This window comes from Ambystoma mexicanum, chromosome 12, assembly GCF_040938575.1.
Source record: "Ambystoma mexicanum isolate Mex_15411 chromosome 12, UKY_AmexF1_1, whole genome shotgun sequence".
In the NCBI taxonomy this organism is placed as follows: Eukaryota; Metazoa; Chordata; class Amphibia; order Caudata; family Ambystomatidae; genus Ambystoma; species Ambystoma mexicanum.
The window spans coordinates 388,977,050-389,049,138 of NC_090936.1; the positions used below are offsets into that span (position 1 = coordinate 388,977,050).

Consider the following 72,089-nt stretch of genomic DNA (forward strand, 5'->3'; position numbering starts at 1 on the left):
ATCATGAAACCATCATTGATAAAATCAAGTAACTTAATGGCTTTTGGGTCGTAGGGCGTGACTGCATTAACCAACTTTGACTTGAAACAAAGCGCCGAAAAGTTGGGAAAGTTCATCATGGAAGTATTCAAAAACTGCAAAACATCAGCAGCGATCCCACTGTCCTGGAAAAGGGCCATAGTTGTACCAATCTTTAAAAAAGGTGCAAGAGACAATCGAAGTAATTATTGACCCATAGCCTTACTAGACTGTATTGGGAAGCTTTTTGCATCATTCATTTTGGAAAGTTTCCAAGGCTGTACTGTCACCGCCAAAGTGATTGACCCACTGCAAGCAGGTTTTGTAAAAAACCTAGGGACGACAAATAACATCCTGGCTTTAAGTGTCTTGAAGGCTAAAGTACACGAGGGTCATTCGAAAATCTACATTGCGTTCATTGACTTGACTCAGGCCTTTGACCGAGTGGACAGGGCACTCTTATGGGAAAAATTGGATAACCAACACTGCCCGCCAGCAATCCTGAACCCCATCAAGGAATTGTACAGCAGGACATTGATGTGCGTACGACTCAACCAGCAAGGCCTATTGTCATCCTGGCTAGAAACCGATCGAAGAGTCAAGCAAGGATGCCCACTTGCTCCGGCACTTAACAATGCGTACATAGCCGACAACAAGGTACACGAGACTAAAGTCTGCACTTTCCCACCAAGGCTAGGAGAAGAGAAAATATCAAGACTGCTTTACGTAGGCGATATAATCTTGATGGACCAAACGCCGATAGGACTATAAAGACAACTCACCAACCTTTACTCCTATCTGCAAGCCAACCACCTGCAGATGAATCGTGAAAAAACTAAAATTATGACTTTGGGAAAACCCACAAAAAAAGGGAGAATTTGTCCTGGACAATACAAGAAGAGACTTTGGAGCTCGTGAATGAATTCAGATACCTCAGAGTCACATTATATAAAAATGGCAAAGAAGCCCGATGTGTGAAACTCTATTGAAAAAAGTATGCCTTCTGATAACACAGACCAGAATTCTATCCAACAAATATGGACGCTTCTCTTTGTCCCCAGTTTTGACATTCTACAGGATGAAAGTTATCCCTACAATAACCTATAGTGCCGAAGCAATGCAAAACATCCCGGCAACCTTCTGACTGAGAGTAGAAGGTCTTTACTGAAGAAAAGTATTAAATCTACCTCACTCAACACCAGCGGTGCTGATCAGAAGGGAATTAACACTTCAATCACTGAGCTCCATTGTAGTTCGGAATGAGCTCCTGCGCTATAGAAACACTCTTCTGCCACATTCACCACTGATTTTGAAGGCAATAGAGCAGGAAATTTGGGCAGGACAGTGCAAGATGTTACAAAGCTAGGTGGAAAAAAACAAACAACATCTAGCTTGGGTGGGTTGCACCCAAGAAGATCTCATCTCCAATCCAGAAAAAATAAAGAATCGCTTGATGGAGAGAGATTGGATCCAAACCTTAGACGAAGCCCAAGCCTCTAAATACATCCAGGAAGGGCCTGTGAACCCTGCAAAAGTTAATGGAACCAGATCCTACTTATTAAAATGCCCGTGTAGCAAGCTCCACAAAAACTTTTTGCGCATTCGACTGAACATCCTATACACCGCGTGTGCCCTCCATTTAGGCCGTCTATTTGGCAACACTTACTGTTTTGATGAAGAGGAATGTTAGAACAACTTGATGAGTAGAGAAAACCTTAGATGGTCCATAGCCATTGGTGGGCTTTTTTGAAAGCATAGGCTTATTGAAATGCCCTGAACCCCAAACATCAGCAACTGGAAGGGAATAAACGTGTCCCCAAGACTGTGGAGGCTGGTGCGATTAGGACCAACTGTGATGATAAAAGACAGTGAATCAGTTCTCCTTTTTCTCTTTCTTTGGCCCTTGGCTGGGATCTTGTAAAAAATGTTTTTATCACAATTGAATCATGTAATAAAAAGAAAAGAAAAAGAGACATGTTTATTTTACAAAAGAAACTCATTCCGTTTTATATTACAGGTATACATTGAGGGACCTGTATGCCTCAGGAAATTAACGTTGAACCATGTGAGGAAAGAGGGAGGTGGTAGAGAAACCCAGTGGCAGCCCAGCCAAAGATGAGTGTCTGAGTTGTGTCTGCAAAAGACTCCCCCAACCTTGTATTCCCATGCTGAAATGTCCCCTCTTTTGGACTTATTTGAACAATGTATTTATTGAAAGAGAGACACTCGAGAAGAAAAAATTGAACTTTTTGTGAAAAAGAAAAAAGAAAAAAAGACAATGGACCCCTTGTATACGCATCAAAGCACCTGGGAGATTGACTGTGAAACAGCTCAAAATAAAGGACAAAGGTGACAGGACACAGACGGTCCACCGATGCCAAATTAGGATGAGTAAAGTGGAAGATACGGAAGAAGAAAATGTGTGGAACAAGAGGGAACAATATAGTTTGAAAACATTGTATATATATATGCATGGGCAGAAGAAGAAGATCAAGGAGAGATTATATTTCGTTGGGATGGGAGTTGCAGACAAGATATGACATATGAAAAGACAATGGGCTAATGGGTTATCTCAAATCTTGACCAAACTCTCAAGTCTCACAATGGCTGTGAAAATATCTGAGGCATACAGATAGTTTAAAGTACATTGAGAAAGGAAGGTGGGGTTTAGATGAAAGAAGATAAAAGAAGTTTAGAGACACACACATGTTTGGTTTGTTTTAAGAATAATAATGTGTTGAAACATTGTGGAATTGTGATAGAATATTTTTTAGATAAGTATCAAGCAGGGTGGACATGGATATGGTTGAAAGTAATTGTTTTAACAACCAAGAACTTTCAAGATGAGGGAGTGTAACTGAGGTACCAATATGAAGATGAGGTACCAGCAACTGAATGCAGTAGGGGGCAGCCCCCCCCTACTTAAAGCTAGGCATAGAAATGTGTGTGGATAGATTTAGTATTGTAAATGTGTGAAAATAGAACTCATAGGGTTGAAAGACATTAGTACTTTAATGGTGTTATGTTTATAAAGTCAAACATGCTTTTTATCATGGTTTAGTAAGTAAGCAAGGTACAGAATGCATATCATAAAAACTTGAGTAGGAAAATGAAGTGTTTAACTATACCCAGACAGAAAATAACTCTACCATGTGTGTAACTGACAAATGCCTTCAATGAGTAAATTGAATGCATCAAATGAAGAAGCTCTGCAGACAGTGGTAGCATGAGTCAGCCCGGAGCAGGACATTTTCAAGGCCACAGTGCCCTGCAGAAACTAGATAAGCAATTTGAAACCAGACAGATAATGAGGTCATGTCTGAGTTTCTAGCCAAGGATGGGTGTCAAAACGTATTTCAATTTGAAGGTTTAAGCATATAAGGAATAATTGCCTTGTGCACAAGTAAAATCAATGGAGAGTTTTGCCTGGGCATGTGTTAGAAAAAGGTGGGGGTTCGACTCTCTTTCTCAGAAAGATATAAAAGGAAGATCCATTTTCAGCACAGTTCCGGGGTTTGCGTACTTGACAACAATGCTGTTTGTGTCAGTCTGGTGTGAATAAAACCTGATGAACCTGACTCTGTCTCCTGCCTGCTGTCGGAGTACTTTTGCTGAAATGCTGAGAGCCCCAGAGAGCCCCAGAGAGCTCCAGAACATCCAGGAGAGCCTGTCAGAGTGGAAGAGCTGCTGAAAAGCAGGATCGGGGTCTTAGGACTATGAGAACACCCTTGTCCCAAAGAAGTCAAGTTCACACAGGGAGCAAGCGGTACTGCTGTTAAATAGAGTAAACGAACAGGGATCATGTACATGGAGCAATCTAGGCAAAATCACACACATACTGGTTCGCAGGCCAGTTTTTTAGACAAGTGACATTACTATCTGCGTCACTCAGCAAGTTCCATCCCCAAACCTAACACCACACAGGATTGGCTCCCTGAGTGGTAGGTCCATTATGGGAACGTATAGTGTGCAACATTAATGGAGACTGCTGGGTCAGCTGGTGTGCTCAGATCATCCCTAAACATTGCTACTCTGAAAGTGTTACAATGACGAACCCTGTGATTGGCTGGTAATTCCCACCATCTGTTCCTAGCCCCCAGAGTTCTGATTGGTCAGGCCACAGGCACCCAAGCCTAGTACCAACTCTGTTCCCAACCCACATGACACCTGGCCATGTATAATGTGGATCAGCCATGTGTGACTATGTGGCAGCGAGTAACAATGGTGGGTGTATACTACTGCCATGAGAGCGTTCCAGTCTCAGCGTATAATGTTACTGATATGTTGTGATTTGTTGCAAGCGCGGTCTTAGTCATGGGCTGCTGTGCTTTCCCAGCCTCTAGGTCTTGGCATCATATCAGCTTTGGCCGAGTCACGTGTAAGGCCACTGTATGTGAGGCTGAATTACTTCGATTTGTTTTATATGTTGCATGGACTAGTCTCCTCTGCGGCCGGTGTCATCTTGGCTCGGTGTGTATGGAATGTTGTTTTGCAACATCATGGCCTTGGCTGCCATTGCTTCTGCTGTGCCTATTCTGCTTGTACAGCATCTTACTGCTTGAGATTTCTGTGAGACGCTCCTGGCTGTTTGGATTTTCCTACAGCCTACTCCGGGCTCTGAATATGTATTCTGCATAATGTCCATAGGGTAAGATGAGTCATGGTCGGTCAGGTCCCCCAAACACTCCTGTCCTTCCATAGGGTTAATAGCAAGAAGCATCTGCAAACATGTATACGATTTCTTCTGGCATCTTGCGTTTCTGCGGTGCTGTAGCGGCCTAAGTGGCAAAATAATAAACGTGTAGGCAGTACGTGCATGTTACCGTCCTCTATCTCATAGAACTGTACGCATGTGTTCTTCATGTAGGTTGGTGTGTGAATGTCCTGAATGTGCGGAGTGCATGTGTGCTTCCTGTCTAACGTAGCTATGTCATAATGACGTCTCTAACAAACTGCAGCATGGCTTTTGTGGTGTTGTTAGTCGATTCTGTCCATATAGTCGTCTCCAGCTCGGTCTTGTCTCTCCTCGCTCACTTTGGGCATGGTTTTTACCACTGCAGGGTCGTATGGTCGGCTGGCCGGGTATCTTTTGTGGTGCGTGATGATGGTGGGAGCAGTGGGGTTCAGCGCAAACTCATACGGGCGGTGGTCGTTTTGTCGTGGATACTTCTTCCGGTTCGGAGGTTCCATCAGGAGTGAGGGTATATTCAGATTTTCTCTCTTCAGTAGAACCTGTTTGGATAAACTAGGGTTTGTGGGGGTCGTCCATACATCCTGCGGGTTCATTCTCGGGGTAGGGAATGGTCTCCGTTCTCTGCAAACGGATTGGACATGGCCTTCTCTCCCACAGTTGGCACAACTTTGTGAGAGTGTGGGGCAGGTCCCCGAGTGTGGGAAAGCTATTGCACACCGGTAACATTGCCTTTGTGGTCTGGGCCCGGTCTGGTTGGTCACTTTGTAGGATGTGCCCCCTCTGTCTCCTCGTCACTGTGGTACTGGTTGGACAGCGGCAATGAGTTCGGTTTTGTCCTGTTTTGCAGTGGGGGTGTCGTCATGGAGGTTTCTTGATGTCAACTCTCTCGAAAATTCTCGCCAACTCACTAACTTTGTCAACCGAGAGAGGCTTTTTCAGCAATTGGTTCCTGAGGGCTGGTGATAGGCATCCCTCTGTCACGCGTAACCAAATTGCTTTGTTCACAGAGAATGTGTGAAACTGACAATGGGCACTTTTTACCCAAAGACGGGTGATGAATTCGTCGACAGTCTCTTTCACCCTCTGTGTACACTGGTTGAACATGTATCTCATAGTCTTGGTTTGGTTGAATTATGAGTTTTCTGTTTAGGGTGGTGATTAGTGCGGCAAAGTCTGGTTGATCTTCTGGAGGGATTGTCTTGACAATGGTCTTTATCTCACTGCCCACCAGGTTAATGAACATATTGAGTAGGTTAGGTGATTTCTCCTCCCCTGCCGCTTTTACAAAATGGTTAAAGTCCTCCATCCACTCACTCCACCTCAGGCCCTTCTCTGCCTGAGGGGTCATGGTGAATGGGAGTGGCATGCGCAGCAAAACTGTTTTGGACGTGGGTGAAGGGGCGGTGTCCCTGGGTTGCTCATTGAGGCTGGTGTGATAGTTGAGGTACGGGTCACACCCCTGCTCTGGCTCTCTTTTGTGGTCGATGCAGTGGCATCCTTCTAGGGGTTGGGAAGCCGACTGTGGTTCTTCTCCCGGTGTGGGTCTAGGGCCTGGTTATTTCCTGTATGTGCGACTGCCGTTTACCATACACGTGTGTCTTAACAGTGCTGGTCGTTGTGCAAGGGCTCTTTGTGGATTGACTTTGCCGGATTGTTCATTGGTTCCTTTTGGTATCCTGTTTCTTTTACAGTCTCTGCTACTAGGGAGCAGCCGTCGTATGTAGGAGACCAGCTATCAATGGAGAGGTGGTGCCACACGTTAATTGTGGACAAACAGCATACAGATAACAGACCTGGAATGCGCAGTACACCAGCGCCTCTCGCCCCCACATGGAACCAAGAAAGGCAGTTTGCTGCGTGACTAGCACAGCAAACAGCCGTGTCGCTCACTCTCCTGTGGAGTGCTGCAGGGAGGATGTCTTGATTACTGCCTTTCAACCCATCCAGGATCAGGCATGGCATTGTGCAGCGTGGAGGCTGGCACTGGAGGAGGTGTGCGGGAACTCCGGCAGAGATACGCAGAGTGCATATGCCATCTGGATGGAAGGGTGGTGGGGTGAGATCACCTGTCAATTACAGGAATTTACAGTCCTTCGTAGACAGCCTCGTTGCCAGTTGTTGCACGGACTGTGTGACTCAAATAAAGGACAAGGCACCGGACCTTGTGGTACTACCGTCCTGCTTTATTTAATCTTAACTAGTACTGATCTTCTCACAACTCCTCCCCTTCCTCTTTCCTTTCCTTTCCTCCGACCAGACTCACCCTCTCCCTTAAAGGGGCAGAGACATGTAACAGTGCCTTTGCCTGCTGTCTCTCTCCCTCCGGCTTCCCCATCTGTCGACCCATCAACTGGGGCATTGCCACACCCCCCTCCTGTACCGATCACCCACCTCTGGAAGCCTTTAACATCACGTCTGTGGCAAAGTCTGGTTAAGTTCCAGCTGTCTTCATCTGTCTGCAGCTGGTAGCAGCTTTCCTCTGGCCTCTCACAATGCTTTTGTTTTCTTTGTACTATACTGTTTGCTGTCCTTCTTCTTTCTCTTCCAGGCTATGCCCGCTCATCAGCTTGACTCCACGCTCTGCATACGCCCCCCTCCTACCTTCACTGTACATTTGTTGGTTCTTTTGCAAAGACTGGCATATTTACAACTACCTCCCGAATGGTTTATTTCTATTTCCCCTGCTTTTTCCTTTCTAAATTCCTGCTCTCCAACCCTGCCTTCAAACTACCTGCAATTCAACATCTCTTTCCCCCACACACAACTGTCAAAATCTTTTCTACCGTCCTACTGCTGACTTGACCCCGACTTTCAATGTTGCACTTTGGAATTCTCTGTCCCTTAACAACAAGACCCATTCTGTTTTGGATCTTTTTACTCACCTCACCTTAGGTTTCTCTGCCTCACAGAAACGTGACTGTCCCCCTCCCATACTGCCATTCCTGCTTCGCTCTATTCAGCCCAGTCTTTCTTTTCTTACCTCCTATCCTTCCCTACATGGTGGTGGTGTTGGTATTCTTTCCTATGTATCCTCAGCTTCTTATTCCTTTTGCATGGATCTCCTGCGTTTCCTATCTTTCGAATATCCCTATTCCTCTTTCTCTTGCCCCTCATCAATGCTTTCATTGTCATTTATCATCCCCAAGTCCTGTTTCCGCATTCTGTGACAATCTTGACCTCCTCCTCTCTACTTTCTTGCTCTCTACTTCTCCTCTCTTTCTCTTGAGTAACTCTAATCTCCATCTCTCTTCCACCTATGCTACTTTATGTCTCCTGTCCATCCTTGATTCTTAATCGCTTCTTCAAATCCCTGCTCCACCTTTTTATATTTCTGGTTACTCTCTTGACATTATTTTCTCGACTATGCCAATCTCTGCCTTAGTTACTGCTCTTCCATTCTAATGCTCTGATCACTTCTTTCTTTCTTTCTTTCTTTCTTTCTTTCTTTCTTTCTTTCTTTCTTTCTTTCTTTCTTTCTTTCTTTCTTTCTTTCTTTCTTTCTTTCTTTCTTTCTTTCTTTCCCTCTTTCTTTCTTTCTTTCTTTCTTTCTTTCTTTCTCTTTCTCCCAAACCCGTCTTTTCTCAATCCTCCTCCACCTTTTATCATCATGACCTTTGACTTTTTGATAACCCTTCCTTCTCTTCTGCTATTTCCTATACTCTTCTTTCCCTTCCTAAATTGTCCTCTCTTTCTGCTGATTCTGGCTCCTATCTTTTTTCTAATGGTGTGACTAACTCCCTTGATCTTCTTTATCCTTCTCTTGCACTTACTCCTTCTTATAGGCCTTCTCAGCCTTTCGATGTCACCGACTCTCTGGTCCACACACCGTTCTCTGTGACAGTCTCAGAGGCACTAGCCTAAGCCCAGTGCGGCATCAGACTTGTCTGTTTTATATACTCTTCATTCTACTTATGATTCTCTGTTCATCTCTGCTAAACAACAATATTTCCATACCCTTTTCACCTTGCTTGCCTCTCATCCTCGTTGTCTTTTTCAAATCGCTGTCCCTCCCCTCCCCTTCCTGATCCTGGGTCCTCTTCCTTTCTACATCTGACTTTGCGAACTATTTTACATCAAAAATGTCTCTACTCCACTCATCTATTCCTTCCTCTTCCTCACTCCCTTGTTCTCCATCTAATTATGCTACACTGGCTTCCTTTGTGTTGTCTACATGTCCCCCTCTCACTGACGTGAATATGTCCTCTGTTCTTCATAGGGCTCATCCTACCTCTTCTCCTGGTGATACACACCCTTCCCCCTAATTCTGACAGTCTTTTCTAACCTTCTTCCTCATCTTGCGTCTTGTTTAAACTCTTCTCTTTCATCTACTGTCCCTTCGCCCTTTATGAATGCTTCAATCCCCCCCTATTCTGAAAGCTCCCTTGCTCGACCCCTCTATGTCTTCCATTCCTATTTCCCATCTCCTTTTTCTCTCCAAACATCTGGAGCATATTGCTTACTCCCAGGATACTTCTTTCATCGATTTGCATTCTATTGTACCTCCTTTGTCAGTCTGGCTCCAGGCCATTACAGTCCACTGTAACTGCTCTCCTACCTGTCATTAATTCACTTCTCACAAAACGTTACTCTAAATGTGTCTCTCTTCTTGTCCTTCTGGATCTCTCTGCTGCATTGGACACGGTTGACCATGGTATTCTTCTAGTATCTCTTGCTGAACTTGGCTTTCCTGATTCTGTCTCAACTGGTTTCATTCATACCTTTCCAGTCATGCTTTCTGTATCTTGGGATGGTCACTCTTCTTCTATTGTGCCCCTCTCACACAGTGTCCCCCAAGGCTCAGTCCTTGATCCCCATCCTTTTTACTCTTTATACCTCCCCCTTTGGCCCTATCATCTCACCTTTTGGTTTTGCTTATCATCTCTATGCGGATGACTCAGAAATCTTCCTTTCCTTCACCTCTTTCACAAATTGTATTCATTCTTTGTTGACTGCCTGCCTTCTTGCAATCCAGCCCTGGATGTCCTCAGACTGTCTGCATTTTAATCACTTGAAAACTGAGGTTCTTTTCTTCCCTGCCATTCCTCTTCCATTCCCCCTCTTTCTATTTCCTTCCCCCTCTACTCTTTCTAGTTCTACCTCACGCTGTAGCCTTGGCGTCATTCTTGACGTCGCACTTTCCTTTTCCTCTCACACCTCTTCTATTCCCCCCTTCTGCCGCTATCAACTGTTTAATATCCAGAAAGCATATCGGTTTCTCACTTTTTTTCCGTATCTAAGCTCATCTTGTCTCTAGTTTTCTCTAGACTATTCTATTTCTTCTCTCTCCTCTTTGGTCTTCTGTCTTCTCACCCAACTCCTCTCCACTCGGTGTATCATTCATCGATTCATGCACTTTGCACTCTTTCCTCCTGCAACTCTATCACTTCGGCTCTGCACACTTTGGAATGTTTTCTTTTGGAGCTCGTCTCCTTTTCAATTTCCGCTGTGTTGTTTTTAAATGTCTGTACGGCCTTGCCCCCTCTTATCATTCTTCCATAATCTGCTTCCACCCGCCAGCTTGCTTACTTCATTCCCAATCCCTTTGTCCCTTAACAGTTGTCCGTCCCCCTTGTGCTCCCTCTCATTTCCACTCTTTCACCTTGCTTGCGCCCAAGCATTGGAATTCTTTCCCTCTCCCGCTACGCTCTTTATCTTCTTTTCTCCTTTTTAAAACCCGCCTCTAAACTAATCATCTTCCTCATTGATCTGTTGGTTTTGTTTTTTGACAAGTTCATATTTATTGGACCTCATTATGACTCTGGCATTCACCAATGGAGCTATTAGCGCCATGGTTAATGCCGGTAGCTTACCGATTCCTCCATGGTGAAATGGGGAATTACCACCCCATTCCAAGGTTGGCGGCGGTAATTCCCCATTTACCATTGGCCCTTCCCCATTCCCATTTTTGCCCCAAAGGACTCAATGGGAATGGGGAAGGTGGTAATTACGGTACCGCAAATTGCGGTACCATAATTACCTTCAAAGTCCCTTTGCGGGTCCCTACCTTAACGGCTGGTCCAAACCAGCCGTTAAGGTCGGGAGCCGCAAAGGGACCTCGTAGTAAGGTGTTAAGGGGTTTAACGGCTCCACAACCTTTTACGGCGCCTTTAACCCCTTAACGCCTGGGTCGTAATGACCCCCATTGTACCGTTTGTTTCAACCTGTGAAGCGCTTAGGCAGCAAGCACTATACAAATATAATAATAAAAACAACACTAAATTTGAGAACAAATGCCACTCATTTGATGAACAGATGGCACACATTTGATGAACAGATGGCACTCTAATGCCAGAATAAATTACGGCTCAAGGGTGAAGAGTGGAATTCGTTTTGGAGCATCGATGGCACATGAGTGTCAAACTTAGATGGTGCTTTAACACCACAATTACGGCCAAAACACAGTGAGAGAGCATTGTTTGGACTCGTAGATTGTGTCTTAGCTCCACGGTTAGTTTGGCTCACATGGCAGGCTTTTACACCATAATTAGTTTTGGCTCAATCATGGAACTTTAGTGCTACGAATATATTTGACTAAACGTTGGTCTGTTAGCGCCATAATTAATTTTGGCTAATCGTTTGCGCTTTAGTGCCATTGCTGCTTTGGATCATAAGGTGCGATATAGCACCAACATTAGTAGTTGTGATATAGCACCACAATAATTTAGAAGGTATTGTCGTGCTCTAACTAGTTTTGGCAACTAGGTTTCCCTTTAGCAAGAAGTATTGTTTTGGCTGCTCACTGAAGGAACATTTCGTTTTAGCTCATGTTTAGCTGGTAAGATAGTTCAGCGGGTTAAGCGCTTGCTGCTGTGATCTGAAGATTTCAGGTTCAAATCCAAGGCCAACTCAGCCTTTCATCCTTCCGAGGTTGATAAATGAGTACCAATTGCGGTTGGGTGATATTGTATGTAAATATGTGCTCTGTAAAACGCTTTGGATAAATGAGTTATATAAATAACACATCATTATTACTAGTTGACATAACATAGTTTTACTTATAGATGATGCTTTAGCGCTACAATTAATTTCCACTCACAGTTGTCACATCAACATCGTCTACTGCCCCTACATAGATATGGCACATAAGGGCACTTTAGCATCACCATTATGTGTGTGTGTGCATGTCAAAGGTGGTGCTTTAGCAGCATAATTGCCAAAGACATCACTGTAGATGTTATGGCCATTCTGACCATCTTGTTGGCCTCTCTTATTGGTCATGTGAGGCAGTGTGAATGAAGATGCTCCTGCCAGCTGTTGGATTTGCCAATGCTTGTTTTTGAGGAAGTCAGGCAAAAACTGAGAGGTGTGTTCCTCTAGCAGCAACGGATTCTCTTATCTGACAGAGACAGTGGCCATTCTTGGAAACCCAGAAAAGTCATCTACCGTTCCAGGTGTTTCATCATCAAAGCTTCAAGTTGTGTCTTGATATCTTGCCAGTCAGTCACTCTGGCGAGTGACCATTGCCATTGACCTATGCCCCTTGTCTGTGTTACCCTCTCTCTGAAGCCTTCCAACAGGCAGAGTAGGCCACAAATCAGGGTCTAGATGTTTTTCACCTGTGTTATGTACTTCTCACTCAGCGACTAGGTTATTGGATCGATTTGAACTTAAATAAGCTCATCCTTAGAAATGATTTTTGTTCAACTTCACTTGATAGTATGATGGGAAATGAATCGCGTGCTCTCTGTCGGATATCAGGATTAAAGAGAGCACGCTGTTTAAACAAGCATTGCCGAAGCCACCAGGTTTCACTTTTTTAAATGCAGACATGTTTCCCCAGTCATATGTTTTCAACGTTGCAATGTTTAAATGTTATAGTGTTCTATAAATCACCCTGATGAAATCGATAGCAGGTCAATGATTTAGTTTACCTTTTCCTTACAAGTGAACACAATAATAACTTGTTACTAGTAATATGTATAGTTTCTATAGAAAGGAATATAAAATGAGACATGCCAACAGCTTAATTTCAGGGCTGTGTGCTGGGGTGATGTATAACATGTATTGCTTAGAAATCAAGTTGTTCAAGGCACACTTGGTTAAGAGGCAATTACACCACAGCTGTGGGATGACTGCAATGAAACCATTGATTTCCAGACAGATGTTTTGCAGACAGAATTCGCTTCTTTTATACAATACTACTCTGACATGAATTCTGACACTAGACAGCTAAACTGTTGCAATGTATTCATTACATTTCAGCCATTTATTTTTGCAGGCAGTGGTGGTTGTTCTAATCATCTTAATGTAACAGGATTTAAAATAATACGGAAACTGTGCTACTGGTCATGGTACCGGTATGCATGTTTGTATGTATCCTTTCAAACATGCCAGAATAACTTCCAAGTGCAAATATGCTTTCTGGTACGACGTCCTTTCATCAACAGCCTTTTTTTCGACTGGTGTTTTTCCAAACAATTTTTGCCAAAAAAACCCATTGATATTTTTTGTGGCATATAAATGGTTAGGGGGTCAGGAACAGTTAAACATAGTTGGGGTCCCCCTATTAAAAGAAAATAGCCCATTCAATGATTTTTTTGCCAACATTTTTTCTGAAAAACACCCTTCGAAAAAACAGGTGTCGATGATATAACATAGAAACTTGCTTTATATACTAATATTTTTTTTTATCATACAGGGGAATAGTTTTACCTCTATAAATGAAAACTAATGGCGTCATTATACGTTTACCGGCGGGAAACCGGGAAACTGTCCTACTGTTTCTGTTGCCCGATATCCCAGTATTAGTGGCATATTACAGGAGGCAGAAAGGGAGGTAAATCCCCATTACATGGAGTCCCACAGGGGATTGCAGGGATTACCGGCATTGGTAATTCCTGCATTTTTGGCTGGAGGTAAATCGGTGACCCCCACCGGCAAACTTATATTTTAACACTGCAGTAACAGAGCTGGTAATGGATTTAACGGCCCTTTTACTGATATTTTTGCTGCATCAGGAAAATTGAATTGACCCCTAAACATAATGCTATTAAAATAACGTCAACTCGCAGACTTGGACACATAACACTGACATATATTCCCCTAAAATGCATGCAATTTTAGACTGAATATAAAAGTAAAAGCTGTGACTGGTACTTTACTTAGGGTTTGGGGAAACTGTGGGCCAAACATTGGGAAACAAATGAAAGCCTGCTGAGAGCGAGCATCATTAGAAGAAATGCAATGAGTGTGCTGTTGTGCACTAAACAATGTGGAAATTCATTAAATGTCCAACTCGGTCCATCCACTCCAATGCAAATGCTATTAAGTTTGTCAGGTCTTTCTCAGCTTCAGCACAAAAGGAAAATCCTTGATGCATTCACCTTCCAAAGGTTACCCGACATGGGGGTCACAATAAGTTGGGTGGTTTCCAGGTGGTAAATCTACAGCAACTTGGTCTGGTGCTGTTAGCGCCAGATCCCGAACTGTGGCAAGGCTGCAAATCCCCAATTTATTCAGAGTCCATAGGACTCTATGGGATATTTAAGGCACATTTACAGCACCGCAAATTGCGCTGCAGTAAATGCGCCACAATGGCGTAAAATCAGCAGATTTACCTCCAGCTCAAAGCTGGAGGAGAATCTCCCAACTTTCTGCCCGAACTTGGGATAGGGCGGAGCGGTATTGCAATGTTAATAGTGTTACCACCACATTTTTACCGCTCTGCCCAACCTGTGATGAGGCCCATAGTGCATAGAAGTAACAACTTTTTGTTTAAACATCTGGTCAGGGTGGGGTGAGTTTTAAAGGACTGGATGTGGACCAGATCAACATCTGTTTACTCCATTCCTATTTAAGGTATTAGTACAAACTATGCAAAATAGAACTGCACTGTTCTTACCCCAGTGAAATCCTTAATACAATTGTCCTCAGAAAGCATAGCCATAGAACAACCTGACTCTCCATCCTCTTTGTCCTGGAGAGAGCAGGCATTTGTCTAGCGCTAGTGATTTTCTTTTCAAGACATCAAAGTTACAAAACAATTCTTTTCAAACAAATATTATTATAAAGAAAAACAATAAGGGGGCAATAACTACTGAATTGTGTTTCAGCTGAATGGGTGCCAATGTGACACTTCACACATAACCACTGCATTGCCAAACCATTACTAATGGGAAAAGAGGTTGAATATGAACATTATTTCAAATTAGTACTGAGCGAGGGGGGTGGTGGAAACCCAGCCAATGAGGACGCTTGTAGCAAGTCCCTGCTCCAAGCCTCCTTGGAGCAGGAGGCCACCATGTTCCCTCGCCAGGACGAAGGTATGTGTGCTCCCTGCATCCCCTGCTCCCCACTGCCACCCCCCTTTTCCACATATCCGCTCCCCTCCCTACCCAAACCCCAGATACCTTCGCTCCTCTGTCCCTTGGTGGCGCTGGGAACAGGATTGTTCCCGGCGCATCTCTGTTGTGCAATGGAAAGGGAGAAGGGACTACGTGTAGTCCCTTCGCCCTTTGCATCGCAACTATTTTGTTTGTTTACTTTTTCAATTCATTTTAATGGCACCTTGGAAAGGGAGAAGGGACTACATCTAGTCCCTTCTCCCTTTCCATGGTGGCCATTTTGTTTGTTTAATTTTTTCATTCATTTTAATTGCCACTATGGAAAGGGTAGTCTTTTCTCCCTTTCCATGGCGGACATTTTGTTTGTTTACTTTTTTTTGTTCATTTTAATGGCCGCCAAGGAAAGTGTAGTCCCTTCTCACAATTCCTGGTGGCCATTTATTTTTGCCTTTTTTTTTTTTGAGTCGAGAAACGGTTTCACCGTCATTCTCAACTCGAGAAAATTGCTATTAGTACCCCGGTACGAAATGCCGGGGTACTAATAGCAACAAAACCCTCAGAGGGAGGCATTATCGGTAGGTTAATGACGTTGGGGGTACGTTAAGGCCCTCGCTTCGCTCAGGCTTCTTAGTATCGCCTTGAGGGCATTATCCTATTGGTAATGCCCCCCTCCTCGAGTTATATTGCTTTAGTAAACTGAATATCATTAAAATTAACTAAGCTTAAGTGTGCTGAACTAAACATTGCTAAAATAAACTAATCCTACCTAAGTTGCAATCAAATAAACAAAGCACATTAAAAGGACACATTATAAACTTAACAAAACTTCCATTTAAATGAACTAAACCAAGCTAAGCTACACTGTGATAAATTAAAGGAGAACAAAGCTTCTGAAAACTAAACTAAGATTTCTTCTTAGATTCGCTAAACAAAAACTAAACTATAAACCAAGTGAGTCAAGCTAAATTTAGATAAAGTAAACCACACTGAATACACCACACAGTGGCTTGCCGAGAGCGAGTACATCTGCAACATGAAACTGATGATACGTTAAATGAGGAAAATATTTTCAGCTCACCACTATATTTTCCGTAGGATACATTTCCGACTGCCGGTAATGTAAGGAGAAGATATTTTTCTTCCGACTGGTAATGCCCACTCATATTTAAGAACTCTATTTTTATGTGCATCACTGGACCGGAGCCGGCCCAGCATAATATGGGTGGGTGGGAAGGGTTGCGTCTACACTACACTACATCGCTGGAGCCCCCCTAGAAGGAAGTCCAGAGTACACCCTCACCCATTCCAGCACCAGAAGCCGTGGGGGACCTTGCGCCGGGCCACCCGACACATGAGATGGGCTGGCCACTTCATCAATTCTTTGTATGAAATAAGCACTACACACTACATGTATATTCTAAAGGACTTTTATTATAAAGCACGTTTAATCGTGTTCTAGTCCTGGGCAATATTAACAATTAATTAATTTATAAACTTTTTTTCCGGTTGCAGTAACAAAAAACAAAAACAAAAAAATACATAGCGTTCCATCTCCATGAAATCCTGAAGACACATGTATCGTCCGGGGAGATGGCATCTGACAAGGTTCTAATTATATCTTATCAATTCTTTACAAACTTTGTACATGCACAGAGAGAAGTTCAGTTGCACTGATGTATTCTTTAATAACCACAAAATAAGAACAAGGTAACCTGTCATTTGTCAAAAGTACTTGGTTGATATGTATATCTAAAGTGCATTATTTTACAAAAAAATAAACAAAATAAAAAAAAATATAGACAAGTCAGCAGCACCAAGATAAATTTACAAAATAAATACACCATCCAACAAAATAAATTATGGCAGAATGCGACAATAATAATCGGCTTAGCCTTTAGCAAAAAAAAATATTCACAATGGACAATGTGCAGTTTCATAGAGCAGTTTATGGGTCCAGGGATGGGGGTTGAGGGAAGGAATGAGAGCAGGGGCTGGGGGTACTGGGTCATTTCTATTGCGTTTACAATATCTACAGACAATAAATATTTCTCATTCTTTTCCATATGTTCATCATTACAGAATATTGCAAGACGGTGTCCCCGGGTCTTGGCTACGAAGCATTAACGCCTTCTGGAATGAGAAAGGAAAAACAGATTAAAATGTGCCCTTGCACAAGTCAGTTCCATATTATGTGTTATTACTAATGAAACTTAACTTTTGTCAAGACTTACAGGCTCAATATACGATATTAGCACACGCAGATCATCACTAACATCCTCTCAGCCAACCGGAATGTTTAGAGTGCAGTCAATAACTACTGGTATTGACTGCAATCTGAACATTCTGTCTTCAAAAACAGAAGAGAAGTTAACAATTCAATTTTCCAGGCACTGTCTTTCAGAAAGACACTCCCATGTTCAACAGCACCTTTTATTGCTGCCCCTCTCTATTTAACCACACCAAAGAGAAAGCTAAACTATGAGAAGAGGAGTTGACTTTTTTTTATAGAGAAACTGTTCACTTTTACATGACACCTAATGTATGCATATGTTACACCCGTTCCAGTTTTTCCAAGTTTGCAATTCACATGCTTCACTTATGAAGACCACCTTGTTGTTTAAATACTCCAAAATAAAACTCCATTTTATTCACTAACTCAGTTTGCCTAGTTATTTTACTCTCCATTCATGTAACATGTGAATACTTCACCACCAACACTACAAAACATGTATGGCCGCCACCACTATGTGTTAATAGCCTTATAGACCGCGCGAGGGGTCATTATCTCTTGGTATAATGACCGTTTCCCCAACTTATGACCCTATGTGAAGACTATAAGAGGCGAACAGCAATGCAGCCAGAGTGCAAACCAAAGAAACACTATAAAGTTCCGCACGCAATACCAATGGTAAGTTCAACAAGGGTCTTGAGGTTCAAGGAGAGCCGAATTCCTTGGTAGGCAGCTCCTCGCCCTTTGGGTGTTCTGGCCTACAAGCCTCATGACGTCCCACGATTACCAATGCTGCAGTGCCCAGGGCTGATGAGGGCAGCAGGCCAAACATCTGAGGGTGAGAGGTTGGCTACCCCCGATCCACCTTGAGCATTGAGGAAGAAGAGGCCATATTCTCACGGCTCCTTCTGAAAGTCTAGTGTTTCTAAGTTCATGACCCACTGTATAAATGTCAGCCAAACTGTTATCATCGCCATTTGCAGAGTCCTCCCTCACGCTCCCAAGCACCTGCGCGCGGGAAGAGCTGGTGTGGAGTCCAGCGAAGGAAGCTGTGTGGCGCCTGAGTGACAGCTGAACGCAGGCCCTCCCTCTTTCTGAGGCTGGAGGCTCATCTCCTGCCCCAACGCGTCGCAGAGATGAAAGAGGAAGTCTGCATGTTTTATTTTACACAATCGTTGACGGCATCATTCATTTGGTGAAAGTTCAAAAAGAGTAAAAACAGACACATATATTCGGTTGCGCTTTCGTCAGTCTTTGGCAGGTAAATGCGCTGTTATTCAAGATGAGATCTGAGCTCTTGCGCAAAGCCCTTGGGGTTTGGGTGCTGCAACAGCTGTTTTTAAGATAATCTAATATCGCCGAGTGGGGCACTTTATTAATCCTGGTCATTAATCCCCTCAGATAAACCTGATTAGCAAGTGGTCCTGGAGCGCCAGCCAGTCATACGCATTTCTCATTAAACCTAATGTGCAAAGTGCAGTAAGTAACTAATGAGAAGGCCTGGGTGTCCCTTCCAGTCCCGATTCAGCAAAGCACGAGGTGGGTGAACCTTGTCCGCAGGGAATCCTGGCTTTATAATAAAACATAATAGCATGAGAGGGGCGACATGCCTCCTTCCTCAAGTCTGTGACACACAGAGTTGTTCATTCAGGTACATCACGAAAGATGTATTTGTGAAAAGTGAATGCGCACGGATGACAACACGTATGACACCTCCAATAATATGTGTGTGGAGCCCGTGCTGGAGCTCGTGCCCTTTACACATTTCTCACCTCCACCTAAACCACAGGCCTGTGTTTAGTGTCTGTGTGTGACAAACGCAAGGTGGGGCCCGAGTAATGCACTTTATATACTCCACAGATCCACCAAAAACACAGGACTGTGTTTCGTGTCTGTGTGTGGCACACACAAGTTGTGGCTAGAGCCATGCACCTTACATGCCACTCAGAATCCTCTAAAACACAGGACTGTGTTTATTGTCTGTGTGTGGCACACATAAGGTGTGGCCTGAGCCATGCACTTTACATGCCACTCAGAATCCTCTAAACACAGGACTGTGTTTCGTGTCTGTGTGTGGCACACACAAGTTGTGGCTAGAGCCATGCACCTTACATACCACTCAGAATCCTCTAAAACACAGGACTGTGTCTGTGTGTGGCACACATAAGGTGTGGCCTGAGCCATGCACTTTATATAGTTCACAGATCCACCACAAACACAGGACTATGCTTAGTGTCTGTGCGTGGCACACACAAGTTGTGGCTAGAGCCATGCACCTTACATACCACTCAGAATTCTCTAAAACACAGGACTGTGTCTGTGTGTGGCACACATAAGGTGTGGCCTGAGCCATGCACTTTACATGCCACTCAGAATCCTCTAAACACAGGACTGTGTTTCGTGTCTGTGTGTGGCACACAGAAGTTGTGGCTAGAGCCATGCACCTTACATACCACTCAGAATCCTCTAAAACACAGGACTGTGTCTGTGTGTGGCACACATAAGGTGTGGCCTGAGCCATGCACTTTATATAGTTCACAGATCCACCACAAACACAGGACTATGCTTAGTGTCTGTGCGTGGCACACACAAGTTGTGGCTAGAGCCATTCACCTTACATACCACTCAGAATTCTCTAAAACACAGGACTGTGTCTGTGTGTGGCACACATAAGGTGTGGCCTGAGCCATGCACTTTATATAGTTCACAGATCCACCACAAACACAGGACTATGCTTAGTGTCTGTGCGTGGCACACAGAAGTTGTGGCTAGAGCCATGCACCTTACATACCACTCAGAATCCTCTAAAACACAGGACTGTGTCTGTGTATGGCACACATAAGGTGTGGCCTGAGCCATGCACCTTATATAGTTCACAGATCCACCACAAACACAGGACTATGCTTAGTTTCTGTGCGTGGCACACATACGGTGTGGCTAGAGCCATGCACTTTACATGCCACTCAGAATCATCTAAAACACCACACTGTGTTTAGTGTCGGTGCATGGATGGCACACGCAAGGTGACTACAGTGGCCAAGTACTGTGCACAGATCCACCAAAGACGGTCTAAGCCGTTTAGAGTTGATCAAGTGTATTGCCTGTGTGTAGAATACATATTCTAACCCAGGCCCGTGGCCTTGGCTGATTACCAAGACCATTCACAAGCTACATCATTTGTAGGATTTGCATGGTGATCAATGATGTGATTTTTGATGTCACTGTGATGTCATGTGTGAAGTTATAAGCAATGCAACAGAGATGCTGTTAAGGATTCTTTGTTTTGTCAAAAGTTATTCCTTTTTAAACTTTTTATATTTTGTGCTGCAAACTTATTGTCCTTTGAAATAAAGGTTGATTGTTTTCGTGGAATTGGCTCTGGCTTTACAAACATTTCCCAGTCATCATCACGAGGGATGTTAACATTTAACCAAAGCAGGTCTATCTTTTGTCAATTTCAGGGGTTTTGCATTGGTATGCAAAGAACAATCATAATTATTTATCCACCAGAAAATTGATTACAGAATTGTTCCATACATGTGTTGCTTAATGCAAACGTTGATTGGTCTGCAGTCTAGCCCTGTACATACTGCGCAACTAATTCCAAAGATAACCCAGGGCCTTCACCTGTATAATGTGTTTAGTGGATTCATTAAGGACGTGGGAGCACCACAAGAGTTAAAAACAAGCATTAGCAGAGTCAACAGTTTTGGCTTTTGTGCAGGCATGGAAAAGGCATTAGCCAGGCACTTCCGTAACAGTACTATATATGTCCACAAGATGGCAACACCTGGAAAAAGGTGTGAGTACCTGGGCATATGAGGTCACTGCCCAACAAATGCATATCTAATACCTGTACACACGCCACAGCTGTTGGCTTTTTCAGTGCTAGTTTTTATCAGGCCTCCATTGCAAGGAATAGATGTAAGGACATACATATTGCTAATATATAAAGTGGCCGAAGGAACACTTGTTAACACATTTGCTTTACCCCAGGAGCTTGTTTACAGCAGCGATTGGGTCATTACATCTCAAAAGACTACCTAAAAATAACATTGGCAGGCCCAATACACCACCCATTTTGATATCACTATATGACAGAGCTACTCAAACAGATGCAAGGAAGGTTTGTTTTGGGTGGGGAGGGCCACGTAGTGGGTGGGAATTGACACATGGACAAGCATGTCTATTGGTGGTGTGTGGGTTGGTAAATAACCAAACAACTCCCACAGGCTGTGTGTCACACCCCATACCCTGCCTATCAGTACTCCAATGCGACCGTTTTGAATTATAGATGGCGCTAGAGCACCATCCAATACTCAAAACTAAACATTGAACACTGTAATAGGTAGGTATGGGTGCATCACATGAATAGTGTTTTCGAGTACCCTGCCAGGGATGGAAAGCACACCACAGAAAGGAGCCTAGGAACACCGAGCATCGAGTTGTGGTATAAAAATACCCTTCTATATGACCACCAGAGGGAGCCAAACAACACGCAAAGATGCTTACATCATAATGGATAAATATGAGAACAGCCTAAAACATGGGCATTCACGCACTATTATGACTATGTAAGTGTGAATGCACGAATGGAGTTTAGTTAGGGGGTGGACTCTCTGTAGAGGTCCTAATACCGGAACAATCAATAAAGTACGTTTTTTGGGAGAGGATGGGGGTGTTCAGCGGCAGTGATTTAAATGGGCAGTCCTGAGTATCTACACTTCTTTTATTTGAAAGACATAGAACTGGCACTTAAGAGTAGGAAGCGAATTCATTTAATGAAAGGCACCAGCACTTCTCCACAGTGAGCAGGTTCTCTGGGTTAGTGCGAAGCACTTGAGTGTTATCCATTCCAAGCGCTGTCGCGCCACACATGCACTGCACAGCCTTCATTTGAAGTTAAGGTGACACATGAATGGAATAACCTATTTTAACAGTTTGCATCAGGGAGTAACGAAGGGGCACCAGTACTTCTCCATAGTGAGCAGGTTCTCTGGGTTAGTGCGAAGCACTTGAGTGTTTCCATTCCAAGCGCTGTCGCGCCACACATGCACTGCACAGCCTTCATTTGAAGTTGAGGTGATACATGAATGGAATAACCTATTTTTACAGTTTGCATCAGGGAGTAGGCAGCTCAGAGTTGTAAAGAGTCAACGACATAGTGAAAACTAAGCTGGCCAAAGTTATGAGCAGAGGGGAGCTTTTTTTTCTGAATGTGTGTATGGGCCTGCCCTGTGTATAAATACAGATCCTAAAATACCCCGAAGATGTGAGCTGTTTTTCAGACACCCAAGCGCTCTGTGGCATCCCCTGCCGCTGCTAGAGGTCTGAAGCAGCTGATGACAGACGGTCTGGAAGAGGCCCATCCGAAAGCAACCGAGCCGCCCAGACACCGTGAAACTGGGAGCCTCGAGCGCAGCCTAGAAGGAGAGTGCTGCGCAGAAAGGAAAGTCCCTTTCTGGAAATAAACATGAAATGGTGGTCAACCAGGAGGCTGGTGGCACGGAAACAAGGGATTGGTCTGGTGTCAGCAATTCCACCCAGACACATCAGATTTCGGGTGGAAAAAGCAAAGGGATGAGTATTCAACTCCTCCACACTTCCTGATTGGACGAACAGGCGCGAAGAGCACTAAATAACAAAGCAGAAAGCCATGTAGCAGCGGCTTCGATAGCTCAGAGTGTGAGTGGCTGGCGCAGTAAGTTATGTCTAACCTACAAGGAACAGGTTGAGATGCCAGCTGCAGCGACTCATTCCGCTGCGAGGATAAAAGGAGTACTGTACAGTCGGGCAATGGTGGCATCTATAAGGACCATAACACAATCCTGTTTCTGCCAGACGCTGTTCATATGGACACATTGGGTCCAATTCATGGAATGATCTGTGTGGAGAATTGGGACTTTGCGTGCCAAACTGTGTGTGAAATCCCATTCGTCGATTCATGGAATCGACTGCGCAGCACTTTTTCGTACTCTGCGGGACTTCGTGCTGGCTCTGAGCGTCACTGCGAGAGGCTGAGTACCTTGTGTGAGATTCCATGCAGAGCGCGGGCATGCCTTGCAAAGAGGGCAGGGTCGGGGGCAGAATACGGAAAATGAAGAAGAGCAAGGCAAAATGTGGCCGTTATGAGGGACAGCCCACAGGCAGTCTCTCGCACGGCCACTATTGCGTGGAACGATACATATTAATAGATCAAAGCGCACATCTTGGCGTGGAAATGGTCACACATGCCCTCATACTATCTACCACCCAAAGGAACTTGAGCATAGGATTCACTGCACAGAGATAAGATCAGGTGTCGGATTTAGTGGTCCATGTATGCAGCCGGAGTTCTGATCTAAGTTACGGGTGCTCGTATGAAGTGTAGCGGGGTCAAGGAATGGTTTATGTTTATTACCTGAGTTACGATAAATTGTATGTATGTTGTCGGGGTGCCGGTAACAGTTATGAGGGACCCTGTGCAGGGTCTGCGAGATGCAGGCCTGCTTTTGGGGCCCCCATGCACTGAAAGGTGCATGTATTTGCACCCGGGAGGTTGCATATACCGTTACTTTGCGCAAAGAATCCCATGAATACGCGGATCGCACAGAATTAATTCTGTGTGCAGGCTCGTGCATTGTTGTTCTCGGCGTGCGGCCTTTGCAGGATAAATGCACACTTTTCCATGAATCGGGCCCATTCTATATAACCCAATGCTCCGACTGGCCTAGTAAGAGCTGGAACAATAGGCTTGAGTGTGCCAGTTATGTGGGCCACAGTGAGGAGTTAGCGCATTGTAAAACTGATCGTGTTCATTAATGTTACTGGACCGAAGTGCTTTTCAATACAATATCTTCCCTAAATTATACCAAAAAAGTGGCCCCAAGTACTACTGTAATAGTTTGCAATAAAAAAAAACAAATAGATATTTGCCATTATAGGAAATGTTTTAATTGGTTCCCAGTCTTATTTTATATCCCTGTCGGACCCTGCCCAGCATAGATATATATGTGTTTTACCTACAACCCCAGATTTTAAGAACATTGCATGAGGGGCCTGTCTGAGAGCAATGGAGGAAGTCCCTTATCTGAAGATGCTCCACTCTTCCGTGATTGGCCACTGCAGATGCTGTCAATTAGAGTGTGTGGTTTGCTGTTATCATACATCAATTTCCCATATGCTTCCCAGTGCACATTTCAATGGAAACCTACCTCTTATAATTTTGATAACTGAGTCAACATTCTCGCTGTTTTTTTCTATTACATTGTGGAATGCATTCATGTAATAATATCACTTTCTTCTGTAGCCTTGTCCTTTGATAATACGCGGGAACATGATCTAAAGGCGATACTAATACATAGCATATCTGCACATAGAGCGAAATGACTCATGGTGTCTGGAGAAGTAATGAAACTGACCTGTTAGCGTGCAACTTCTTCACCTTCCTCAATATCGAAATAAATCCACAAAAGCATCAATCGGTAAAAGTCTGAAATGAAATTGAATCTTGTATAAATATATTGTTGGGTCAGTGTGGCAAAAAGTAACACATTGCAATTGACTAAGCTGTATGGGTAGAGCTCTGGGCAGACAATGTCACTTTGTCAATTTCTTGGAAGAATGGGGTCAAAGATTGAGTACTGCTCATTATACACTATTTTACAGCTTTTATATCTTCCCATATGGCGCTCTCACTGCGTAATGGTTTCAATATGCTTATTGTATACTTTTTAAGTAAAGGTCTAAAGGTTGTGCATTTCTGTAAAGAATATGAAATGCAATCAACATAAAAAAGGGACAGTGACTTATGTGGTATCCATTTCACCAATGTTTCAAAATCTTTGATTGAAAGTGAGGAAGCATTTTGTAGGTTGTGTCACATGAACACTAACTGCACAAGTTAAAAACACGTCCCTTAGCTTTTGCCACCAAAAGTATTGTAAGGACACTCTGCATTTGAAGACATTGCTAGTCATGTGGCACACATCTGCTTCCCCAGGAGGGGGAGGGGCATTTGTCACGTGGATTAAGGACAGGTGCACTCAGGTGTTTCCAGGTTGGGCAGGTAATAAATAACAGCACAGGGTGATGCACCTGGAGCACTTGCGGACCCAGAGTGTTTCAACATTCCTTTCGCCAGATCTGCCTAATGGCATTCTTGTGGGATATTTACACCTGGTTGTCTCACTTTACATTTGTGGTCGGTGTGCGGTGGAGTTCTTTTATTTTTTATAAACCTCCTTTTCGTGGCGTCCCGGTGGCTGCTTGTCACCGCTAGGGCACTTTTCTAGACATGGCCTTTCTTTTTTTTTACAAAGTATTGCATTCTGGGAACTGTAGCCTTTGTTCAGTATAATTGAGGCAATCTGATGTATGTGCCTAACACCAAGGATTTGGAAAAGGAAGCACCTGAACTGGAGAGTTGGACTCCCACTGTCATCTACTGGCGCCACCTTCACGGTGGCCTGCATTGATACTTGGCATGGGAGCTCTCGGCGTACTTCTAAAGGGGCTAGGTTGTGGGAAAATATTGTAACTCTAATTATCCGTGAGCATCCAGGGGCAAGCAGCAAATAGAACAAGTTGGCCTTGGGCAAAGAATCCAACAAAAGCCCCAAAGAAGCCACAAACTGGAAGAGGTTTATTCCTAGAGTTTCCTGATGCTGCTCAGGGTCTCGGCCTACTCCCCGACCCATCCCGTTAGAGATGGTACCACCATTCCCATCCCTGCAGAAATGACCCACATGTGATCGACCGGAGAGAGATTCTCCCCTTGCTAAGTCTGAATGAAGCTACTCAAAGGTAAGTGGTGGGCGGGACGTTCGGATAACTCTGTGTGGTTCCAAAGCTGTCACATCCTACACCCGCTGCTGTTCCCGCCTCTCCGACAGATGGATGTATGCTGATTGGCCAGAAGGCAAATGATTGCAAAACATTGCATTTCAAAGGCTTTGGAAGCAGGAGTTTACTCTGTTTACTTTTGACTCTGGGACAATACCTCAGAAAAGACAAAAACCTAAGGAAAGTCCCATGTCACCCATCTCGTGGGTGGAATAGGTCCCCTTAAATTCCCCTATGAGGAAGGTGGTAGGGGGTAAGGCACCCCATCTATCCTAGTTCCTACACCCCTGCTTCTTGGTGCAGATGTTGGAGGACTGTATCACCATGTGAGACCTTGCTGCTAGTTAGCAGCCATACACCAACCAAAATCACCACAGAGGTCAGCAGTTGCACAGTTTGTGGCAACATTTCAGGGAGTTATTTTAAAAGACGATTAATGAAAATGTCATAAAATGGCACGGGACAGCGCTGGGTTTAGGTGGAAAGACGTTCCTGCCTCAGATGTTCTGTCTGTGGAGGACATCCCTATGGAAGTGGGGTTGTGTGTTGACTGGGAACAATTCCCTCTACCCCTGCATAATAAATACCAATTGTGATTAGAGTTAAATTGCACTGTCTATGGTGTGAGTCATTTCTATGAACCAATGAAATGTTTCGGCATAGCTAGCACTACAGTGCTTATTTCATCAACTTGATAAGTAGGGTAGACTGAGCGCGTCACGTAGCACCAAACCACTGACCGTCACCTGAATGCAGTGACCACTGTGCGCAGTGAGGTCGGACAGTGGAACAGTCCTTAGTAGGCAGTAAGACTCAGCCATTATAGGCCAAGCGCGCGCAAAATAATAACGTCTCAACAAAGGTCACCATAACCGGTTTCAGTCCTGCCCTCAGGGCTATAAAAAGCTAGATATTAGTACATCCTGAAACTTGCACTCCTTATTAAGTATGGTCATGTAATGTTGCTGACACTTCAGATGTATATTTATTAGGAGAACACACTGCTTCTCCAAATGATGCTAGTACCATCCAACAGCACGCACCCCTCATTTGTGTGCTTTAATTTCAGGAGGAGCCTTCAATTCCTCTGAGTTCTAAAGGATATTTCCATTCGAGTCCTTTACCTTAAGTGCTCGTCTTGCAACGTCCCCGAGGCGTCCAAGGAGGACAAGTCTGCAGCGCCACTGGCGGACTCTATCGAGCTAGACCAGGCCGAGCGGGTCCGCCTCTTCTTCTTCTCCTGCTCCTTGCGCTTCCCCGGCTTCACCTTCTTCTTCTTCCCCGTCGTCTTCAGGGCGGGCTCTTTGTAGGGCGCCGCCTTGTTGGTCTCCTGGGTCAGGTATTTACCCTCGTCCTCAGGGCCGTAGCGGACATTGTTGTTGTAGTTCTTGGTGTTGGTGGAGGGCTTGGGGTCTGGTGACACTTCCGGCACTGAACGTTCAGCCGTGTTCACCCCCTCGATCAGGTTCTGGAGGAATATTCTTCTTCGGAGCTCCTGAATCGACCTTCCCTTGTCGTGTAGCAGCTGATGCTCCGACACAGCTCTTTTCCTGTTAAAGAACAAATTGAAATCTATCAATTCTGTGCTCAGGAAAAATATTGAACATGATCACATCTTTGCACATTAGCAAAACACATGTCTACAGTCTAAATAAACATTATTTGCATTTTTTTTATTTTAATGGTGTATTTGAACCTATACTCAATAAATGGTGGTGCGATACTGGCGAAAAGGCCACTGCACCATATGTATGAACACATTTAAAAAATGTGGCCCTTAGGCAATGATATATATAATCAGACCACGGACCTAGCTCCGTGCAGCTATAGTTTTGCGTCTTGTTTCCTTCCATGGATGTATGGGGAGACATGTTACCTCATATCCTCTTCAGTGGCTGCAAAAGTGTAAATGTGATAGATCCGGACACCATTCCAGTTGTATAGAGTGTTTGTGATGTGAGTAGTGTGGAAAGTATGCTTTCGATTGATCAGGTTAGAGAGAACTGGCCTTTCCCTGAGCTCTCCCTGGCCTCTCCCAAATGACCCCTGGGAATCATATGTTCTGCAGAGCATGCGTTGTAGGCATTCTTCAGACTCATGCAGCAGGACATAAGACACAAGACCTTTTACCAGCACAGTAGAGGTACTCTGTCCTTCATCAGGACCTCAATGGCCACCTTCAGAACATTACAAGCACTTCCACACCAAGATGTACCTCAGCAGGAGGAACAGTTGATGTAGACCCTAAACAAAGTACTTAGACATGTCACGGATTATTCCTCCTTTTCCGTCAACACGATTAACTCCCTATTCTTTATGCAACACATCGCGTCTGTAACCATGCTCATCGATTAATTCAGGTTTTTTGTGATCCGACCATAGAGATTTAAAGAGGAAATCATGTCAATTTCATAACCACGTCTGCTGACATTATCCAGCAATCATCAAAATATTGAGAAATGATTGCTAGGAAAGTCTATGAAGGAGAGAGCGGAAGTTCTACAAGAAACTGTACATTTGCGGCGAGGAGGAGATCCTGATCATAGGGTTCGACACTCCTCGGCGCTGACTCATGTCATCATGCTACTGAAGGTGTTTATTGACTCCCACAAATGTGGTTAATAACGGTGGTAATTACTGATAGCTCGCAGCAAGGCTCCAGATAAGGTTTACAAGTTGGAGAATTGTACTCCCTATTTTGGAAGTTAGGAGTCAAATGATTTTTGGAGGGAGAAAACCAGAACTTCCATTGCTAACAAGGCTATTTTTTAGGCGGGTTTGAAATATATTTTTTAATGCCTACCTTTTTGCCCCTAGCAATTTATGACAATTTAAAGATGCAAGTTTATCTCAAAGGCCCTCTTCAGATCAGATCAGGTAGTAATCGTCTAAGAACTACTTCCTGAGATGCTGTTCTGCTGGTACCGCCAATCCAAACATATCCAAAGAACAGTTTGGGCGGAAACAAGGGGCCGGCTCTTACCTGCCAGTTGTCTAATTTTAGTCCACATATTTTTTGTTGGGACGACTGCCTATTTTAAGCGCATATAAGGGATTGGTGCACCCTTTATCCATTACCAAGAACTCTGAAACAGGATTTTCTGGTATTCGTCACTACATAAAATACCAATTATTATCATTATCATCATTATTATTATTAAATTGCGATGCAGGATATATGTCACGATTGCTTTCACACATCAGGGCCTGGTGCCAGCTTGTGGGAGTCCTGGGCTGATTCAGAAGGGTGGCATGGCTGTTGTGATACATGTGGGAGCATGAAACCTGGTTAGTTTTGATGGGCAAACATGTCTGATAGCTGATAAATACATATGATTATAATTGTTTGTTTATAACGCGCTTAAGAGCGGGGACCAGTTTTTAAGCACAATCATGAGGAGAGTGATTTTAGCCGGCCTTATCGCCTAGGCCACATATCAAGGGGAGTCGTCGGGCGTCGTTTGCGTTCCTTCTATATGATGCCCGCCCTGCCTATTTTTCACCTATCTCTTGCACAGGCATTGCTATTAGTGGCTTCCCTCGCCTGATACACACCATTAAATACGCTCCTTTATGTTGCAACAGATATGGCATATTAGTGGATGCTATGTTATGTCATGTCATGTCATTATCATAGCGTATTTAAGTTATATCAGGTTAAGTTGTTCCCTTTTACCCTACATTATATTACATCACTTTATTGTAGCACATAGGGCCGGATTTGTGGATTTTTTTGTGTGCGGTGCAAAGTCACTTTGCACTGCAAAAATACACTTTGAACCGCTCTGTGAATCAGGGTGTTTGCTAATGCCATGATTTGGGCCCATGGTATCTTATGTGTGTTTAGTGCTGACTTGCTGCAGTAGAGGCTCCACACTGATGCCACTTGCTCCATTTTAGCCCAGCCGGTAAGATGCATCTCGCTAGGCTTTTAAGACTGCATTGCTTACCCTGTGCCGCTGTGTGGTGGCCAACATGCTGTAGTAGCAACAAGCAACAGAATTTAGAATAACCCACCTCCTGTTACTCTGAGTGCCTCTTCTATAAGGGTAATGCCCCACCTGTTTCATTACCAGCATAGTTACAGACAGGGGTGTTGCTAGGTCTGAAAAAGATCTGAGGCTAGGCTAATGGCCGCTCTGTCGGGACTCGGGGCTAGCTAGCATTTTGGTTATAGGCCCTGAGCTTCTATCCGGGGCTACAACCAAAAGATCCCGGGGCTGTAGCCCCCTAGGCCCCCCCCTAGCAACACCTCTGGTTACAGATCCCTCATGAAAAGGGGATTCTGAGCGCCAGGAACATGGGCTGTGCCGCTTTCATGAGCTCACACAGGCAGGCCGTAACGAGCCTGCAGTCTGACATCATGCCTGCGCTTACCATGCCTTGAGGTCTCATAAATGATATTTTGTGTAAGTGGCGGGGCATCGAATACAGCTATTCCTCTGCTGGGGTGGAATAAGTCCACTTGTATGGCTTTTCCATGTGAACTGTCCTCTTGTGTCAGGCCCCAGAGATTGCTGCACCCTATACGACCTGGGGCACAACGGTACTCCTTTACTAAGCGTCGACTCATCGTACTCACAGGAACTGACTCACCTACCACTTCCTCCTAGGAAACAGGTGTGCCCCAGCCTGACTTGCATGCAATCTCATATAGACTCTTGCTATATGCCCTGTGGTGATGTCATTTACTGTCACTTAGTTTGCAGTCTTCTCCTAGGCTGAAAATAATCATGCCGACGCTTTGACCCAAATGAATCAGGCCCACAGTCACCGGCACCTGCCCACTCCACACTTTCCACAATGTTTTGGCTTTCTCAACGCCACTTTGTACAATAAATTTTGGGGGGGGGGGTAATGTCTTATCATTGCGGGAAGGTCCATATTTGTATTAATAAAAAACGCATAGTAATTAACAGATAATCTTTCCAAGATAATACCTTATTAGTCAAATTAATATCGCAACTGAAGAAGGCCACTATCTGGTCATGTACACTACCGACAAAAAGCATAATTTATCCTGATAAAGTTATAGGGCCCGATTCATGGAATTTTTTGCACGGTGCAAAGTGACTTTGCACTGCTGAAAAGTGACTGTGCACTGCTGACACAAACCCGGATTCATGGAACTGTCCAAAGTGCAAAGTCCATGCAAAGTTGTGTACTGCAAAAATTACTAATCACTGACTTTGCACTGCAAAAATAGACTGTACACAGTTGGCTTGTTGTTATAGAACAAAAAACTGTGCTTTGGATACGAAGTTGACAAACATGGCTAAGTTAGCGCAAATTAGTGGACTGTGAGCTGCAGCACCCCGTGAAAGCCTTAACCAGTGCAGAAAGATTTGGGGACAAAACAACAATAGTATATTTAAAAGTGCGTATGTATCTAATGGCTGAGACATAGCTATAAAACACACCTTTTGCAGCAGTTCACACGGCTCTATGGCTTTGCAGGATAGAGAGAGCAATTGTAGTTGGGTGGGGGGGGTGCTGGGTCTAGGGAATGCTGTTTCCAATGGCGATAAGGCAGGAGAGGCCCAGCACCTCACATGTAAGACAAGTTTAAGTCTCATGACCTGCCACGTCCACGCTTTCTCTCCATGTCCCCCACAGGACTAGCTAACTAGTGCCGCAATTTTTGTATTTGCCCAACTTGCGTACAAGCACAGATGCAAAATATATAAAGTTGTACAAATTAAGATGGGGGGCCTAATTCCTGGAGCTTTAGCACGGTGCAAAGTGACTTTGCACTGCCAACAAACATCCTAATTCACAGAGTGGTGCAAAGTCACTTTGCACTGCAAAGATACTTTTTTACACAGTGCAAAGAGTACTTTTGCGGTGCAAAGTGACTTTCTGCACAAAATACACTTTGTACCACTCTGTGAATCAGGGCGTTTGTTGGCGGTGCAATGTCATTCTGCACCACGGTAAAAGTTCAATTAATGTGTCAAGCACTCTTTGCACCTGCATCAAGCCCCTAGAGCTCTTGCGTCTTAGGTGGATTCTCTATTTATTAAAGACTGAAAATACACGCGGGGTAGACACGAGACCGTAAGAACGAGTCTTACTTCGTTTAACTTGTAGTTCGCGGAGCAGTGATAATAAGCGATCTGCCTGATATTCAGCGGTAGAAGTGTACCGAACAAAGTAGTGGAACTGTGGTCTCAGCAGGGCAGAGGGTAGGCTGAAGCCTAGTGCAACATGTGACAAGGTGTTGGGGCCTCAGCATTGCAATAGTTTAAGTGACTAGTAACTAAGGCTCCTATCACAACTTAACACTTGCACAAAGACATGAATAGACAAATCCTCTATACAAAATGGTGATTATGGTCATAAAAAGTGGAGGAATGGTAAACAGAAAAAAATAAAAGTAGTGGATCTGTGGTTTCGGTAGGTGAGAAGGTAGGCAGAAGCACAGTGCAACATGTAACAAGGTGTTGCAGCCGCTGCATTGCAATAGTCCAAGTCACTAGTAACTAATGCTCCTATCAAAACTTTACACTTGCACAAGGACATGAATGGACAAATCCTCTATACAGAATGGTGACTATGATCAGAAAAAGTGGAGGAATGGTAAACAGATAAAAGGAAAAGCAGTGGAACACAACTCCCGACCGTTCCCGCTCGATCACTGCTGATATTACGTGATGACCAAAGAGAGGGTGTGATGAGATACGCAGGGCAATATTTTCCAATAGGGGTTTTATAATGGCAAAACCCCTATTGGAAAACGCCCTGTGAATTAGGCTTATAATCTCAGCTCTGAAATCCAGACGAAAGCATTGGAGGCTACACAGACACCCCCCCCCCTCCACCTCCCCACCCCGTCCCCCAATCCCACTCCAATCTAGTGATGTCAAGGATCAGTCCTTGGTGAGAGCAAGTGCCAGGGAACCCCCGTAGGCAGAACATGCCTTCGTGTCTGTATCCAAACTCTTAAAATGCAGAACACAGACTCAGCCCACACAATGTAGTGAGAGAAGCGCCAAGTAGTTGCCTGAAGACGTTATTAAAAGGATGGAGTTAGGTTAGAATTGAAAGTAAATAGCCAGGCCCATTTTCACGAAACCCCGAACCTTTTCAATTACTGTTTGCTTTTCTGGTTGGTGGTACACCAATCCGGGTACCGTATCCCCAGTAGCGAGATCCCGGGGCACTTGCTTCCTGTTGTTCGGGAACCTGTGATGGCGGAACACCACACCCTGGACGCCATCGCTCACTCGGCCGATGGCACCCGTCCCTCACGTTCTGCGCCGTGACAGCTCCTCCGCCGCATGACTCGGGGCGCGTTCCTGGCTTTAAGTGGCTTCCCAGGATGCCATCCCTGGGAAATACAGTTATCATGCCATTCCCCGAGTTTATAAAAAGCTCACAGGAACCCCGGTGCTTGACTGGGTTTAAAATAGACGGCCTCCAGCGGAGAGCAAAGCTCGCGCCGCCTGCTGCCAGCTGATTAGAGGGCGGTAATTGCTAGCATCAGGCAGGAGCTTAAACCCCCTTAATCCCCTGATGAACACCTAGGCACAAAAGCAGCCCCCTCAGAGGGTTGGAATGTAACATCTCACTTTTCAGCACCCCCGCCCAGTCCCTCAGTGAAATGCAAACACTTGCTGGGTTGAGCACCCGCTGCATAGGTCAATGAGTCAAGAACGCGCGCCATAAAACTCATGCGAGGTCCATTGAGTTGGGTGACCGCAGACCCATTGCTTGAGGTTGTGGCTCACGCATAACCACTATACAAAAGGTGGTGGTGCTGTGGATTGGCTGCAAACAGGCCCAGGGCCTGCCCCATAATACATGTTTGCAGGTGATGGACATTGCATAGGAGGCGGCGCAGCATGATGTGCAGTGAGCGCAATAGCAGGTGCGCGCTCAGAGCCGTGTGGCCCTTTCACAGGGCACTGGCGCTCCAGCTTGGCACAGAGTGGGGGACACTGCTCTGTGGGCACAACTAAGTGAACGTCTTTCCCTTCAATGTGTCCCCCCCCCTTGTACCATCAGACTAACGCAGCCAGGGCCAGTGCCACGACCAGGAAACCTTAAAACCTAGGTAGAGGGACATGGGAGGTACGTATTCATCAATCCGAGTCTCTTGGTAAGGGGGGGTAAAATAGTACTTTGTCAAGGATGGCATGACTCCAGATAGATGCAAAAAGGGCACAGTATTAAATACACTACATGTTGCTGCTGGTGGAGGAAAACCATTGACGTGTATCTGTGGGCTTCTAAAGCACAATGGTGTAAACCAGGGGTCTGCAAGCTTTGGCTTACAGATGTTTCATACTACAATTCCCCTCAATCCCTGCCAACATAATCAATGGCGAGAGATCATGGGAGTTGTAGTTTAAAACATGTGAAGCGCCACAGGTTGCAGTTCCCTGCAACCAAGCGCATTAGTCAAACATATTTTTCTTTTAAAACATTTAATTCAACTCAATGCTAACTAGAGATAAAAACACATTCCAGAGAGTGTTGTAGCATGTATTTAATTTAGACTTTCTGTGATACACTGCTGTTCCCTTGCTCTCTTCACAAACCCATCATGAGAAAATGTCTTTACACGGTGTGCCCTGGTGTCCACGTGGCTTGGACACTGAGTTTTTTTATATATACTTTTGAACAAACTATGACTCTATGTTCGTTAGGAGAACAAGCACTGAGATGCATTAAACATATATTGTGACGGTTCTAAAAACGTAGAAACCATTTCCCAGCAATACTTAGGGGACAATACGCTGCACAGTGATGCTGTTAGCCCACTATTTCTGCGGCTTCGTGTCGCTCAAGTGCCACTCACTGCTGGAAAAACGTTCCCACTCTTGGAAAAGCTTAATTTCGAAGAGAAATGATTGAGATTGTCCAGATATGTGTCCCAATGGAACCCCAAAACATGCCACGGGAACCAAAATGTGCAGAATTGTACATGTGGACATACATTCCTGCTATATAATTTAAGAGCACCATTAGGACAGTGTAGCCCCCCCCCCCCCCCGCCCCAAGACAGAAAGTGGCCCACGTTTAAAAACAAGAAGGTTAGCTAAGATCACAGGCTGTGTCAAATGCCGGAGTCGGGAATTGAACTGGTTTATTTTTGCTGTTTTGCCGCTTGATTAGAGCCTCCTGATTCAATTTGCTGATTTAAGACTTTTAAGACTGACATTTATACAAACCTTGTCATTTCTCGTGAACCCAAGAATCAATGCCATTGATATTCTGAGCACAAGTTAAGTGCCAGTTTAGCAGTCATATCGGTTCTGCAGGTGATGAATAAACTCACAACAGGCACTAGATGGCGCCTTCCCAATGCATAGAATCTATTTCCCAGCATGTGGCCAGTATAGCTGGATGTTACAGCTCTGAAAAAGTGTTCTGCCTCCACACTCTCCCCTATGTCCCATCATCTGATGAAGGGCCCCCGAACCCACCCTGCCCCCATATTAATGAAAAATAAAGCCTGACACATTGCCCCGGAAGTAGTGCCTATGTGGGAGGGCCAGTGTTCTAGGCCACGTCAATGTCACACAGGCAGAACTAGCACCGCTAGGAGCAGCGGGGTCACTTCTACCAGTCCAAAGTGGTTACCAGGAAAACGGTCTGCCTTGAACACTTGTTGCCTGCTGCTGCCCTTCTTGATGAGGTGGGGCGCTGTACCGCAGGGCCACAGGTGACCTTTTGTCACAGCGAGGCCTCTTGGCTCAGTGTACGCTTCAGCTGGAATTGTTCCCTGTGCGACAGGATCATGCGGATATCCTGAGTGCACTTTCACTGAGGTGGGATACCGGAAAAGCCCTGTCACGAGGCACGCGCAGATTCCGGGTTTTGTCATGGGGCTTTGTGTGGGTATTTCTGTATGTGAGCATCACTTCCTTGGGCTCCCATCCAACAAGCTGTCCCGCAGTCTACATACACAATAACACAGGGCTCCACACCCTCGATGGTGCATAATCAGTCAAACACCCTCTCCTCGACACTGCCATAGGGAAAGAGATAGTCACATGCAAGTTGTCTGTGCTGTAGGGGATCTAAGGTCTTGCTTGACGGTAGGATAGCTCAGTGGGTTGAGCGCTCATTGTTGCAATATGTTTGTGAACTGCAGGACGCAGGTTCGAATCCCGGCAAGGCCAACTCTGCTTTTCATCCATCTGCGGTCGGTAAATGAGTACCATCATGAGCTGGGTTATATTGTATGTATGGATGTATATATGTTCTCGGTAAAGCGCTAAGGCATAAGCGCTGTATATATACCACATCATTATCATTGAAACGAGAAGGGCCCCTGCAAAGCATACAGGTTGAGACAAAGTCACCTGTAAACCAGACGAGTACCATCATGAGCTGGGTTATATTGTATGTATGGATGTATTTTTGTTCTCGGTAAAGCGCTAAGGCATAAGCGCTGTATAAATACCACATCAATATCATTGAAACGAGAAGGGCCACAGTCAGTCCTACGTCCCTATCAGGAAATCCATGCCCCCCCCCCTCCACTTCCAAATATACCTGTGAAGGAGGCAGGCCAGAAAGCATACTCAGGGCCTAATTCATGGATGTTTGTGCAGTGCCAAGTCACTTTGCATCACAAATCAGGCCCACAGTATCACAAATGTAAAGGTGCATTAATGTACTGATCCCTATCAGGTGAGGGGAAAAAACAACAGTTGTCCAATGAATGTTTGACATTCAAAGGCACAAAGAAAAAGTAATGCCTTAGCTGATGTGTCCTTGCCAATTAAGGGTTTGAATTTGTTAACACAACTATTTATTGACTAATGCATAAGTGCATACTACATCCTGACTGGCTTAATGCACATACATGTGGAGTATGCCTGCGTTTGACGACTTGTGCGTTCAGTCCGTTGACATACCGTTTGATCTTGGCCTAACCAGTTTGTCTCTATTTGCTCCAGCTCCTAAACTGTGAAATAGGGGGGCGCCGTCAGACATCCCTGGGTGGCATCTGGGAATCTATCAAGGTAGCCATTCATTCATGCGCCCGGCTGCTCGCCGAGTCATGGGGCCCGGGCCTGCTGCTTCCACACAGCGGACGTGCAAACTTGGCAAAGCTGTTAACTGCTATTACTGAGACCGAAAGTGATATTGAGGCCTGACATCTGTAATAAATGTTGCACTGCGGCATATATACTCCTCAATGAAGAAAACAGATATTTCTTTGGAAGTTCATATGCCTCGACAGCGTGGAGTGGTGCCAAAATCTGAAGAGGCTCGCCGCAAGCCAGTTACAGTGGCGGACGGACATGCTTGCAGGGGAATTGAGAGGTACCGTGAGGTAGACTGGCCAGCAGTGAAATTGGGATGTACACTAACACATACTGCCCTAATGAGAAAAGTGGGGTATGCAGTGGCAGACTGGCCTGTCTGTTTCAATAATAATTTCTGGTATGGCTCTAAGGGCCTGATTCATGGAATATTTGCCCTGTTCAAAGTGAATTTGCACTGCTGAAAAGTGACTTTGCACTGCTGGCGCAAACCCTAATTCGTGGAACCGTGCAACGTGTATTTTTTCCGTGCAAAGTCCGAGCAAAGTCATTTTGAACTGCAAAAATGGCTATGCGCTGACTTTGCCCGCAAAAATACACTTTGCAGGGTTCCTTGAATCAGTCTTTGGGTCCGCAGTGCAAAGTCACTTTGAACCAGGCAAATATTCCATGAATCGGGCCCCAAGGGGCTGTGTAGGAATAGGCCATCTGCGCCGAGAAGCAGGTTCTCTGCTCGGCTCCAGAAGGACATGCGCAATACAAATTCCAAATCAAATCATATCACGCAGAAAATGGGAGCTGCTCTGAGGGAAAAGGGGAGACTTCCAGAGGCGGCCTGGCCCCTAGGGGAAGTGGAAGCTGTGCAACAGGTTGTCTCCGCTTCCGGGGCGGGACTGCGCGCAGCCTGGCAGCACGTGCCTCTGCCGCCATTCGATGGAATCCTGGAAGTACTGAGCTGCGGGGACGAGTTTCCAGAGCGAGTGTGTACGCCCCAAGGCCAGGTCGAGGCACCCCCGCCTGCAAGAAGACAGTGCGGCATTATCTCAGAACAAAGATCTACACAAACGCGCCCGAGGACTTCACACCGACACATTCGTTGTCTTGCCATAGCCCAGGCATGTCTCGCATTTTCTGTGATGGGAATTCTTTTTTTTTTCTTTCTTCCTTTAATGCATAATAACAGAGTACAGAAAAAAAATAGGTCTGAAACGTTTTTCGTTAATGTAGAACTTTACACGGCTACAAGTAACCACTTGAGCTTTTGTGGCGCAGCTGGAATTTGATCGGTCTGTCCTTTGCAAATAGAGAAGCGCGCGAGTGCGGCCACGGAAGGCATTCCTGTGCCGCGGAGCGGCCGCAGATGCGTTTACTCTGCCGCCGGCGCCCGGTCACGCATCAGTTTCACGTGAGAAACTGGAGGCTGAGCGTGCAAATTAGCTCAGTGGGTTGGCGCATGTACATCTGCAATCCCAATTCCATCCTAATCTTCGGCACACTTGGTTTGCTTGTTAGTGTAATCCCGCCACCACAACACATAAGAAAGCTGATTTCTAATGTGAAAGACATGTGGTTGGGCATCGGCAGGAGAAATATGGGTGGAGCCTGCGGGTCATGAGGTCAAGTCCCGGCGGGACAACTCGCAGCGTTTCTTGCTTTCGAGTGACACAAAAGTACCGTCAAATTCGAAAATAACCACGGCTCCTATTTAAAGTGCTGTGAAGCTGCACGACTGCTGTAAAGCCCTACGTATTAAACGCTCACAGAGAGGACCATGCGGCTCAAGGCGAGAAAGGTCTTTGCTTCTGTGATGCAGACGGGCCTGGAGCAGTGGTGTCGTTGGTTTAAGTAGGCCAGTAGTCGTGGTGGGGGCGGGTGAAAATAGGGCAGGGGCTGCAAGCAGAGCCGGATTGAACACTCAGAAAAGGGATCCCCCTGCTCTACCTTTCTCACATCAAAGGCAAACAGCCCCGCTGCACAGGGCCTTAACTGCTATCCTTGGAACAGGCTCAGCAAGCACACCATTCACAATGTGGGGGGGTAGGGGGGGAGGGGTTATTAGTGAGGTTCACAGGTTGCATACAATACATGGAATATGTGTGCCTAACGCTCATAAAAGTGATAGCCATTAACTCCTCCCGCCCTAACCTCCGCCTACCCAGGGCCTTGTTCCAATATTGCCTGCAGGGTCCTTTGCATTATACCTGCCACTGGTTGCAAGCATGCGTTGCGACCCCCTAAATACTAGCACTCGAAGGACACGTCTCGGAGAGTGCTCGGAAGAAAGGGGTGCTCTCTTACCCTTCAGAGCAGAGGAGGGTAAATGGGGGCGCACTGCCACTTCCACCACATCCACTCTCTGGGCAGAGGCCCAGCAACTCTCCAGTGCCCTGGGTATTGCATTCCTAACAACCATTGAAAATCACAACGCCCTGAAGTGCTAAAAGCTGACCTAGGCGCTCTTCTAGTCCCCCCACGTATTCATCTGGATGGACACACACACTGGCAGGGACATTGGGGGGGTTCCCCTGGATGAGCTGCCTGTGCCATCTTACGCTGGGTGTGTCAAGCTTCACAGCTCACACATCACTCTGGCATGTGCCCATCCAACCATGTGTTTCTGTGCCCGGCAGATGGCTCCCAGAGCTCTGTGTGGCATGCTGCGTACACGGCAATGGTTCTTTCTCGCGCCCTGATGTTCTCGTGCCAACACTACCAAAGCACAAAAGGGATACAGGCCCAAGAGTCCTTTACTTTAATTTGACCAATGTTCCATGCCCAATGGGCTTTGCCAGACTACCCCTCCTAAAAATGCCTCCCAGATACTGAACGGTTTATTCACAAAGTCCCACATTCGTATGCACCACCATGGCCTCGTCTTCTCCTTTGCGAATGGTCCTATTGGTTTGCCTCGGTCTGACCTTGACCCTTTGCCTCAGTCTGGGCCGGCAGCCCCCAGACAGAGGAGTCTGGCAAACGCGTGCCCAGTGTCACAAGCCCCTGTCTGGAGAGTCTGACAACGGCGGGCAGCGGCTGATAACTAGAGCTTGCCGCGCTGACAGCCCCCCCCCCCCTCCTCTGCATGCTTCCGAAAGTGTGGGAAGCTGCCAGGCCCCGTCCAAGGAGCTTTTCAAAGTGACATTCTGCTGACCCTACCGGGGAAGGCAGACATTTGCAGATTACAGGGGCAATGTAGTGGCGCATTACTGTTGCGAGCTAAATGCCCTGCGTAGTTGCCTTTTCTGGTTACCGTACAAACCGGATGTGTAAAACACAGCCGGCAACGGATGTACCAAAGGGAGCATGGGCTCTGTACATCTGGGCGGAGGTGCATCTGGTGCCGACACTTCCCAGGCAACTACTTCCGGGTCGCGCACGCACGCTGACCTCTGGTTTAGTCAGGTGGCTCTGGAATGCTGAGCCTTCAGATCCCAAAGCGCAGTCAGCAGGGCATCCCGGTCAGCAACCACAGTCTGACCACAGTAGATACAACCAGATCCAGCAGGTATTGTACATGGTAATCAAGATAATTAACCTTCAAGTAACAGAAAAACGGAATTCGAAAATAGATACAGCCTGCCAGGCTACCCTGCTCTTAAAATACAGGCTGCACGTGGTCTCCGGGTTTACACCATGCATTCTCAGTGACATGGTCCCATGCATTTGTGAACAGAGATGTTTTTTGCAATTGCACTAGGCCTTTGCGAAAAGTGCAGACGTTTTTGCGCAAAACCACACATACCCAACAACACCGTACACCCCATTATATGCACGTCGTTCAATGGTAAATCAAAGCGTGTCCATGTCTCATTTGTGATTTCATGTGTTCATATGTAGCTGAAGTGTAATGTTGTGCGGCACCATGAACTGGAACTACGCATATGCGAAGTACTTTGTTGGACACACAGTTAGCACGCACCACTACACAAAAGCCCAAGAAAACACAGAAGGGCAGCCCCATAATAGAGGCTTTCTATTCACCCATGTCTGTTGCATGAGTCTAAGAAAAGCCGCCTTGGCGTCCACTGGCAGTTCTTGGTTGCTTCGTGCATAAGTGCACACATTTCACATTTGATTTTTATTGTGGTTCCATAACGCTGTTAGTGCTCCGAGTCTGGGATTTACAGTAGCGAATTGAAGTCTCAGCTCCCCAGCAGATGCACTGTGTGACCTGGGATAGATTGTAGGATTTCCCTGGGTCCCATTCACTCATCTGTACAGGGGGGATATTGTACGTTTCACAGTCTGGCATACAGCCGTTTCACCCAATGCAGTGGTCTGGGATTTACAGTGGCGAACTGGAGTCTCAGGTCCCCAGCAGATGCACTGTGTAATCTGGGATAGATTGCAGGATTGCCCTGGGTCCCATTCACTCATCTGTACATGGGGGATATTGTACATTTCCTAGTCTGGCATACGGCAGTTTCACCCAATCCAGTGGTCTGGGATCTACAGTGGCGAACTGAAGTCTCAGCTCCCCAGCAGATGCACTGTGTGATCTGGGATAGATTGCAGGATTGCCCTGGGTCCCATTCACTCATCTGTATATGGGGGCTTTTGTACGTTTCCTAGTCTGGCATACGGCAGTTTCACCCAATCCAGTGGTCTGGGATTTACAGTGGCGAACTGAAGTCTCAGCTCCCCAGCAGATGCACTGTGTGATCTGGGATAGATTGCAGGATTGCCCTGGGTCTCATTCACTCATCTGTACAGGGGGGATACTGTACGTTTCCTAGTCTGGAATACGGCAGTTTCACCCAATCCAGTGGTCTGGGATTCACAGTAGCGAACTGTAGTCTCAGCTCCCCAGCAGATGCACTGTGTGACCTGGGATAAATTGCAGGATTGCCCTGGGTCCCATTCACTCATCTGTACAGGGGGGATATTGTACGTTTTCCTGTCTGGCATACGGCAGTTTCGTCCAATCCAGTGGCAGACGCTTGTTTTGTGCAGCGTTCCACCATTTCAGAGCCCACCTGGCGCACATCGCAAACCTAGGGCACATTGGCAAAAAAGCACCTTTTTAGGTATGCCCGCATTTTGGAAGGAAAAGGCTGCGTGGAACTTGAAGGTATCCCAGCCCACCCACGGCGGGTTGCTGGGTGGTCAGCTAAAAGGGTAAAGGCTGGACTATGTCTATATGCAGACGCACCCCGGTTCAAGGAACCCCTCTTTGGCCCACCATTCAACAACCTCCTATACCATCTGGGCTTAACACAAAGTTTCTCCCCTTATAAGAAAGATGGCCTTGGATCGACCTTCCTAGTCTTAACTATGTTCCCATCCTTGAACCATCCCACACTGTCCGGCTCAATGTGTGCCCTGTACATCCATGCATAGTACTTGTCAATTTCCGGTTTCTCCCTAGCATTCCATGCTGGCTGTTTTCCCGGCATCCATTGCATCAACTATGCAGTGGTCCATTCCATTGTGTATGCGCGCCTGCACCCTGCACCAGAGTGAAAGGTGGCTCGTGCCAATGTGTTGTGGAGCAACGTATCTGTTTGCCAAGATGCAAATGTGGCGCAATGTTGCACCGCACCAGCATGAAGTTGATGGAATTCGGGACCCCCCCCCCTTTCTGATCACTTTCATTGGGCCTAAGGCACAGGGCGCGGCCACGATAGGCACAGACGCATAGATTTAAGCCACTGTCTCGGGAGGATAGCTGAGGGGCAACGTGCTCGCCTTGCAAGCAAGAGGACACGGAGAAACTCAGGTCCGATCCCCGGGTTCGCGCTTAGAAACCCCAGGGTATTAAGCGCCTTATTAATAACCAATCATATCATATATGCGAAGGGAGTGTGGGGCAACTTGGATGGCAAACCTATTTGCACAGGCCCCCGCCCTGGCAAAAGACAACCGTGACAAGGCTTTGTAAATCAGGCTCTTAATTTGGTGGCCCCAAACGTATTCATGATGGCCAAATAACGAGGGCAGCACCTGCAGCTTGCAGACATGTTGTAAACGCAAAGACAGCTCAATAGTTCACAGTTTAAACTGTCCCGCAAGGTATCAGAATAGCCGTTGGCAGGCGGGCTGGTTGTCGCCTGTGTGAAAACATGCCCAGCCCTTTATAAAGGTCCTTTAGACAGACGTGCGTTTGTGTCCATGTTTCCATGAAGGCGTCGTGGCCCGGCCCGCTTGTGAAACTGGCGCGCTTTCTGGGACGCCCTTGACAGCGGCGTTTCCTCCGGGCCTAAGAGCTCGGGGAGCCGAGGCGGCAGAGTGAGGTGAAGTGATTTGCCCAGCAGTAAATAGTGTGGTCGTGTGGGGAAGCGGGGATTATAGCTCTGGTCGGCTGGTTCCACGGGACGGCCTCGCCACCAGACCGCACGCCCGGCCTCCTTCTTAAGATGTTTGCTTGCGCTCGCTCGGCTCTGGCAGAGACTCACCGGCAGACCTGTGGGGGGAGAAAGGGGTGTCCTTTCTCCCCCCACAGGAAAGGCTGCTCCGTCTGCCTCTGGGAACATACGTCTGTCTAGGCCAGTCGGCCTCTGACAGACACATTTCGGAAACTCCACTGCTCGCTCGCTGTATCTACCCGAGTATGCCTTGATAACGTCTGTCCAGCTTCTGGGTATCTCGACTTGGACATGCCTATGTAGGCCAGTCCCTATTTGACAAGCACTGTGTGGTAAGTCTACCAATGTCCCGCAGGCCAGTCTGCATTTATACATTCCCAAGAGGCCAGTCCGCATGGGAGCATTGCTCTTGGGCTTCCGCACACCTCATATAGGCCAGTTCCACTGAGGTTTCTCCCAGCACCCCTGAGGCAAGCCTCTGACCGCGTGGCTCTACTCGACAGCTCTTCCAATGTATTTGCAGATAAGTCCACCTCTGGGGACCAACCCTCCTCCCCCATACCCCCAAGCAGGGGTGGACTGGGAACCAAAAGGGGCCCTGGAAATAATGTTCACAGTGGCCCTATATTACACATTTTCAGCATGCCCACAACTTTTCCTATGGGAACGTTTGGAAATACCACACAAAAGAGGTTCAGGGAGCAGAGGACTACGGGAAAATCTCCAGAGTCCCCTATAGGCCAATCCACCCCTGCCCCAAACCCCCCAGCTCCAAGCAATATTGAGTATTTAGCCAAAAACATCTAGTTGTCGCGCCGCGGGTGCCTCTCAATGATCAAACTCGTTCCGTCTCCAAGTCAAATAGGAGCCTGCAGTTTACAAGTGCGGTGTTTGCAAAGTGGCGCAGCTCCAAGCCCAATCTGCTCGCTTCACACTCATTATGGGCGCGAGCTGGGGCTCCCCCTCTACTGGCCTCTGTCAGCAGGACACCGCCTCCAATCCGATGCAATCAGCCCTGGGAGGCCGGGCCGCCCCTGGTGGGAGGAGGGGTCCACAGCTTCACAGTGACACAGTGGGGTGTGTGCCCGTGCTACCACTAAGTACTCATCTCCAAGGGTGGATGGACGGAAGCATCGGTGTGTGGGTGGATGGATGGGTGCATGGGGAGGATGAGGGGATGAGAGGGTCGGTGGGTGGATGACGGATGGATGGATGGGTGAGTGGATGGGCCAGTGGTTGGGTGGATGGATGGAAGGGTGATTGTGGATGGATGGATGAATGGAATGATAGATGGGCGGATGCATGCATGGGTCAGTGGGTGGCTGGGCGGGTGGATGGGTGTATGTGTGGGTGGAATGATAGATGGGTGATGAATGGAATGACGGATGGGTGAATGGATGGGTTGGTCATTGGGTGGATGGGTGGATGGGCGGATGGATGGTTGTACGGAATGATAGATGGGCGGATGCATGCATGGGTCAGTGGGTGGCTGGGCGGGTGGATGGGTGTATGTGTGGGTGGAATGATAGATGGGTGATGAATGGAATGACGGATGGGTGAATGGATGGGTTGGTCAGTGGGTGGATGGGTGGATGGGCGGATGGATGGTTGTACGGAATGATAGATGGGCGGATGCATGCATGGGTCAGTGGGTGGCTGGGCGGGTGGATGGATGGATGGATGGACAGATGAATGGAATTGTGGATGGGTGGATGGATGGGCCAGTGGGTGGATGGATGAGTGTATGGCTGGGTATAATGATGGAGGGATGAATGGAATTATGGATGGGTGGATGGGACAGTGGCTGGATGGTTGTAGGTATGGTTGGGTGGAATGAAGGATGGGTGGGGGGTACGCAAACCTATTTACACTTGCCTTTGACATCACTTGTCGGGAGAGCTCACTAAGGCACACAGCTGTGACACTTGTGGACTCTGGCCATTTGCAAAAAGCAAAAGCTACGTGAACATACACTGTCTAATGGGGAGTATAGGTGCATTTGCACTATAGTGCATTATATGTGCTTGAATCGTGCACCTTTCTGTTGCTCCTTTTAATCATGCGCTGTCGTTATATATATATATATATATATATATATATATATATATATATATATATATATATATATATATATATATATATATATATATATATATATATATGTAGCACTATTTGCCTTTCACCTCTGCGTGTGAATTAGTCGCGCACCTGTGCATCTCTTAATCCCCTATTCGCCTGTTTCTATCTACATCCCCTCGGTCCCGAAGTTCCCTCTCTACATGTCCCCTCGTGTCTTTGTCCTCTGCCCAGCCCGCAGGACACAGCGGCACACACCCGTGGCCGCGGGGCACAGAAAGCCAATCCCACGAGCGAGGCAGGCCGGCTTGCGCAGGCAGAAAACACGGGAACTCGCACATGTCCTGCCAACACTTGAACAATCATCTCCCGCAGCCTCCCTTCACAAACGCGCCTGGTTGTCCACTGTGGCTTTCGGCGCTATAAAGTCACATATTACGTCACAGGCACTGCTTCCCTTAGACGAGGCCCGGGCCGGGGGTCACCACCCCTCATCTATCTATGCCCCGGGAGAGGACAGACGATGCTCATATGAAGGAAGGTGGCAGCTGCCGCGTGGGTTGAGCGCCTGCGGCTTCTGATGTACGCTGAGGTAAGTCACTTGCATTTATAGTGCGGGAAAATTACAAGAATCAGGAGTGGCAGATAAGAAAATAGAACTGGAGGAGCTACTCAGATCTGACCTGGGAGATGTAGCAAAGTGCAGAAGGCCCAGAAGCAGGAGCGAGTTCGTCTAAATAGCTGCAGGTGTGGGTTTGCCAGGTGGTTTAAGACCAGCTGCTCTTCACCTGCAGATATAATGGGGAATATGTGCTGCAGGTATTAGAGCTCAGAGCGGGGTTACAACAGGACCGACCCCTCGAGGGGAGGGGAGGCAGACATGCCGCCACACAGACACACCAGGCAGCCGAGAAAAGTTAGCAGGGAAGTTGGGTACTCACAGCCGGCGGCTGACGCCTGGCACGGGCTTCCCGTGGGTGGGCGCCGAGCAGCTGAGCAGGAACACGACGAGGCACCACTGCTGGAGGAAGACCCTGAGCATGGTCCCCGCGCGGCGGCGGCGCAGCGCCAGGTTGCTGCGGTCCTCGCGGGTGCTTCTCCTGGGCAGCCCCTCTCTCGCTGTCGCGCTCTCCCGTCAAAGTACAGCACGGCGAACCGCACACTCCAGGCAGCTGTGGCGGCACTCACTTCTCACAAGCGCTGTAAAAAGCGGTCTCGCGAAGCAGTCCTGTCCGTCCTTGTCCCAGAAGCGAGGGGGAATCGCCGAGGCACTAGAAAAGGCAAAGAGAAGGAAGGTGATTAGTGTGGGTGGCGCGGAAGATAAGGGCACGGCGCCCGCCAAGTGACAGTCCTCAGCGAGCCCCGGGTCTCTGAACGCAGTTAAAACAATGTCTCAGCACTGAACAAAGTGTAAAGGTTTTACAAAAGTTCCCAAACAATTGAAAACAAGTTCTGAAGGTTTTTGTAAAAGATGTTTCCAAACTTTTATAAAAACTTTCCAAACAATAAAAAAAGTTTTCAATTCTATGAAGGTTGCACGTAACTGCTTTTAAGAGTAGTTGACAGATAAGGGTGTCGGTCAGACAAGAGGTGCCGTCTGCCTATGAGTGAGTGTGGGGGCGAGGGGCTGGGCAGGGGGCAGCTCAGTATCGGGGCTGCCTGTACCTTCTCTGCTGCAGGGCTCCGCCGTGTCCCCCCTTAGAAGCTTGGTCCTCTACTGGGCAAAGTCTGCGCTGGGCAGGCTGATGCGAGAGCGCAGGATGTGGGAGGCAGGCACTGTGAGGCAAGCCTGCCTGCACGTTGGAGCAGAGCTTCTGGGCTGGCTGGCCGGAGGCCGCAGTGGGTTGGGCTTTTTTCACTCCCTTTCTTCTGGGGGGCTCTGCTGCCTGGGCTGCGAAGATTTCACACGCTCAGGAGCAGCGGCAGCGGCAGACCAGCCCCTGCGCTGTGCGGTGGGAGGCGGGTGCTCCTCTTACAGAGAGGTGTGGCCACCTGTACAGGACAGTGACCTCAAGAGACCAGGATCAATGGGGCGACAGAGGAGAGGGAGGCGAGAACAGCTGTGCTGGTCAGGGGGTCGGGGTCATCCACTTTGGACCATGGGATGGGCTCGCCATTCGTCCATTCTCATACGAACACTCGCACCTATCTAATCAGTTAAATACTACTATCACATGTCAGGCAGGAGGAAGTGCTGCCAGTCAACGGCTCGCTGCACCCTATTTCAGGAGCTAAACTTCCTCCTGCCCCGTCCTAGACGCTTAGCGGGGCCCTGACTCCTCCAAGTACTAGACGCGCTCAGAAACTGAACTCAGTCCCATCCCCTCTCAGGCGGTGGAGTCAGGCTCGCCAGGAACTAGACTAAGTCCAACCCTCTCTCTGACACTAAACGCTACTCTGTCCCGTCTCAGACTTTAATGTCAGCCTCACTTACTCCCAGGAACTAAACTCAGTCCTCTCCTCTCTCAGACACGAAACTCTACCTTGTCCCGTCTCAGACTCTAATGTCAGCCTCACTTACTCCCAGGAACTAAACTCAGTCCTCTCCTCTCTCAGACACGAAACTCTACCTTGTCCCGTCTCAGACTCTAATGTCAGCCTCACTTACTCCCAGGAACTAAACTCAGTCCTCTCCTCTCTCAGACACGAAACTCTACCTTGTCCCGTCTCAGACTCTAATGTCAGCCTCACTTACTCCCAGGAACTAAACTCAGTCCTCTCCTCTCTCAGACACGAAACTCTACCTTGTCCCCTCTCAGACTCTAATGTCAGCCTCACTTACTCCCAGGAACTAAACTCAGTCCTCTCCTCTCTCAGACACGAAACTCTACCTTGTCCCGTCTCAGACTCTAATGTCAGCCTCACTTACTCCCAGGAACTAAACTCAGTCCTCTCCTCTCTCAGACACGAAACTCTACCTTGTCCTGTCTCAGACTCTAATGTCAGCCTCACTTACTGCCAGGAACTAAACTCAGTCCTCTCCTCTCTCAGACACGAAACTCTACCTTGTCCCGTCTCAGACTCTAATGTCAGCCTCACTTACTCCCAGGAACTAAACTCAGTCCTCTCCTCTCTCAGACACGAAACTCTACCTTGTCCCGTCTCAGACTCTAATGTCAGCCTCACTTACTCCCAGGAACTAAACTCAGTCCTCTCCTCTCTCAGACACGAAACTCTACCTTGTCCCGTCTCAGACTCTAATGTCAGCCTCACTTACTCCCAGGAACTAAACTCAGTCCTCTCCTCTCTCAGACACGAAACTCTACCTTGTCCCGTCTCAGACTCTAATGTCAGCCTTATTTTCTCCCAGGAACTAAACTTAGTGCTATTATTTCTCACACATTCATTAAACTCTGCTCCCTGCCACAGACACTAATACCAGCCCCGTTTCCTCTCAGTCACGGAGCTCAGTGCCTTATTTAGAGGAGGCTGCGGTTCTGTCAGTAGTTTCCGTTCTGAAGCATCTCCTGCCACCTTATTTTGATTTGCAGAATGAATGTCCCCCCTTCCAGACACTAAACTACATTCCAAGACTGCATACACTCCATTTAGGCATATCTCTTTGCAGCCTCCAAACCACGACCTCTTCCTCACTAAACTCAAGGATACCTCTTTATAAACTAAACACAACCTTACCAGCCACTACTTTCTGGCATTAAAGCCAGTCCTCTCCTTCCCCAGACTAGAAACACATTCCCACACTATGTCGCCTCTCCTGAATGTATCTTCATTCCTATCACATCCCAGGCAATGCATTCAGCTGTATCACCCCACCAGAGGCAACTCAGCCCAATTCTTTTTCAGAACCAAACTTCAGTGCCACCCCTCTACCCAGACAGTAAACTCAGCCCTATTCTCTCCCAGCCACTAGTCAGTTCCATTCCCTCCTGGGCTCCATGGCCCTACATACACTAAGCTCGGCTGTATCACTGTATCAAATTATCCACCACTAGACACCCAGGACTACCCTCTAGAGTTCACAAACGTGCCCTTTTTTCCCTCAGACTCTAAACTCAGGGCAGTGCCTCTCAGACAGTAAATCCTGTTTCAGAGGCTTAACTCAACCCTATTGGTCTGGCAGATTAAACGTAGTTGTGTTCCAAATCGTACGTGAAACCTAGCCCTATGCCCTTACCAACACTGCTATCAACCCAATCCATTCTAATAGACTAACGTACCTTTCCCCTAGCATATGTTGAAGTTGTCTCCCTCTGCATCCTCTTATAGAGTAAGCCCATGCCTTGTCACCCTCAGAAACCAAACTCAGAACTATTCACCCTTCGTCACAGATCTCAGTCTATCCATCTCAGACAGTAAACGCAGATGAGTATCTTCTCTCCAACACAAGCACCCGTTTGCACCCTAGAAAACAGGCGCTGTCATGCTGCCCCCCAGCCCTATACCATCTCATCCACTGCCGGTGCACATGAATACAGCAATACTGGTCGTTTTAGCCACTCAGCTCAACGATTAGTCTTCTGCCATTCACCTAATTAGAACCTGATTCACAAACAGATTATCAGGAGTTACTCTGACTTTCTCTTGATTTACTCCAGAGAAAGACTATTCAATTCACAAACAGATTATCAGGAGTCACTCTGAATTACTCTTGATTTACTCCACAGAGAGACTATTCGATTCACAAACAGATTATCAGTAGTTACTCTGACTTTCTCTTGATTTACTCCAGAGGAAGACTATTCGATTCACAAACAGATTATCAGGAGTCACTCTGACTTACTCTTGATTTACTATACAGAGACAGGATTTGATTTACAAACACATTATCAGGAGTTTAGCTGACTTAATGTCTTCTGGAGGAAGACAATTCACTTTACAAGATGTTACTGGTAGTAATAAAGCAATGCTTGTCGGTTTAGCCACTCAGCTCAACCATTACTCTTCTGCCATTCACCTCTTTTCATTCTGTTCCCCTTTCATCATATTTCTAACAGTTTGAGTGATGAACATTGTCACAAAAATGTATCAGTATAGTTATATGTATTGCCATAGAAGACACAATCAAAAGTTAGTGATCATTTTGTAGGCCATTGTCCCTTCTTCCTCAGCATTGGCCTAGGTCCAGCTCCTGCACCTTTCTGCTGAACTCTAAGGGGGTGATTCACGAATATGTTATATGTGGTAACTCTGACTTACCCTTGACTTGCTCCAGACAACAACTGTTTGATTCACAAACAGATTATCAGGAGTTAAACTGGTATGCTCTTGACTTACTCCTGGAGTGAGAATATGCATTTCACAAAGAGGTTACCTGGAGTAACTCTACCTTACTCATGATTTACTCCAGAGAGAGACTTTTTGATTCACAAACAGATTATCAGGAGTAACTTTGACTTACTCTTCATTTACTATACAGAGACACAATTTGATTCACAAACAGATTATCAGGAGTTCAGATGACTTACTCTTGATTTACTCCAGAAAGAGACTACTCAATTCACAAACAGATTATCAGAAGTTCCTCTGACTTACTGTTGACTAACTCCAGAGAGAGACTATTCGATTCACAAACAGATTATCACGAGTAACTCTGACTTACTCTTGATTTACTATACAGAGACACAATTTGATTCATAAACACGCTATCAGGAGTTCAGCTGACTTACTCTTGATTTACTCCAGAGAGAGACTATTCAATTCACTAACAGATTATCAGGAGTTACTCTTACTCTTGATTTACTATACAGAGACACAATTTGATGCATAAACACATTATAAGGAGTTCAGCTGACTTACTCTTGATTTACTCCAGAGAGAGACTTTTCGTTTCACAAACAGATTATCAGGAGTTACTCTTACTCTTGATTTACTATACAGAGACACAATTTGATTCACAAACACACTATCAACAGTTTAGCTGACTTAATGTCTTCTGGATGGCGACAATTCACTTTACCAAGAAGTTACTGGTAGTAACTCAGACTTACTCTTGACTTACTCCTCGAGAGAAACGATTTGATTCACAAATACATTGCTATCATCAACTCTGACACACTTCTGATTTAATCTTGGAAAGAATGAAGTCAGTCACAGTTCCAAATGGTCATTGTTTTTCTTTCAAATAGTGCCTCCCCAGACATGACTTGGGCTAGTCCTTGTGATTTATTGGTGCATCTACCCGAAATCTTTTCTTAGTAAAACGTGCCCTGAACTAAAGTGACTACCTAGAAAGCATTCACTGACTTGCTGCAAGGGTCAGAATGCAGCTCTTATTAACTACCTTAACGGTGCTCTCAACACCTCCGAATGTTGAATAGCTGCTGTGACTCGAAACTTGGCCCACAAAGCATTGGAGCAGACGCGCAAGCCAAGTGATCTGACATTTCAACTTCTCCAGGCTCGGATAAGTTCCAAGTTCAAACCGCAATCTCTTGCAGACCTGGACTCCTTGCATTTCTGGGAGAGAACTACCTAAAGTGAAATGAATAATGAATTGCCGTGGCTCATTTTGTTTTGCTACCCCTCGCTCAAAATGGCAGAAGTTGCGCTACTTGTGCTACGCACGCGTATGCTACATCACATTGTCTAATTAGTGCTGCCTTACCCCACAGCAGAGGGAGCAAACAGGGGTTTTGCTAGCTCTGGAAAAGATCTGGGGCTACGCTAACGTCGGGACTGTCGGGACTAGCTAGTCCTTTTGTTGTAGCCCATGAGCTTCTATCCGGGGAAACAGCCAAAAGACCCAGGCTATAGCCCTCCCCAACCCCTCCCTGGCGATGCTTCTGGGAGCAAATGACAGAACGATGACGCTGTAGTGTTGGGACTGTCCTAGCGAAGGCACTCTTCCAGCAAGGGCTAATATTTCTTCATTTTTTAAGCCTTGAGAACACATTGGAAAATTGGGAACAGTCCAAAGTAGAAATGCTTGTACAAGCTTCCATGCCCTTGGCATGCTGATGGGAAGGCACCCCAGGTGGCATCATAAAACATAGGCACATGTTTGTGTAGCTCCCAGAAGCCCTCCCAGACACCCACGTGCTGTGCTTGGAAAATGAATACACTGCCGCTAGCGTGGATCAGAGTTTACTGCTGTCAACTTTTCCATCTGAGCACATCCTTCTGACCTGGCAGTAGAAGAGAGGTCCCAACGTCCTGCAAACACCTTTATGTTTTAATCAAAGACAATCCCGGGCTGTAAGACCACCACATGCCGAACACACCTACTAAGGTGGTATGTGCATGGAGTCGGCTACATGTCTACGCAACTTTTAATATACATATTTATATTTCGTGCTGATTCGTCGAATGGTGCCAACGTTATAAGCCTCTTTTCCTATGGGAAAGCCAACTTAACCATAACTACAGGGTCGCTGTAATATATACATATAGATATATGTACATATACGTACATATTTATGTGTTTGGACGGATGCGAAATGAGTATGGCGATGCTGTGCTATTCGTTGACATAACTGACACAGTTGAGGTAATTCATATAATACAAACGTAGCATTAAAAAGCAACTGGGTGTGCTTTACATGGATATGATACGATAGGTTTTTTATAAGATGCTTAATACCCAGAAGTTTCTAAGCACGAACCCGGGGATGGAACCTGTGTTGCTCGCATCGTCTTGCTTCCAAGGCGAACACGATGCCCCTGAGCTATCCTCCCGAACATGACACGGAACAGGATGGGGGCAGTTTTGATCATAATACAGAAATCAGGCTGGGATGGGTACACTGAAGGAAAAGGGGTGCTTCAGGTTGGGGGACAATAGCAGACAGCACACAGGGTTCTGAGGGGCTAATTCACAAAAAACAACCGAGACTTTCCTGCAGAGGGCTAGTCGATTCACTAAGAGGGCATCGGCAGGTACTCTACTTTCCTTCTGACTCACTCTCTTTCCCCCAGGAGTTAGTCACAGTCACTTCTGGCTGAATCCGGCCCTTAGGGTTTACATCTTTGCAATCCGCAGTGATGCTTCGCCCAGCTCCGAAGTCTTTACAGGTCCCCAAATCTGCCACATACCCACTCATCACACCCCCACCATAAAAGTCCCACGACACAATTGTGTAGCATCATACATATACACACAGGGCATTTAAAGAAATAAAACCGTAGCTCGAATAAAAGATGCACACCTTTTATACCGAAACACGTTTTTTACAAACACACGGCAACTGTTGGTAGATTTAGACTGGGGTATCTGCCGTGGCACCTGAAATCTGAGTTGTGACCTTGTTCGTTGTTTCACCCAGATACAATCCAGCACCCTTGAACCTCATAATACGTTAATACGTGTTGTTTTCCTATTTTAGTCTCTCATCTGACTTGCATGAAATCACAGTGACATCTTCGAGCAAGTCATTGGAGCCGAAGGAAATACCCCCGCGCAATGTTTCTGGGTCGCCTTTCATGACACGTTATTAATTGTTTATCATAGTTTAATATTTCCATTTAAAAAAGGCATTGCTTTCCATGCGGTTTTTGCACTTTAACATGTATGGCGAATTTGTGCCAATTGGCCTTCTTCAAAACAACCACAACCTGTTTGTTTCTTTAAAATAAACCCCAACAGGTATCACATACATTGCTATGTCACCCCATGTCCCCGCGTGCATCGATTACACTTTCACGACGAGACATAGCATACGATCCTCTTCTTAGAGACGTCCTATACATAGCATAACGAAGAAGACCCCTGGCACTGCAATGGTCAAAGCCCCCACCACGCCCTAGACCTGCACATGCACACACAGGGGGTGGGGCGGGGTGCAACTCAAACCAGGCACCTGTGCGCCCCCGAATCTGCTCCCCCGGAAAGTACAGGCTCGCTTATCAAAAGCGCTGCCGACCCACGGCGCAATGTATCGGGAACTATCTGCAGCCGCCGCCTCCCCCCTGCCCCCGCGACACAGGTAGCGCCACACTTGACCAAAAGTTCAGAAACGACTCACCGCTTCCTGTGCGCTGCCGCCCTCCCCGGGAAGGACTTGTCTGGGGTGAAGGGGTTAAATGAAGCCCTCGGTAACAGCTTAGAGGCTCGTCCCCGTCTCTACACAAGCCCCATATGCGCACATAAAAAGTACAGTTCGGAGAGCTACCTTGCTCGAGCGAGGGAACGCGAATGACGCCACTTCTTGGGAAGTTCGCCCTCCCTGGCTAGGTCTCGCGCTGCACCTAATGAATATATTCGGCTCCTCGTGGGTCTGCCCTTAATAAACAGAGACTTTCTGACATCATAGCCCGCGTTCCCCCTCTCCGGCTGACAATCACCTCGGCTCTGCTGACGATGCTCCACACACATGACTGTACAGCCCATTTTTTTTCTTCCTGCCTTGCCTGGAGTATATGGGACGTGTGCCAGCTGGATGTTTGCCCGCATTCTCTCCTCCGCATCACTTTCTTCTGGGAGGTGGGTGGGCGGGGCCGGGTTGGGAGGGCGGTGCCCCTTTATCGGAGATATGTCTTTCTGTGTAGGTAAAGAGCTGGCTGCAGTACGTGCACCCACCCTCCAGCATACCTTCAAAGGCATCCCTGAGCTGTGGGTATCTTGCAATCCCCTCTGCCCCCTTCTCACACCTGGCACTGCCTCCCATGGGCATCGCTATTTCCTGCAGTGGTTTAATTGCAACAAGTGGTGCTGCTGGGGCTCTCAGCCTCTTGCTTGCGCGATAACATTGAATCGACACTGATTCCATCTACGCCCAGTCCAATAGCTCCACACTCTTCCCCCATACTCATGCCAAACCACCCCACAAGTGGAGAGAAATTCACAAGGAAGCGACTAGTAGTATGAACCCCCTGTTCTCTCGGTAGCCGGTTTGTGGTCTGGCCTCATTGGTAGTAGTAACTGGTAGTAACTGACTTAATTTTGACTTACTCCTTGAGAGAGACAGTTCAACTCACAAAGACGTTATGTGGAGTAACTTTGACACACTCTTGCCTTTTTGATGGAGAGAGACTGTTCCATTTACAAAGAATTTGCCAGGAGTAACTAAAATTTACCCCTGACCTACCACTGGAAAGAGAAACCCACGAATGGAAAATATCAGAGTTACTGCCGGTAACTTTTTAGTGAATCAAATAGACTCTTTTCAGAGTTACATCTGGTGACTACATTGTGAATTTGCCCTATTGGCCATGATTAAGTTACTTGTAGTAACTCTAACTTACTCATGCAGTGAGAAGGTTTAATTCGGGAATAATTTATGAGGAGTAACTCTAGCTTAATCTTGATTTACACATGGAGCAAAACTACTTGCTTGAGAAAGAATTCATGAGGAGTAACTCTAACTTGCCCTTTGCTTGCTCATGGAGCAAGAGTACTTGTTTGAGAAATAATTCATGAGGAGTAACTCTAACTTGCTCTTTGCTTGCTCAACCAGCAGGACTACTTGCTTGAGAAAGAATTAATGAGGAGTAACTCTAACTTGCCCTTTGCTTGCTCATGGAGCAAGAGTACTTGTTTGAGAAATAATTCATGAGGAGTAGCTCTAACTTGCTCTTTGCTTGCTCAACCAGCAGGACTACTTGCTTGAGAAAGAATTAATGAGGAGTAACTCTAACTTGCCCTTTGCTTGCTCATGGAGAGAGAGTACTTGCTTGAGAAAGAATTCATGAGGAGTAACTCTAACTTGCTCTTTGCTTGCTCATGGAGCGAGACTACTTGTTTGAGAAAGAAGTCATGAGGAGTAACTCTAACTTGCTCTTTGCTTGCCCATGGAGCGACACTACTTGCTTGAGAACGAATTCATGAAGAGTAACTCTAACTTGCTCTTTGCCTGCTCATCCAGCAGGACTACTTGCTTGAGAAAGAATTAATGAGGAGTAACTCTAACTTGCTCTTTGCGTGCTCATGGAGAGAGACTATTTGATTCCCAAAGATGTCACGATAACTCGGTCTTCCCTATCCAAGGAGAAGAGTTACTCTGCGGTAAGCCAATGTAAATGCTGGCAGCTTCTTCGTGAATCAAATGTCTCTCTCCAACAGTAACTCAGAGCTTCTTCGGGGAAATTCTTCGTGGGTTAATTCACATTTCTTTTGCATAATGAGAAACATAGTTGCCTACACTCACTCTTTCACTCATTCCATTGTTCACCCTCTCATCCACTATTTTTTTACTCACAATATCACCCACTCCTCAATAACTCTCTTAATTACTCCCTGAGACATTCACAGGCGCGTCTCATTAACTCATGCACTCAGTCGCACACCTATACAATAGTTCTCCGTTTGTTTTCCTGTATGTATCTTGTCGATTTATTTTTTGAGGGTTCATTGCACCACACCCATGCAATAGCTTCAGCCAGTGAAACTTACAATCAACATTTTATAACATGTCACCCAAACGATACATACCTAAATGAACAAGAAACCAGTTTTCAGGTAATCTCTTCAAATGTCCTTGATATTGTTCTTAATTTCTTGTTAGTCCCTCACAAATTCAAATAAGTTACTTATACAAATGTGACTAGACATTTTTGGCGGGAAACTTTCACTCATGGACTTATTTCAAACTCACTCTCTCACACATTCCAGACATCACCCAACGTGTTTTAAAGATTATTTCCTCCATCTTCTTCCACAATCAAATTTCAGCTCTATAGTCACTTTGATGCAGTATATAAAGGGCCAATCTCAGCCTTTCATCCTTTCCAGGTCGATAAATGAGCACCACACACCGTGGGTAATAATAAGCAGCGCTCAGATACCAGAGGGTTCGCAGCACTATATAAAAGCTAAATTCTTATTATAATTATTATTATTTTTATAATTATTATTATATACATTGTGTAACATACATTAACTGTAAGCCATGGACCAGGCACCTGTTTAGTTTTGGCTATTGGTTGATGCTGAAAGCATGCCCAATGAGCCAAATCTATTGATAACGATTACAATGTGTTATTTTGATGGCACTTTTCACCAAAGCGCTTTACATAGAACATAGTTACATACACTATCACCCAACTGAAATTGGCACACAGTTATCGACCTCGGAAAGATGAAAAGCTGAGTCTGCTTTTCCAGGATTCAAACCTGCAACTTGCACAGAGTGTTGCAGCAAGCACACAACACCGTGAGCTATCTTACAAGCATGTGACGTGAAGATACTAGAGAGATGGGATGCGAGGAGAGCAACAGAGCCTGTGGAAGGCGTTTGACTTTCTACCCACTCATTGAAGGCCCATTGGCATGCTAGTCCTTTGGGACTCCATGGTAATGGGAACTTACTGTAGCGGGTCGCCTGTGATATCCTGGCGGCACTGGCAGCCTCGTAAAGAGGCCCATTTCTTAACTGCAGCCGAAAGCCCCTTCTGTAATTAAATGTATTAACCAAATGTGCATTAAAACTCTTCCTTTATAAGAAATGTGTGCCCTTCCATCTGTTCCTTTCAATGAATTCCTGTTAAAAGCAAGCATAATCAAGTACAACAGATTTTGTTCTTGTATAGGAATTTGCATATATCCAGGGACTAATACAATTTGCCAGCTGTTTCCCATTTTATAGCCAGGTACCGTTCTGTTAAATCAGGGGTCTGTAGCCTGCTTCTCCCCAGATGCCCTGCACCAATGGCGATTTTCCAGATGCAGCACCTGCAACACGCACTGCAGCTTTTATTTTGGCACTTTATGGGCCCAAACAGAAGCCCAAAAATAGGCGCACCAGGACTTGAAGTAAAGTAAAACTCCAGTGTCAGACCTCACTCCCTGCAGGGCTTTAATAATGGCAGGATGATGAAGATAAACAGGATGTCTGTCCTGAACTGCTGTACTGGCTGGCTCCTTGACAAGGTCCCAGAAATGACTTGTTTAACACCTTTCTGCTATCATTCTATTATCAGGGTAGTTGGCTATTCAGTAGATGTGCTCCAGTTAACTGCACAATCAATGACTTGTTCCAAGACAATTCAAGTGAGTCAAGTAAAATGTCTTTTAAAACTTAGTGCGTATTCCTGATGTCTGCCACAAAGCAGAGGTTTTTCAGGCTTTCAACACTTTGCATTTTGGTATTGTCAGTTCACCATTCATAGAAGTGAACAATAGGACACTAGCCATATTCTTTCATATATTGTCAAACTGCTGAGCTGTGCAGTTCTTGAAATACTAAAGATGAAATATTTGCACCATCTAGAGTTGAGAAGGTAAGTGGCCAAGGGCTTACCCTTCATAGCGGGATGAAATCCCATTTTTCACTGCTTAACCAAAGTGTGTAATCCTGGGCAAATAATGTCATCTCACCAGACTACATTTTTTAAAAATTGCATGCATTGGATCGCCAATGTTGGCATTCACCTGCTGTTAGGTCGTCCTCTGCATGCAATTTTCAACTTTTGTTAAGCAAAATGCAAACATGAAGTGTGAAACGAGGTGTGATCACATTACGTTTTACTTTTGCACTCCATGTTTACACACGTGTAAATGCACTCGCAAATGACACAGGTGCTAAATACAGGCGTGTTCTGCAGTGATCTTATTGGCTTTAAACCAGCACGAACATCTTGTGCTGACATGAAACCAAGTGGTTTTGAAGGCGGGAGTGGAGGAGGAAATGTTCTTTGCCTCCCTTCCCCCACACCACCTGCAACATGAGACAGTCGTCCAGGATCAGTAAGGGAAGCGTAAAAGCCGTACACCTTCGTTTTACGCCTCACTCTGTTGTTTCAGGACATGGATAACGAGCCCACAGTGTTTTATCTGCAAGCACTGGGAGTCCCTTGAAGTTCACACTCTTTGTTAAAAGCTTCTCTTATAATGATGCATATTGTCATGGAAGTGTTTTATAATGGCTCAATCCCATAGGAAAACGTTCCATGAATCAGGCCCTTAATGCTTTTAAGGATAGCATGATGTCCCCGTTATCCTCGGCTAGCGATCCCCGAAGCTGTCACCTACAATTGGGTTATTGTAGCACTGCCCATGCCATGGTTATATGTCACTTGATTTAAAGAGAGTGTATGTATACTCACCCTTGATCGACCTATAGAAAATGGACTGGCAGAAGCCCAACATTTATTTTCTCCCCTGCTGAGACCAGTCACCAGAGTAACCTAGGACGGGCAGATCTCCTCCCCACAATTGAATGAGGGAAACCCTTGAAATGCCCTTTAAAAAATGTATGTTTTTAAGTCTTGTGTAGCACAACTTCTGCCATTTCATAGTGTTGTGGCACTTTAGGACTTGCAAGAGGGGGTGTCTGGGACGAACGTAGGAGTAGACGTAGGAGGCTACGTTTGGTTTGTTGCAATATTAATGTGTGCCTATCTGGTAAATTAGGCCTTTGTGTGATGTGCAAGTGTCAGCTTTGTTTTAAGTTGTCTGGAGCAGAGGCGTAGACAGGGTAGGGCATGAGCGAGCAAGGCACACTCAAAATCTGTTAATGCCCACTCAACAGCTCTGGGTGGGCAATTACAGATGTAAATCCTACGGCCGTGGGCCCAACTACATTAGATTCAGGCCTCACTTGTTAGACAATATTGGCTACACCATTGGTGTGGAGCAGCCTTTAATGTATGTTCCATGTTATGTAAAAGGTTTATGTGGTTGTCTGTGGTGCCTGCAGAGGGATCTTTAAGGAGCGCGTGGAGAGTTGTGTTGGTGTGTCTGTGGTGGACTAGTGTATTGGTTAGGCACATGTAGTGTAGAAACGTCTCTTAGGGTGGTGTTATTTTCATTGAGTGTACCTGTAATGTTTCGGGATTGCAGTTGTGTGTCTACATGTGTTGCCGTTTAGGGCACATGGCAAAATAATTTAGAGGGGGCTAATGTGCCCTACCTTGCTCAACAAACAAACACCCAATAACAACTGTGGAGAAACATTTTGACTTGGAAACATTAAACGCGGTTACATTTATTTGTTTAAATCCATGCAAACATATTTTTCCAGCTTTTAAGTCTTATTATGCTATATTATACAGTGCCAGGTTAAATACTACTATGTCATGTTATACAATGCCAGGTCACAAATTCAGAACTCGAACTTGGCAACCATTAGCTTGTTCTCTTCCTTTTGATGCCCATCCAACACCTAAAAGACACTTCAACAGTAGCACCATTCATACTTATATAGATGCATGGTACAATGCAGATGTACATGCACCGTGAACTCTCGCCTTGATGGGAGAGGTGTTTTCTTATTTCTCAAAGGGGATATTTAGGGCCTATCAAAGTGCCAAATGCCAAACACTGGGAAAGGCACCAGTCTCCCAACCAACCTCCTTCCAGGTGCCCCGGTGCACCCCACAACATCTGCTTAGCCCCTGACATGCGTTGACATTGCAGTTTGCAATCACAGGCAGGAAGATGCCAAATGCTTTCCACACTTACAATGCATGCAACACAAGCATGGTCTGTGGAGCCTTGTGACATGTTCCTTGGCTTTGCCAATCTTGGTGCCCTTTCTTTTACTGGGTCTGGGGTATAGATGCGAGCAATGATTGGTGCTCACACCTAGAGGCTTTGTTCCTGAGTTGACAAATCTCTACAGGTATGGCCTGGCTGGTGCCTTCACCAGAGAAAACTGGAACAATGGCTCACCACATTGAAACAGTACTTTAAAAAAAAATCAAAAAATGTGTGTGTGCTTGCCTGCAGTTATTGTAATGTGTGAGTGTGCTCAAGAGTGTTTGAATGAGTGTGTTTGCATGTGTGAGTGAGCCTGCTTATGTTTGTCAGTTTGCACAAATAAGTTGTGGGGCAGTGCACCAGCACCATGAATAGGATTTACAGTGGCATGCTGGCATATAGTATAGGCACCATCATTAAAGTGTTTTACAGTTGTAATACAGGCATATACTTTGGCACAGGCAGCATGAAAAGTGTTTTACAGTACAGTGCTGGCATGTATCATGTACACAGGTATCATCGATGTGTGCTGTACAGTGGCAGCAGTGGAATATATCAGGGACCAATAAGCATCTTGAAAATGTTTTACAGTGACAATATTGGCATATATTTAGTCACAGACAACATGGGAAATAGTTTTACAAGGCATTTCTGGAAGATATCATAGACAGGAAGAAAGAGCACTTGAATCACAGTGGCAATGCTGGCATATATTATGGGCACAGACATCATGACATGTGCACTGCTCTTGTGCACTGTGTGCAATCTGGCATTCATACAGGGCCGGCCTTAGGGGCAACAGAGCCCTGGGTGAATTGGTGCTCCCCCTTTCCCTGCGCGCCTCTGGTCAACGGGGGAGGGGGCGTTGCCACGGAGTGTCACTTTTTTTTTTAAACCTCCCCACTCCAGCGAGGAGGTAATTATATGAATAGGGTGCATCAGCACCCTATTGTTGCTAAATGTGCTCCGCTGCCGTGGGCGCATTGACTAACAACGAGGCACCTGCCACCACTATGCCAGCTCGGGGGAGTCCTTGAAAGAATCCGCAGAGCTGGCGTGGCGGGGGCTAATGGTGCCCGGGGGGGTGCGGTGCCACGGGCGCTCGCTCGGCTCGCCCCCCCCCTAAGGCCGGGCCTGCATTCATCGGTTGGATTTTGTTTTCAAATTGTATGGCACTTTTCCCCGTTTTTAATTTAATAATATTGCTGTAAAATGCACCATTTTCACAATAACACAGTTGACACATTATTCAAATTAACTCTTGGGGTTATAACTTCCTCCACTCTGAACATTCAGGTATTGGTTGCTCACACACATTCAAGGAAAATATTCTTGCTCCGCTAATGAAAAATCTGCAGCCACCACTAACCTGGTATCACTAATAATGAAGGTGCATCATCAGAATGCCCAGGCCGGTGGCACCAAAAGTTGTCTCCACCACTAAGGGGGAGCGGCAATCCCCAAGAAGTAAGGACTGGGTCAAGGATCAATAGATGTGGCTATACAGACTGGGGCTGCCCATGTATATTGTGAGAAAATCAGCCCATAGAGGGAAACTCAATTTGCATACAACAATGTGCTCAAACTCTGAACATATGTCCCTGAATTAGAATCTTGAGTATCAGTATATCCTTGGAAGCCATACTTTCTTGATTTCCTATGAACTTGTGTCTCTTTTGTTTTATTTTTATTTTTCCAATACAGTTTAGTTTTTAAAATAATTTTGTAAGCAAAAGACGTGCCCACATTTTGTTTTAAATACAACTGCCATATTAATATTAAATACCAATATATGACAGTAAACTGGTCAAGTGGCACAGGGAGAAGAGCGCTCGCTTCAACAACTGTGCAGAGCCTGTGAAGCAGGTTCGAATCCCGGCAGGGGGCCAAACTCAGCCTTTCATTCTTCCGAGCTCGATAAATGAGCACCACACACCGTGGGTAATAATAAGCAGTGCTCAGATACTTGAGGGTTCGTAGTGCTATATAAATGCCTAATTTTCATTTCGATGTTGCCACAAAACCACGCAACAGAGGAGCCACAGATAACTGAAGTTTCGGAATGATCAGAAACACAGACGTCTCCCATAGCCTCCTTTGTTCAGGTAATGGCGCCCTACTCAATCGCTAGCATGCAATATGGAAAACCAGGACTTTTCTGAAAGTGGGACCCGTTAAGCCGCAATGTACCCCTTTATGTCATGCACTTCCCTTTTGGGGGCCACAAAAACACGAACACATTTTCGTTGGAATACACAAGTAAGGTTAAGGGACTGGGTTTTACAAACATTAGACAAGACCTTCCACAATCCAGAGGCACTTATAGTTCCCCAGCTGCAGTAAAATGTAGCATGCTCAATCACTCTCCATCACTCATCCCTTTATCACTCTCCCTCTTTGTGCATCTGACATTCTTAGCAGCAGGAACATGTTTTACCGTGGCTATGATAGCATTCATTCTTTGGACAGGAGTCAGAATTTTCTTTGGGCACACTTAACTTGAAAGGGGGGCAGCATTGGCATATATAGTTGAGTCAATGTTGACACATAGCAACCTTCTAAGACACTGAGGATACATGTGGTTCAAACAATGAGAACCAAATGCACTAAATGTAAATAACGACAGATTTCGGAACAACTACTGTATTTATGCTCATAACATGTATTAAAAAACATGAAATTAAGATGTTTATTAGGTAAAAGCTATTAAAATCATGCATGTGGCACACTTTAGCCCCGCCTGCAGCCTCACCCAAAGGATTGTAACATGCCCAATTTTACGACCCCACCTTAATGCCACACCTTTTTAAATTGTTGAGAGCCACACGTATTCTGCACTACAACTCCCATGATGCCTTAGTATGGATAATGCTGACCCTGGCCCAATGGAAGTTTAAATCCAAAACATCTGGTTAGCCAAAAATTGCAGACCTATACATTATGGCATTGCCTGGAAAATGCCTAGCCTGTTCCTGCATAAAAGCTAAAACTATTCGTCAATGGGTGTTTTTTTACAGGCAGACCCGGTCTGTGCTTGCCCCCTACATACCACCTTCCTGAAGCCCACTTGTAACATCTGCCAGTCAGAGCCACTGACCCTCTTCTCGAGCTTGCTCGTGTCTATTTTTGAGTGAAAGCTGGCGACTCAATGCATTTTCTGAGTGCTATACCCCAACTCTTCTTTGAAAATAAATGTGTCCTTTAGACGCAAAAATGACATCACTTCCGCCTTGCGTCACATTTGTGTTAACATCCTTCTCTTCGAGGCAATCCTTCATATATACTACAGCAAGCTTTCCACATTCCCAGTAGATAAAACGATTTGAGCTTTTACCAGGAGAACGTCAAATTCACGGATTTAGGACGGATTGGCAGTGCCTTCAAACTTTCGGAATGCTCTTATCAGCTTGGCATTTCCAACACGCACAACCCCGAGACACCGCTGCAACATTTCCACTTCAAAATCGGAAGCGTTCGTTGGCATGACACAACAGATCAGCTGAGCAATTTCCCGCGCGTTCACCTCAAAAAGTTCCAACCTGGGGGCCATCCGGGCTGGCTTCCTGGAGGTGTTTTTGCCATAATTAATAATATCTGGTTTTAGGCATCTTCTAAGAACTGAAGGAGACAACCCCGTTGAGGTTACTTTCCGAAGGCACCAAATAACAGTTGCAGACAGGGGAGCCGACTTATGAATTTCCCGGGGGGGGGGCCCAAATACAGGAAGTGACATCACTGGCAGTTATAGGACCGCAAATTTGCATGCAGTCACCAACTTCGTGCAACGGCACACTGGTGGGTGGAGGCACACGCAGCACAGAACAATGGAAACATTGGCTAGCATGTACTGCATATACTAAAGTCAAGTAAGAAGGAGATTTAAGCCTTCGAGTTGCATTCCAGTAGGCCATCACTTCCCCTACTCCACCCGTCTATAATCATCCAGGTTGTAGTAGCCCTCAAAAGGCAGAGCAACACAACTAGGATGGGAGAACGAAATGCCGTCCCATCCTGTGAGTGTGTCAAACGTCAGAGCAAAGATTGTGCGCGTGCCTCCTACCTTGGAGCACAATATCACTAATTTGGTGCAAATCTTGCAAGTGGGAGCATGGGAATCCCCTGCATGTGTGTGGGCTGCAGACCCCGGATCACATGCTCACTTCTTCAGTGTGAAACTCTGGCCAAGGCTCGTTGGGCAAGCATTCAGGATGGGTCTCACACCTATAAACAGTGTGATATATTGAGTGGGCACCTCACTCCTTGGAGCATAGTATCAACCGTTGCTGGTAATCTCACAACTGAATGTGTTGTTTCACTCTTGGTCATCTCAGTGACCCCATGAATATTAATGGAGTCAGTCTCCGATCTGGGAAGACAATTATATTTCTGTTAAAACACTCTGAATTGTCACTCCAGTTTTCTCGATCTATAGATCCATACCATATTAATTCAATGTGTGTGCTGGGGTGATAACTTGTGTCCGAGAGAGCTCATTCTTTCATTCAGGAGAGATAAAGGGGTAACAACCCCCTGTATGTGGGCTCAGGCTCATTTAAGACCCTGCTGATTCTGCTATCCGACAGGCTCGAGCCTTCTATCCCTTGCCCCATCACGGCTCCCAACATCCTGAGTGGAAGCTTATGGACAGCAGGCAGCTCCGGACATGCCTGTTGCCAATTGAATGTAGACAGATCTACTATTTAGACACTGGGAGGGAGCCATGAATCCACATTGGTGGTGAAGAAGCACTCAACATACAGAACACAATGGTACAGTGTTGCAGTCCTGCTGAGAAATGACAATTCTGAGCATGTGAGCAGTAGGCTGGATCAGTGCTGCCCCATAAAAGGTGTAGAAGCCTCTGTGAGAAGTGACAGTACTGTCCCAACGGTGAGAAGTGTAGTATTTACACATTAACTATGCTTAAGAGCTTTGGTTTATATAATAGTGCTGCTACATTCTAAGTAATTCCATCCATTTAAATATAAGAGCGCTTGTATAACCACGACAGTGTTGAGTTATTCTGATGATGACAGACTTGCTCAATAGTTCTGGTTCTGTATCACAGGTTCGATACCTCGGTCCACGCAACACAGGTTCGCTCCCTCGGTCCGCGCAACACAGGTTCGCTCCCTCGGTCCGTGCTTAGAAACCTCTGGATAGTGCATGCATTATAAATAACCAATTAAAATAAAAAGAAATACATCTGTTGAGAAGTGCTGGGGTCTTGTCAATAAGAGTGTAGCAGCTCAACTGAGAAGTGCTGATGTTGTCCCATCAAAAGTATAGCAGCCCCACTAAAATGAACTAGCATTGCCTCAACAAAAGCATAGTATTATCGCTGAGAAGATTCAACAATTATAGAAGCCCTGTTACAGCAGAACTATCCCATCAAGAGTATAGCCAGCTAACTGAGGAGTACCAGCATTGCCCCATTTCAAATATGGCAGCTCTACTAGAAAGTGCTGGCTCATACGCCTCCGCTCCCCGCCCATAGCATTCACCCGCACCACGTGCACACTCAGAGATATGCAAACAGTCTCATTTGCCCTCTGCCTGCCCCTGCTCCCTGCCCCCTCCCTTGCTTTGCACCTGTACCTCCATTTCTAAAAATCCTTCTGGGTTGGGTGTACCTCTGTACTTGTGCACCTCTCTTGCCAACAGGGGTGCACAGATGTAGAAATACACCCAACCCAAAACGATTTTTAGAAATTGAGGGACAGACTTGTTTTGCATCTATGCCTCCAATTCTAAAAATCGTTTTGGGTTGGGTGTACCTCTACATCTGTGCACCCTTCTTGCCAACAGGGGTGCACAGATGTACAAATACACCCAACCCAAAAGGATTTTTAGAAATTGAGGGACAGACTTGTTTTGCATCTGTGCCTCCATTTCTAAAAATCGTTTTGGGTTGGGTGTACCTCTACATCTGTGCACCCCTCTTGCCAACAGGGGTGCACAGATGTACAAATACACCCAACCCAAAACGATTTTTAGAAATTGAGGGACAGACTTGCTTTGCATCTGTGCAGTAGAAGTATACCTAACACAAAAACTATTTTTAGAAATTGAGGGACAGATGCAAAGCACGAGCCTCTTGCTTTTCATCTGTCCCACAATTCCTAAGCATCGTTTTCCCCCCGCTTTTACCCGGGCCGCCAGAGAGAGACACAGTATGGATGGAACAAAGAGCCATCCATACTGCGTCTCTTCTCTCTGGCGGGGGGGGGCTCAGCCCCGACTTCATTCTGCCGGGGGGCTCGGGCCCAGGTCGCGCAGCCCCTCCCTACTGTGGCTAAGCACAACAAGCCACGTGAACCCATTTTGAGCTCAGGAAACTGATGTTTTTACATACAATCTCAAAATGTCATTAGTTTGTCTCCTAAATAAAATAAATGTATTTCCTGGTACCTGTGGCCCAGATTCCAAGTTCATTCTATATGTAAGTCTACCAATGCAATTTCGATGTTGAATTACAGAGCCAAAGAAAAATTCAAAACACTGGAAATTACGCAGAGTACATTGGTTTTATTTCACCCTCATAGTAATAATAATTTATTTCTTATATATAAAAGTTCCTTTCACATTGTCTAGCATTTTTTATGTCAGAATAATAATAACAATAATAATAATAATAATAATAATAATAATAATAATAATAATAATAATAATAATATTATATATATATATATATATATATATATATATATATATATATATATATATATATATATATATATATATATATATATATAAGTGCCTTTCACATTGTCTAGCATTGTGTGTGTTTTGCTCTAGAAATTACCTGGCTTCTCAAAGTTAATTATGTCTCATCAGTTGCAAAAACGCAAAATACCTCCCGTTGAGTGTACATATGGGGACCCCGTGCCAACGAGGCACATTTTACACATTCTGGAGAAAGGGTCAAATTTGCAGGCACAAATTATGGACTAAGCACATTACCCCAGAACACACTTATTCCTGAATCACAGCCAGGACTAGCTGAAGGTGAGAGGGGCCCCATTTCAAAGGTCTTCTTGGGAGCCCGCCCTGCCAAGACCAGAGAGCAACTATGCCTGCGTGGTACACATGCAGGGCTGGCTGAAAATCTGTCAGAGCTGGTGGGGGCCCATGTCAACATGATGTTTGCCCCCGCTTGCCTCTGTCAGCAGTCTTGTGAGGCACTGAAGCCTCAGGTGAGCAGGAAACCAGGGTGCCAAAATGATAGACACACGGAGACGTGTTCTCGGTATGGGTGCCGCACATGCACTCCCGTGCGTCAGCGGGACGCCCCTTTTAATAGTTATGCATTCGCCCTTAAAGGGGCCTCACCGCATTTCTCCTTTTCAATACAGTTAAAACGACATTTGTAACACACTTAACATTTGAAACAGTTGCAAACTTCACCCCCATTGTCAGAAACATCATTACATTATTACCCATCCATCACACAGGCCTGCAATCGTGCAGGCCTGCTTCTTGACTCTCTTTGGGGGTACCTTCTTACCGCCATCTGCTCTGGGACACTGTTTCCCGATGGTCCTGGATCGTCAGGTGCCTCCGGCTACCACACTTCATGATTTCCAGGGAACTTGCAACCACTGACCTCATCGTCATCCACTGTCTGGGAGGAGAAATAGTTGTATTCCTAATTCATGGGGTGCCATGCACCCATCTTCTTGAAAAAACGAGAGTTTCTGGGGACAGAACATTAGACATCAGACGCCATGATCATAGATCCTTTGATGTCAACCATCGGACGAGGTTCATAAGTCAATGACAATTAGCCTATGGGATGATGTGATCTCACCAGCACTGCGTTGTTCAGTGACAAGTCATATACCAATAGATATTTTCATTCTCATTTCTCTCTCTCTCTTGTCTTCAAACACTCTCTGATGGTCAATTTCCCCTGGAACTCCTGGGCCCACATCTAGTAGTAGCCCACAGGGGCAATTCTTGAATAGAGCCTCTACCAGTGGTAACTCCATCCTACAATGGGGTGTAGTGCGATACTACTGCAAACATTGATCTCATTTCCTCTTCAAATACTGACCTTGTCCATTGGACATCCTGAACATTTTGTTTAATGTTCTCATGAACCTCTCAGCCAGACCAGAGATATCGTCCTATTCTTGATCCCGCATTCCTGCATGAAGTTGGTCAATCCTTCCCCTTGAAAAGGCAGCCCATTATCAGAGCACACTTCATCTGGGAAGCCATGCGATGTGAATATCTTTTCCAAGATAGGCACAATGTCCACCAACGCTGTTGAGGCCACAAACTCCACATCCATGTACCTTGACATTGATCTATCAGCACCAAAAAGAGCGTGTCCCTGCTCGTGGACTCAAAATCCATGTGCATGGTTTCACAAGGACGACAACTTCATGGCATGGATTTGATGCATGGTTCAAATTGCACAGGCCCTGAGGCTTGGCACCAGATGCAGTTCTTTACAGAGTCACCCACCTGGTCCTCTAGCCCTGGAATCCACACCTTCATCCTTCAACGTGACTTGGTCTGCGCAGAGCCTTGGTGAGCTAATGCAAAAAGAGTGTGGAAGGGACCACCACCATCTATCCCCTCCGTAGTAGGCCATCCTCCATGAAGGGGAGCTCACTTCTGACCCTCCAGAGTTGCTCTAGTGACATGCGGGCCATCTGTGTGTGCGTTTCAAGATCTGTTAGTGCCCACTTCCAGTACCCTTTCATCATTGCCTCCCAAACAACTGGATACACTCATCAGCTCTAGAGGCTTGCGATAGTTCCTGCACCAACATGGAGTTAGGCATGGCAGCCTCCGTGATTAGACAGACAAACTCTTCTGTTTCAGCATTCTTCTGGCTGTGCATGGACTCTCACAGGGGTGTGCCTAGATAGATAATCTGTGGCATTATCAGTGCAAGGGCGATATATCAGGCATATTTCGTATTCCAATAGCGATGGCAACCTTTTTTTAACCTGCCCGTGGATAGGACGAGCACCCCAACATAATTGGAAATAGTGGCTTATGGTCCATTACTATGGTTACGGGTCACCCATAGATGTACAGGTGAAAATGCCTACAGCCCCACAGAATGGCGAGCACTTCCCGCCTCACGTTCCCACCGGTGTCAACTTGCGTAAGCAAAGCCCCATTTTAAAAGGGCTCACGTCCACCACTTCCATTGTTCTTGCTGTATCGAAGAACACAATTGTACTGTCAGCAGTTAGAGCCTCCTTGATCTCATCAAATGCTGACAGTTCCAGAGGCATCCTTCTCCATGGGGTGTCTTTCTTGGTCAGATTGCATAATAGCTCTGAAATTGGGGCAAGGTTTCTGATAAAGCGTCCACAATAAGTTACCATACAGAGGCAACTGTGAACCTCTGAGATGTTTTCAGGGTGATTCACCTCTTTAATGTCCTTCACTTTGGCTGGGTCACCTGATATTCCACCCTCCTGAAACAGAAACACAAAAAACTCGATCCTCCTCCACTGAAATTCAAAGTTTTTCCCGTGTGCATGAGCCCCAGTGATCAAATTCACTCGAGTGCCTTTTCAAGTCTCTCAAGATGTTCAACCTCTGACTTTGTGAATACCAAAATATCATTGCTGATATTCAGCACCATTGGAGGGTCAGCCAACATGACCCTTATGTTGTTCTGAAATACCTACGTCACCAAAGAGACCCCAAAATGGAGTTTCTTATAGCGGTAGCGTCCTCTGTGTGTCGTGAATGTTGTGATATATCTTGATTCTGGGTACAGGACGAGCTGGTGAAATCCTGCTCTTATGTCCAGTTTTGAAATAAAATACTGCACCTTCTAGGTCCACGATGATGATATCTAGTGTCAGAGTAATGTGTCCCTCTCTCCTGATGGCCTTAAAAGGGAGGCGCATATCGACACAGATGCGAACCGAGTCCGACTGCTTTGGCTTCTGAGCCACCACAATGGGGGAGACGCAAGGGCTGGGCCTGTCCAAAGGCTCTATGACATCCAGTTGGAGAAGATGGTCTAATTCTCTTTCAACCTGTTCCTTTAGATGGAACTGGATTCATCAGTGTTTCAATGCCACCTTATAGGTTCTCCTTTGAGTTTGTCAATGCCAGCGAACACATTTGAAATGTTGTCATCTGTGAATGGACATCCTCCACATACATCCCAGTGCTTCAGCTGTGGCACAACTCACTAATGTGTCCTCGCTGATTTAGTAACAAAGAATCTTGCTTTTATTGTCCTTCCCTCATGAGCCAACTTTGGTACAAACAAAGCTTCCATGTGAACATGAGTAGAGTGGACTCACTCAGTGCTGCAGGGCCAGGGAAGGTGTTGTAGAGCTATCACATTTACTGATGCTCCCGTGTCGATCAGGACGGGAACTCAGATCCATCAATGCAGATAAGACACCTGGGTTGGCGTCTTTTCCTTTGTCTAATTTCGCTCACACTTTATATAAAAACACATCCTCCTCATCCTCAGCAGCCGGTGCTGTCTGGTCTTCATTTTGTTTGACATGTGCCACTTTCTGTGGTTGTCTCGGGGCGAATGGTTTAGGTTTTGCAGGGCCTCTGGATGTCGTGGCTGGTGCAGGAGCCCGGCACACCCTTGCAAAATGGTTGGTAATGCCACATCTTTCAAATGTGTGGCCTTTCGCTGGGCATTTGGTTGAATGTGTAAAATCATACCCACATTGCTAGCACAATGGTACCACTTCAGATCCTTTTTCCTTCCTCAGCCACATTCTCTTCCTTACTGACCAGAACCCTTTCTGTCTTCCCACAGCACACTCTTCATCAAGCTTTAAAGATTTCATGGCAACATCCATCTTGGACCCCCTTGAGACCGCAAGTGCATGAGAACAGCCCAGTTGGATAATGATGGGCAACCCGATTCCCAGTTCTCTCAGGATTTGCCTTCTCATTTTACCTTATGAGCAACCTTGTATTAGTTTTTAATGCACAACTTCCTCTTAATTGTTCCAATCACATGATGTAGCTAGTTGCTGCAGCCTGCCGTGAACTGAATCCAGCGATTCATCATCCTCCTGTTCCGCTGAGTACATCACAAAGCGTTCATAGTCTAGATTTAGCATTTGTGTAGATTATTCCCTGAGTGCAGCCTTGGCAGCCATGTAGGAGTTATCCACTGGGCGTCATGTCTTAAAAATGTTATGTACCACAGGCCCCGGCAAAGTATATTAGCATCGAATTCATGGTATGGGTGTTGACCTCGCCCATCGCATCAAAGTACATCTCAACTCTCTCTATCCATAAATTCCACCTCAGGCACAGGCTGGATGGGGAATCAGCCACATCGAATTCCATCATAGGGGTGAGAGACCCTTGTTATCGGGGCATCTGCT

The 72,089-nt window shown here is 45.9% G+C and overlaps 1 protein-coding gene across 5 annotated transcripts; it reads right to left on the reverse strand.

Annotated features, from left to right (window-relative positions):
* Positions 1-16,405: 16,405 nt before the first annotated feature.
* Positions 16,406-54,689, reverse strand: PTHLH (parathyroid hormone like hormone). 5 transcript variants are annotated; one of them, XM_069628524.1, is made up of 5 exons: positions 54,669-54,689; positions 46,370-46,699; positions 27,172-27,597; positions 24,625-24,695; positions 16,406-17,124 (listed from the first exon to the last, which is right to left on the reverse strand). In XM_069628524.1, the coding sequence occupies exons 2-4, from the start codon at positions 46,468-46,470 to the stop codon at positions 24,653-24,655; spliced, it is 570 nt and encodes a 189-aa protein (XP_069484625.1). In that variant the 5' UTR covers positions 46,471-46,699; positions 54,669-54,689; the 3' UTR covers positions 16,406-17,124; positions 24,625-24,652. The 5 variants fall into 5 exon arrangements, with proteins under 5 accessions (XP_069484625.1, XP_069484624.1, XP_069484622.1 ...); XM_069628523.1 differs by lacking the exon at positions 54,669-54,689 and adding an exon at positions 54,497-54,647; XM_069628521.1 differs by lacking the exon at positions 54,669-54,689 and adding an exon at positions 54,350-54,645.
* Between the last annotated feature and the right edge of the window lie 17,400 nt (positions 54,690-72,089).

Bases quoted from the DNA above. Each gene is read 5' to 3' on its own strand.
- PTHLH (XM_069628524.1), bottom strand. From the start codon at position 46,470: ATGCTCAGGGTCTTCCTCCAGCAGTGGTGCCTCGTCGTGTTCCTGCTC. The intron at 27,598-46,369 runs GTGAGTACCCAA...GTTCTTTAACAG, and splicing joins CCAGGCGTCAGCCGCCGGCT to GAAAAGAGCTGTGTCGGAGC. The intron at 24,696-27,171 runs GTAAAGGACTCG...ATTTCATTTCAG, and splicing joins TTGCAAGACGAGCACTTAAG to ACTTTTACCGATTGATGCTT.